The sequence below is a fragment of the Amblyomma americanum genome, chromosome 9 (genome assembly GCF_052857255.1).
Source record: "Amblyomma americanum isolate KBUSLIRL-KWMA chromosome 9, ASM5285725v1, whole genome shotgun sequence".
In the NCBI taxonomy this organism is placed as follows: Eukaryota; Metazoa; Arthropoda; class Arachnida; order Ixodida; family Ixodidae; genus Amblyomma; species Amblyomma americanum.
Genome location: NC_135505.1, coordinates 139365532 through 139416954, shown reverse-complemented (window position 1 = coordinate 139416954; position 51423 = coordinate 139365532). Strand labels below are relative to the sequence as shown.

General features: G+C 43.4%; 2 protein-coding genes and 1 pseudogene across 7 annotated transcripts; all 3 read right to left on the bottom strand.

Annotated features, from left to right (window-relative positions):
- Positions 1 to 2427: 2427 nt before the first annotated feature.
- On the bottom strand, positions 2428 to 28803 carry LOC144104609 (uncharacterized). Of its 5 annotated transcripts, none has more exons than XM_077637714.1 (7): positions 28311 to 28788; positions 26029 to 26064; positions 22272 to 22412; positions 21689 to 21758; positions 20380 to 20478; positions 18392 to 18591; positions 9374 to 9641 (listed from the first exon to the last, which is right to left on the bottom strand). In XM_077637714.1, exons 1-7 carry the CDS (start codon positions 28643 to 28645, stop codon positions 9515 to 9517), a joined length of 1008 nt encoding a protein of 335 aa, XP_077493840.1. In that variant the 5' UTR covers positions 28646 to 28788; the 3' UTR covers positions 9374 to 9514. The 5 variants fall into 5 exon arrangements, with proteins under 5 accessions (XP_077493844.1, XP_077493843.1, XP_077493841.1 ...); XM_077637716.1 differs by lacking the exon at positions 18392 to 18591 and adding an exon at positions 11522 to 11551 and having other exon boundaries at positions 9425 to 9641; XM_077637717.1 differs by lacking the exon at positions 18392 to 18591 and having other exon boundaries at positions 6581 to 9641; positions 28311 to 28803.
- Positions 28804 to 30740: 1937 nt separating this feature from the next.
- On the bottom strand, positions 30741 to 35135 carry LOC144104607 (uncharacterized). The gene is made up of 4 exons (XM_077637713.1): positions 34954 to 35135; positions 34703 to 34827; positions 31535 to 32418; positions 30741 to 30854 (listed from the first exon to the last, which is right to left on the bottom strand). Exons 2-3 carry the CDS (start codon positions 34706 to 34708, stop codon positions 31537 to 31539), a joined length of 888 nt encoding a protein of 295 aa, XP_077493839.1. The 5' UTR covers positions 34709 to 34827; positions 34954 to 35135; the 3' UTR covers positions 30741 to 30854; positions 31535 to 31536.
- An 8450-nt stretch (positions 35136 to 43585) lies between these two features.
- LOC144104606 (uncharacterized) lies at positions 43586 to 45764 on the bottom strand (annotated as a pseudogene). Its single transcript, XR_013308593.1, has 3 exons — positions 45700 to 45764; positions 44236 to 44905; positions 43586 to 43684 (listed from the first exon to the last, which is right to left on the bottom strand). The product of XR_013308593.1 is annotated as an uncharacterized LOC144104606 (transcript).
- Positions 45765 to 51423: the final 5659 nt, after the last annotated feature.

Sequence of the window (51423 nt, the reverse complement as noted above, 5' to 3'; positions counted from 1 at the left end):
TTTCGAGACAAAACTTTTATACTGTAATATCGATCAAACATGTAACCTTCAGCCACCTTTGTCAGCCTCAGAGGTCTGTAGTTACGTCTCTCCTATTTCATCAACATCACGCTTGTACCTGCGAGATTATCCGGTGGCGGCGATACCTGTATTTTAGTTCTTGCTCTTTTCTACCTTACAAGAGGCTGGTTTACAAGAGGAGCTTGTATTCTGTAGCGATCGATACAAGCCAACTTTAATTTCTCCTTAGTTTCCCTTTAAGGTCGTTACGTGCAAAGGCATTTCACGTAAAGGCGTTTAACCGGCAGGCATTTACCATGAAGGCTTTCACTCCAACGTCTTTGCCCTAAAGGCCTTTTATCCTGAATGCATTGGCCACACACCTGGCAGGTTGCCCACAACCCGGTGGAGAGGTTGGCCGCCTGCCACAAAGCAGGCTTCAGGGACTTACATACCCAAAATCGGAAAATGTGCCTAGTGGTGCTTGTGCACTAAAAAATTGCTGACGGTTTAGCATTTCTAGCCACAAGATAAAAATAATACTAATAATAATTGGTTTTTGGGGAAAGGAAATGGAGCAGTATCTGTCTCAAATATCATTGGACACCTGGTCAGCGTCGTAAGGGAAGGGATAAAGGAGGGAGTGAAAGAAGAAAGGAAGAAAGAGGTTCCGTAGTGGAGAGCTCAGGAATAATTTCGACCACCCAGCGATCTTTAAACGTGCACTGACATCGCACAGCACACTCTGCCTACATACAAACGCAGCAAAATCAGGTTTTTGCAGGTTGACACCAACACCACTTACCTGAAAGCACATTTTCTTTCCTTTCGTAACTTGCACACAGATGGAAGTTGATGAAGATGACGATGTGCAATGCACAGCACAAGAGTGTCTTACAGTATAACACAAGGTGTGATCGACAGCAGCGTTAATATAGTGATCTTGTGCAATGGGAGGCAGTGATTAGAAACCTAGTTGCGGCAATATTTATTTTATTTCTCCAGGTTGGCCAAGGTCAACCTCATTCAAAGTCTCGTTTAATTTTCGTCATCACCCGCATCACATGACTAACTTCTGAGGCTTCACCACACACCAGCATTTTCCAGGTTAGGAGGACAATAGTGCTTTTGCACTAAAAGATTACTCTGCCTACAGCAGAACTATGCAGCTAGCCGAGCGCAAATTAAGAGCTGCTGTTGCGCATTATTTTACAGCTTCATGAAACCCATGGGCCTTTAGTGCTCATTGCAGCAAAGAGGGCTGCCCCCTTAGCTACCAAATGCATTCAGAGAAGTAGCCCTTGGAAAAGCTCTCGTCAACAAGACAGCAACCATTTCTTGCAGGCAAAGCCTTGGAAGTTTGTTTCCAATTTTTTTCTGTTAACAATAAGAACTCTAACTCTCTTCCAGTAATGTCAGGCGTTCCTCAGGGGTCTGTACTCGGCCCGCTATTTTTCCTAATATACTTTAATGATTTGCCATCACAAGTCACCTCTAATATACGCATGTTTTCTGACGACTGTGTAATTTATCGTGCAGTTACTAAACCCTCTAATCAAGCATCTCTTCAAAGTTATCTTAATGCTGTCCAAAACTGGTGTAACCAATGGCTAATGGAACTCAGCCCTCATAAGTGCACGCTTTTATCTGTCCACCGCCGTCGTAACCCTCTTATTCGTTCCTACGTAATCTCTGATGTGTCCATGGAACCAGTTCAGTCCTACTAGTATCTAGGTGTAACACTTTGTAGTGATCTTTCCTGGAGTTTGCATGTCACTAACACAATATCATTAGCCAATAGAGTGTAAGGCTTCTTAAAACACCATCTACATCATGGTCCTCAGCATGTTAAGTTACTAGCCTATAAGTCGTTTGTCAGGTCGAAGTTGGAATTCGCACCACCAGTTTGGAGTCCTAATCAAGCTTATCTCATTAATTCTCTTGAGTCCTTTTATAATCATGCGGCCAGGTTTATTCACGCATCCTATGCAAATAACATTAGTGTTTCCGCCTTGAAAACTGCATCTGGTTTACCGCCCTTATCACTCCGTCGTCGCACTTCCAGCTTATCTTTATTTCATAAAATCTTCAATAGTCCCATGCGCACCTCTCCTTACATTCTTCCTCCCCTAGCACGCATATCACTCCGCACCAGTCATCATTTTCATGTGGCTCGTCCACTCTCGCGCAATGTCACCTTTGCCAATTCCTTTTTTCGTCGCACAGCTGCAGACTGGAATGGCCTCCCAAGCGATATTGTCACCATCACCTGCTCATCCAAGTTCAATGAAAATATAACAAATTATGCACAATTGTAAGAATGCTTTCTTTATTAGTTCCCACCCCTTATGTAATACCCCAGTCATGGGGCCTTTAAGGCAATAAAATAAAATGAAATGAAGAAAGCAAATCCAGAAAACACCGTGATAATGGAAAAACAGTTTATTCTACTAAGCAGGGTGCAGCTTACAAAGGCAGTGTTACAAAAACTCCAAAGTATATACACATACACTTTAATGTGCATACTGCTACAATGCCTTTTATAACAATCAAATATAATATAACACCACTACTAACTGGCCCCCCTCTCTAAACACAAAACACAATCTTAGCGATCAGTGCACATTTTCAGGAAAGACAACATAAAAACAGTAAAGAACTGTTCCGTATATTCTGTTGAACAGATGCTACAACTGCATTTGTAAACAGTAGTATGACCTGGATATGGTCTACTCAAGCACCTGTACAAGTTTCTACATGTATCAACAACACCTCAATGGATTCTGCTGTCTTTCCCTTCAAATGGGGAAAGGCATTTCTCATGACTTGGAGACACTGAGAAACGAAGGGGCCCAAAAATGTCCTCTGAAATATATTGTTCATTTGTTGATGCACTTTCTAAGCATACCGCTATGGATAACTGATCCTCATAATGCATGTTTGAGGACAAAAGCCTTCCAAAAGTGCAAAGAAATGAAAACATTAGAATCTCAAACTTTTTCTTTTTATAATTCATGGCACAGTATTTGGCTGCCCTGCAGTTGCTATAAGTGAACAGCCAACTACTGCAATCAAGTACACCACAAAGAAGTGTGGATGTGCCATTTGGGTTTGTATACTACACGTTGGGCGAAACAACTGCAAAAGCTTATCATCTTTTGTAACATATTGTGTTAGTAGTTCATACTGCATTGACGCTTCCATTTTTATTTTAAAGGAACCCTGAAATGATTTAGATGGGCATATTCTAGTGCAACAGATCTGTAGAGGTGGTCTTTGTGGGTATTGGAGTCAAATTTGAAAGCCATGCATGGAGCATATCGCCAAATTGCCAACTGACTGGGGTGGGGACACATGGCAGTGAGGTGTCGCAAATCAGCTGTGAGCTTCTGCAAGCAGCGATTTTTAAAAATTATTTCAAAATTATGGGGTCCATGCAGAGCTTTAAAATTTGACTTGAATACCCACAAAGACCACCTCTACAGATCTGTTGCACTAGAATATGCCCATCAAAATCATTTCAAGGTCCCATTAAAGGCCAGATACACATCCATAAATGGCGTTGAAAGTTTAAGAGCAGTGCTAGAATAGCCTCGAAGTGATATCACACAGTTAACGGCTCACAACAATCACAGTTAATGGCTCATAACTCTGTCTAAACAGTAAGTAGTCAAAGGTGATCGGTGACGAACATTACACTTGGTCATGACCTGCAGAGAAAGTCACTATGAGCAATCTTTATGAAAGCAGAAAGAACGCAAATGTGAGACTGTGGAGTCTTTCAAAGGCTCAAAGACCATCACAAAAGCAGCCAGAAAAAATTCCATTCAGTTGCACAAACTTTGTAAAAGTAATCCCACTGGGACTGTGGCCGAAGCAGAGTACTGCTGCGTGGTGGCGCTGTTATTGACGGTGACACTCCCGCTCTGGTCACAGTATCAGTCCAAATTTTGACAATAACAGTCCATGTCTGAAACTGGGTGTTCCGCACAAAATATTAAATCACCGTTCTCCGTACATTGCTATACTCAGGTCTAACTCAAGAATGAAGTGGCAAATCCTCTAAAAGGAATCTGTCCACTACAATGTCACTGACCTATTGTCCTGGCATTGCTGCCAACTGCCTTGCACCTGCTAGTGTCGCATTGCAGGTGGCCAGCAGGTGCAAGGTTGTTGACTACAATGCTACGACAGTAGATGAATGCCATTGGTTGGCGGGCAACCTTTGAAGGACATTTGCCGCTTTGTTCGAGTTGTTGCCACTGTCAGGCCTGAACCTTAGCTGCATTTCTGAAGAAAAGCAATTCTGGCAATGATACACGCTTATTGTAATTGCCCCTTGAGGTTCCATAAATAATAACATCCATTAACAACTGCAAAGAAGTTCCATCAGCTGTTGATAAACAGGCAACTACGTACAAGTGAAATACGTTTTCTTGAAAGGTTTCTTTAATGAGCTTTAGCAGACAGGCAGTCTTTGTAATGCCACAAAAACCTGTAAACACCACTCATTTGTACCCCGCAGTCAACATCAGAGTGAGTGTAGTCAGTCAGCAAGTCACAAGCTCATTTTTTCAAAGGCTCTTTATCTGCGAGTTTCATGTGAAGAAATTATAAAAGGTAGTCTCTGTGAGGACATATTTTTGTACTGAAAAACTGAGCTGGTGATTAGTGAGCTATAGACCGATATGCATTAGGTATAATAATCTGCACTTGCCTGAGCATGATGGTACTAACTATGGATGACAAAGCAGCAAAACAGCTGTCAACTTTTTTTGTTAATCGTTACACAGCTTCCTCCCTCACAAAATGGTGTAATATTGTTTGCATTCTTATGAATATGTCTCCACATGCACCTCCTGCAGTGTTTTATTTTTACCTAGGTCATGTGGTATGTGATTTTAAAAGTACAGCCATCTCGTCAACAATGGAGCAATATCACAAACTGCAATGTTCATTTGCCGACAGTACATTAAGTTAGCTGCTTTAAGAAGTGTTATGACTCTACAGAGCAAAAGGATAATATGTCTGCAACAATAAATAATAATGTTGATTAAGTCCCTTGGACTCCTAAGGGCAGGGTGCTTTGCAACTATGGAAGAATGAACAGAACTCATCCTTGAGGTCCACTTAAGCTTAAGAAAAGCATGATAAGTTATCGTATTTCAAACACTCAAGGGAAAATTTTCTGTTGAAGTACCTTGTTACCCAAATCAATGCTTCTGTAAGGATCTATCAAGCTATCACTGATTAGGACAAAAGCCCTTTAGTGAGATTAGGTATACACAATGCCTGCGCTCCACGGAAAAAAATGTAGTCATGGAAAGTGAGCAGATAATTTGAGCCTTGTGAAGTTTGATATCCCACATTTCTTTCATCAACATGGTATGAGCACTGTAGTGAGCTAGTACAGTAAACTACGTCTTAAATCACCAAATGCCAGCTGAAGTAAGCAAATATGCCAGACGATAGGTCTACAACACCAGGAATGGAAATCTCTAATTCATCACAGCACCTTTCTGCAGCCCTCTGAAAGATACAAGGAGTATCGATCCACTACAAAATATGTAGTTTACAATCCGCTTACATTGCATATGTTACATTGCTTACATTGCATCAGTTAAACTGACTAAACACTGGCCTCAATGGTTTGTTTAGAATAATTGTAGATTAGTCATATACAACTTTGGGTCAACAATACAATACATTTTCATGTAACTGATTACTCATTATACTAGAGCTGTACAGCAAATTCGTCACTAATATACAGTAGAAATAGCATGTCATTAATTAAATAGGTGCTATCTGTCCATGCTGCAAGTCAGTGTACGAGTTTCATCAAACCATTCTGTTACTAGTTAGGTGCAATTCATTCACTCACATAGACTTGTAGATAGTTCTGGTGCTTGTTTTGTTTCATGAAGCATAAAATGCCTAAACCTCGCTAGGAAAGCAGTCTAGTTTATGTGCAGCAAACTCGATAATTGAAACTCAAAAGAGACCAAAAATTTGTTTGAATTATGTGGGATTCAAATGTAAAGGAAGGCTCTTCAATACACTTGATGTTGATGGGTGCAAAGTGCGAGTTTGAATTAAGAGAGTTAAGTTTTTGATTCCAGACGGAGCCAAGCAATGTTTGCTTGCAAGGAGCAGAGGCTGACATGCCAAAGAGGGCCACCGAGCAAATGAACTTTCGCTTTCTGACCGGCTGACCAACCGGTAGTTTTCCCTCCACCGAAAAAAATGCGCTAAGCTGGAGAAGGGTGTGAGCATACTCACAGCATAAATGGAAAATTACGAATGCCTGGAGTGCCATATTTTCCCTCTAGGTTCATTCCTTAAGAAGTATGAGCAACACGTCATTTTCGGTTTCAGTACAGACAAGACAAAAGCACATTAATCCATAACGTCGTACAGTTCATGTGACTCTGCTTTTGCTTTGGTGTTTTAGTGCTGTATTCAGTGCTTTTTCATGCTTGCGCGCCATGCTATTTAAGTTGAAACTGCCCATCAGCCTTACTATTGTTAACCGTGTACATAAAAAAAACCGTACTTGTTTTCAACTTTTTTGCTCCTTTTTAACTTTTGCTTCAGGATGCCTTTTTTGGCCCCTGCTTGCCACATAGTCTGTATTATTCAAATTAACATATTACGTACCTACACAGACTACGCTCGTAATTGCCTTTGATGCACCATTATTATATAAAAATCTATGACAAATCACACAGACCATCTGGACAGTGATGATCACAGGCAATGCTGCTTCATGATATTACAATATTAAACAATTCTGGGATGTGTTTGTCACCACCAAACTGCACCATTTATAAATAAAATAAAGAAGAAATTAAACCATTCCAGAATTACAGTGCCTTCCCTAAGAATAACCTATCTTTCATTCTGAAAACACAATGCAAAAAATGATGTACAGCTGGTCCAACACAAAGAGCTACACCATTAATTTGCTAAAACAGGAACTTGAACATGACATATGGTTGATGCCACAGTACAAATGACCACAGAAAAAAAAAAAAAACAGACTGTAAGCCACTTTCATTGGCTACAACAAACAGGAAGATCATGGAGTAAGTAAAGGAAGCACACTTCGATAACCTCATTTTTCTTTTTTGCCCGAGTTATAACAGTCAAAGAGAAATCGAAGGAATTGAGGAAGGAAGACAAATCCTGTAAGCCAATCCCACCCATACATGACTCAATAGTAACTCATATCCACTCACTTGCTCGCTCAGTCAATCAAACAAACAATCAATCAGTTGGACAATCACTCGGTCAATCAATTTATCAACCAATCATTCATTCCCTCACTTAAAGCACCAGTCACTGACATTTCAAAGGCTTCGCCTAAGTGCTCTCTTGCTTCAAAGACTTTATGTTTTGAACTCTAACAGCTTTCAAGCAATTGCACTAGTTTTTTGCCACAAACACAAAATGTGAACTGAGCAATTCATTTTGCAAAATTATCTGTATGCAAACCATGACTCATAGGCTCCTCACACATGAAACTCTAGGAGCAGTAGCCTTCAAGTACTATATGCCACTGCTCTCTGATACAGGCAAAAAGGCCCAACATTAATGCTGATGAGCACTGGCTTGATTGACATTAGTGTTCATGTTTTAATACATGTGAACAGTGGTAAAAGCATGCCTCAAAATCATATCTGTCTACTCTTGCTTTTATAAAAGTTCAGACTCAAGCTAGTATTTCAAGTTTCATCTGAGGTGCCTCAAATTTCATTAAAGAAAAGACCAGTGTTGAATAGATGCAAGCAACGTGCTGAGATGTTCAAGGTAGAAGATACTATCAGTTGAAATGAACTTCAAAAGGAAAAGTACGAAACGAGAAAGCGCTTTATGCATTATTGTCTAAGTTAAAAATGTAGCTGCATCTGTGTGTGATGCATCAAATCAAAATGTGGATTATGGCACATTTTATGCTTATCGATTTACAGATCGACAGAGTAGCAGTTAAATTCCAAACACATCCGATTTATTTCGGCAAAAACGCCCGGCCTGATCATGATGCAAATTTAGACTTTATGCATAAAAGAAAACTGATGTAAAATGTTCAAGATCATGCTCAATCTTAATTGATCAGAGAAGTTAATCACATCATGATGACCGGCAGCCATAATATCATTTGACTCTCTTCGTTTAGCAGTGATGGCACATCACTGGTGTAACACAATACATAAATATCAGTGCAACGTGAACATCTCAGCAGAGATCCGCCAGGTAGAGATGCAAATTAGTGAGAAAAGAATGCCATATTCTGGATAAAGTGTCACGAGGAGAAACTCAAGTGTTTCAGTATGGACACGGCACCTTCCTCACGATTGACTGGGTGAGTGAGTAATGGTTTTCAACATGCATGAAAATATCAGTCTATAAGCATTTCTGGATTTGACATCCACTAATACGTCGTCACTGTGGCTGGATTTGAACCTGAGACATTGTGCTCGGTAGCAGAATGCCATAGCCACTAAGCCTATGTGGCACAAAACAAAGGATACAAGCCCAAAACTAAAACATCCGTTGTCATCAGTTATCAAATACCAAATAAACTGCAATAAGAAAAAAAATGTCAAAACAATTTGCAAACTATGCCAACTTTTTTAAATATATGACATATTAAACATTTTGATCGTTTTTCCACCAGCATCACAGTTTGAACATAAAACAGAATTTGCTTAGTTGAAACATTCCATGTCTATTTCAACTCTAACAAAGGCATGAAAAAAAAAAGACTCCCAAAGACAACCACACAATCCAAGCAGTCTGAGCATTCTATCATAAGTTGCCTAATCCAAGATCGAGCAACAACTGCAGACAGACAGTCTAGGTGAGCTTTTAAGTCCTTAAGCAGTATGGGTATAAATCAGGTTTAAGCAAAGTTATTTAAGAAATATTCTTACATAACTACACACAACCTTCATACAGTAAATAAAGGTCATTTAAATGAAACACAAATATGACCGGCCGACCAGCGGCGTATGTATAGAAGCCATTGACAAATCTACAAAATAATCAAGCTCTCAACTGAGCACAAATGCAGCCTAATCTCAGAGTGACCAACAATTGGCCACAGTGTCAAAAAGAAGCACAGATAACTTTTAACAACCTGTCAATGCTGTCTTCGCATAGACATCACCTCAACTTTCATGACTCCCACGGACAACGTGCATGGCCTTTGCACCTTATTAAGATAAAGCGAAAAGCGAACTGTACAAACTCAAAGGACATTTTCCCACGAAGGAGCAAAGAGTCCGCAATAAGTAGACTAGAAGGATATCCATTCAAAGAAGACAGAAAAGATGAAACCAGTCTGACTGGACAACGAGAAGACACAGGGCTCATAGATTAAACTGGCAAAAATCGAAGGACATTTGTTGACGAAGAAGTAAGCAGTTCGCAATAAGTAGATTAGAACAATATCCGTGCAAAGAAGACAGAAAAGATGACACCAGTCTGACTGGACAAAGATAAGACACAGGACTCATAGACTGGACTCCACGCATAATTCAGTGGGAGAGCAGTCTGGCTTAGGTGTGCTGTGGGCTTGATTCGCTGAGGGAGGTTTGGTATGTGGAGCTACTCGCGGCTTCATCACCGATAGGTTCGTACTGCAAGAGAAAAACAATCAAACAAATGACTACCCAAAGTAGTAAAAGGCAGTTTTTTAATCTAGCATTCTGCAAATCAGTGACATGTATCTAACTTAATTTTCAGCCAAAACAGGTTGAAAGAATATACAGGTGAGGAAATACTCCATGGGCTGTGAGGAAACAACAAGCTAATGTCACATAAAATGAGACGCCCCAGTAAAGGCGCACGCAGTGGTGACACCTTCCGGCGTAGCCTGAAAGTTCCCAGCTGGTACATTGCTGTATGACTGAGGGCAACACTGAACACCAGGCAAACTTCACAGTTCTTTGCACACTTGGAAATGCTGATTTTCCCGATAAAAACTTCCACTGAAAATCCCCCATGACAAAAAATAGCAACACTGTTAACAAGATGGTTGTCTGTTTGGCCACCAGATGGTGCCAGTCTGAAAGTGACTCTGAATTGTGACATTATTGCACCATACCGAAGAAGTTTCCACTCCTCTACATTTGTAACAACGGCAAAAAAAAATTTAGTTGGATGTCAGCCCTGTAAAAATTGCACTGTGAGTATATGTGGCTGCAAGAGTTTTCAGAACACAGATGTTGTCACAGATCTATAATATGAGCGGTTAAAGAATGCCGTTCGCTACTTCCCTGCATACCTACCTTAACTCTCTTTTTGGCTCAACAACTTACACAGAAGAACCAAAAAAGACTGGTTTTAGTGCTTGCAATGCTTTCTGTAGCTACTCCACAGTATTTTCAATGCTGCATCTCGTGAAAGCTACAGTCAAAGCAATCAAAACATGTTTTGACAGCTGTTTGAATGGGTTTCAAAACAGATGTTAAAGACAGTGCCCTCACGATTATTAAAACTGCTTCCATTAGAAATTAAAGTGACCATTACAAGAACTGAAAGACAGCAGCGGCCTCTGTGTGCAATACACTTAACAATTAGATGATTTCAGTCTACTTTCAAGGAATACCGAACGCTATGCACTCAACCAGCTTTCACAACAGCACTCCATTCAAGCACTTGTTTGTAAGCAACAACTTCTTCTTGAACGAGAAGATACAAGTTAAAAGCCTGGCTCACTTGTGCTGTTCCCTGTAGTTCTGGAAATCAAGGTGACAAAGCAACCATGACAAAGAGACTGGCTGTGTCTTTGCATCGGATTAAGTACTCCTCAAACTTATGTACAACTCGTGTGCAGCTGCAGGAAGAGGTAAAGAAAGCATTGTTCACCTTTCTAAATCTATTGACGTGTTGAGTAGCTCAACTAGGCAGGTATGCCATTTGCATGTGGGAAAGAATGCCTAATTATGCCAGGACAGGCACGAGACAGCTTCTTTTTTATCAGAACAAGCCTGAATGCACTGTGTAGGACCCTACCATTTCATGACCTGCAAAGCTTTTCATGCTTTCGTTCCTGCTTCAGAACTTGAAAAAAGGTCTGTAAATTTTTTCCAAAACTTTTGTAGCCACTAGTATGTAAGGAATAATAAGAAAGTTAAAAAATTAGATGCACCCAGGACACCAGCACTTGGTGCCTTTAAGTCTTAACAATATGCATTCAAACAGACAACTTCATAATACTCAGTCGTTTAACCTTCCTTTTAATGCCCTTAGACACCTCAAGAAATTCAGCCATGCGATTATTCGCACACTGCACTGCACACAGGAATAGCAGAACTTGGTTACTTGAAGGAAAAAAATACTTGATTACACTTGGATGCTTGAAAAAATACTTGGCTGAACTTGGTTAATCAAAGGAAACAAAGAACTCAGCAGAAAAAAGAGAAATATTTGAATTGGTCAGTGGCAGTTAAAATAAGTTGCAGTTAGGGATCGCACGACAGCCTGAGCTGCCTGCACCGTACCGTTCAATACTGACCTCCTCCATTCCAATGCATTCATAATGCCACTGCAATAGACACGAAATGAATTGAACAGATGCGACTATGCTGCAGCAAAATAACACAAAACTTATGAACAGCGGCAAGTGCCCATGGGCACACTTGCATAAAATAGTACCTCACCAACAGTTAAAATGCCCTTTCATGAGAGACCACCTCTTTAAGACACGAAGTGATTTTTGCCGCCTATCAAGGAAAATGTAGGCCATGACATCTGCTATAGTTTACCACAACTGAGAAGCCCCGCCCACATCCATGACCACTATTGACTGTTCCTCCAAGACAAAGTAGTAGTCCATTGTTAAAGCTTTTCGTGTTACCAGAACAAAAAATCTAATCACAACATTTTTGATGCCTCTCATTTGTTTAATACCAGTGTAAAAAATTTTAATGTAGATTTCATTTGCTGCCATGATTGGTCAGTGCTTTAAAACAGCACCCTGGGGGCCATAGCCTGTTCTTGCTAACTGCTGTGTTTATAGGTTGTGTCCTACTTTAGACATTGCTAATGCCTTGAATTCAAGTAAGAATCTCTCAATGCTCTAGTTCCCTAAACTCTCAAGGAAACCTACATAATTATGAACTGGAATAAATTTAAATCAATCAATCAATCAATCAATCAATCAATCAATCAATCAATCAAATGACTAGGTAAATTGCATACAAGCTAAAAAAATTTCATCTTCAGATTCCCTCCACATTATCTGGGCTCTGCAAAGTCAAGCTTTCATTCCACATTTACAAGAACCGATTGCCTCGACTGTCACAATATCCAAGTATCCTAAGCACAACAGTGGTCATGGCAACAGCGTAACAGATGGCAGACAAGCAGGCATGGCACTGCATGCAATCAAGGCTATTGATTAGCAGTGTGGTGTACGGCTTATTCAACAGTTGTACGATGACTATATCAGAGTGCTAGAACCCATGATAAGTTCTGTTCCTGTGACTGTTCACAGAAGAGCACTAGGGAATTTAGAATTCCCTAGAATTTAACATACTATCTAGTTTTTTGAGATTCCCTAGGCTTAAGTGTAGTCTTGTCGTGTCTTAGCCATGCCATTAGTCGTAACAGCAGTAAACAGACTTCTGCACCACTGCGGACTGCTTTGCTGTTAATTTTCAGTTTACCTCTGCATTCTCTTTTGGTCTCTCCATTTTGCTCTTTTTCTACGACAGATCTGACCAGGGTTCCCTGGTTGAGCAAACTAAAACAACGCTGTGAAGACACTCCAGAGAAGGTTGCATTGCACTGTGATATTTTCCAGGCCCCTAACGTATCCTTTAATGGCACATTCACACTGGGGTTAAAAGTCGCTTCTGTGGCCAGCATTCTGGCAGAAAGCCTAATGCTACATGAGATCTGTCCCAGATGATTTCTGCAGCCAAAAGAAAAAAAAAATGCTGCATTTTCCACAAGCCAAAGGAATGTGAACTGAACTGGAAGTTGTGTTCGTGCATTGACATCTGGTACAACCATGCAACATGGTAGGTTACAAAGGCTTTTTCCAGAAAATGACAAAATACTGCACTGGTGAAACCCGATTATTTTTTCCAGAGTTCCGAGAGCTCACAGTTGTGACCACAGTGGGGGATTCATAAGATGTGAGCAAAAGAACACATGGGCGCCAAAACATTTCGCTCGCAACTCACAAGGAACAATCCACTGTGAACAAAGAAGCTTAAGCCGAAAGAATGAGGACAGTATGGTGGTGTGACCTTTTACTGCTCTGTTTTCCTTGAAGAAGTGAGCAAGAAAGAAATAAAGAAAGAAAGGAACCAATGTCATTGCTCCATCACACAACTCTTCAGAATTTCCCTAATTAGCCATATGTACTAACTGGAGACCACTGTCACTGCATTTCAAATAACCCACTAAATATTTCCATTTGTGCAGTTCAGATAAGAGAATGCTAGTCTAATTTACCTCAGGGAATTCCCTACACAGTACCAGATTTCAATAAGGGAGCAAATACTCCCTAATGGCCACCCTCCTGTGGATGCCAACACTTATTTGCTCCCTAAATTCGTCCCTAATTCGAATAAGACATTGGCAAACTTAAAACCAGGCACCAAACTTGAATAAAGCAAACTAGTAGCAACGGTTTACTCTGCATGTAAGCAACTGCTGTTCTTCGGCACTGTACATAAAGCAAGTGTACAGTCTAATGGACTTAAGGCAATCACTTCAGGCTTAACAAACTCAGATTAAACTGCTCTAATACGGTTTTGTTTTGCAAGAATGCTGCAACATAAACATGAGCTTAGTTCACCGAAGGATTCCTGTGTCCTGCACCATCATGTTTGTTGTGGACTAAGTGACCGTCGTGTCAGGAAAAATCTCTTGGTCCGTTTTAGCCAGAACGAATATAATAACCATCAAACCACACCAAAAGTGTACTGCTTTGTTAATGTTGTGACCCGCAAGCAACACGCCTCCTGTGCAATCACCGGCACGCACTTTTAAGCCAGCTGCTAGCTGTGGCGTACAGTGATTACCTAAGTGTGTTGAGTCGGAGGTGTGGGCGTTGGATGAGTACTATCTCGACCATGCAAAAACCATAGCGCCAAACTACATTCTGTAGACTGTCTAAGACTTTGTTGCCTTTGACAACTATATATTGCAACTTTTAGGCTTCTCCTTAACTTCACGCCACATAAATGCAGCTCACGTCATCACCAAATCTTCTTTTTCACAAGTTGAAACACTGCAAGTAGGCAACAGACTAAAAAACTAAGTATTCAAACGCTGTCCCATCCACTTCTTTCCTTGATACATGAACCACTTGCACTGTTTCTAACTGTCAAGCACACATCAACTACCTGGCCAAAAAGTTCTCACCAAGGTGTTTTTAAAATAGTACCCCAAAAAAGGACCACCTCAACAACGAAGACCTACTCATCCAAGCCAGAATTTTTGTTCTCACCGATTAATGTTATTTGCTGACAACCTGTACTGGACCTGTGATATACAGCTACTGAAATCCAGTAATGCTCCTTATTTCTGTTGCAAAGTAAGCCTAAATTTGGTTGATATGATGACTTAACTGATTACTAATGATAAATTAAGGTAGATTAGTACATTATGAGGTAGTTATACTAACTCGATTGGTCATAAAACGATGCACAGAAAACACAGTAAGGAAGGCTAGGCTGCCTGCTTAAACTGTTGTTGCAACCAGACTTGTGTCGCAAGAAATAATGTGATGCCATAAGCCAATGTTTCGGAGCCATTAGCATAACTTGTTCTGAATAAAAATCGACGAAAAAAAAATGTAAAATCGCATCCAGCAACATATAGAAGTAACTACTTACTTTGACAAATTTAATATACAGTAAAAATCATGATTTTATGACTTGGCTAACTGCTCATGTGTTCCTTCACAAAAACAAAAGAAGAAGAAAAAAACTGAAGGCAGAACATGTAAGGCTGCACATATATAGGTTTAACCCTGGGATGGTGAACTTAAGATTATCCTAGGTATAGTCAAATTACTTGCTGCATAAAGAAAATCTAAATGATAAAAAGGCCGAAAAGTTGAGTTCCTACAGAAAAAAAAGGGATGAACTTAAATAAAACTGTCACTCACCTTCCCTTGTAAAATGAAACACATAGCATTAAAAAAGAATGCCAATGATATCGTGAAGCAGTGGAATCAATGAAAGAAGTTGGATTCATAGCTGTACGCCCGAGGTTAAATATAATATATAGTATATGGTATACTATATGCTAACATAAGATATCTACACCTGAACCTTAAACAAGAAACTGAGCAATTGAGTAGCATCACCGATGGGCCAGTGATGAATATATAATAAATTATCAGGCTAGATATCAATAAAATAAAATATTGAATGAAAATTTCATCATTTGTTTGGCTTTGATTGCCTTAGGTTAGGTGCAGCATTCTAAAGAACTGAACATCTGAATGAGTCCTGCTTGCACCACTCTGCAGCTTTCAATGTTTACCATATAAAAAAAATTAGAGCCTATGATCTGCGTATCGCCTGCAATTCACAGATGCACACTAACCATGACTTTGTGCTACTGCAGTGTTCAAAAATTGAAGCTAAACCCAGCCAAGACCTCAACAATATTGTCATGGGCCGATGACAAAGACTGCTCTCCTGCTCGCTGCCAGGTGCTCGGCTGCCACTCTCTCTGTTCTACTCTCTTTAGGTATATACAATAGACTCCCTTTCAGAAGGACTTGAAGGGACCAGAAAATCTGTTCGTCTTTACCAGAAGTTTGTCTTAAAGGACAACTGCATAGATTTTAGAAATCGATGAGCTTAAAGGGGTCGAATTTAAGCAATGCGGAGTCCTTTTGGGCTAGCGTTTGAAATGGAGACGTAATCGCCAATTAAAATTTGTGATGGCCTTCAAGCTTCTCCGCAGCGCAGCGCAGTGCCAAGTAAGGGGCGCACGATAATGTCGACCAAGATACAGGTACATGAGCATTGCAGAGAGGCTTGGTTTGATGGAAAAAAAACCAACTCAACCAAAAAAGGCACAGCAGGTTGTGGCTGACAGCAGTGGAGATTTGAAATCTTGCCTTCCATGACGTCACACTAGGCTTCCCGGCACTCCTCCAGTGCTTTGAGGAGAAGCTTAAAATTTAATAGTTCATTATATCACTGTTTTAAATGCTAGCCCAAAAACACTTGGCATGCTTCACCTGGAGACTATATACATTTGAATCCTTGAACATCGCAGAATTCTCAAAAACCGGTGCTGTTTCCCTTTAAAGGATTAGACACACCAAATTTTTATATGCATATTTTTTTCTTTGGAGTTATGCACTGGACAGTGGCATACATAAGGCACGACGTGTAATTCACTTATGGCAGCCGAATAATATATATCTGAATTATTTTTCTTGTGTCGTTTTAGTTTCAAAAGCCGACCAGCGGTTGTGAAGTACAAGACGCATTCAGGTCACGTGAGGTGTGCAAAAACTGCAATATAGTTGCTGCTATAGTCGGACACAAGCAGTCAGACAAAAGCTGCTATAGTCGGAGTGAAGCAGCTTTTCCCCATCAAAGGACCCCTTTCCAGCCACTGGCATCGGCCGATTCTCATGAACCTGCTAGCGTGACAATGCAGGGAGTGTCAGATGAAAGGGGACAGTCCCCTCCCTCCGTGGTCAGGGATGGTGTCCCCCCCTGCACTGTCACGCTGCTCCTTGCATTGTCACGCTAGCAGGTTCACGAGAATCAGCCAACGCCATTGGCTGGAAGGTTGTCCTTTGATGGGGAAAAACCACTTCGTTCTTGAGTTGTATCTGACTATACTCGGCGATAGCAACAGCCATTCGTAGTACTTTGGTTCAGGTTCCGACATTTAGGGCGGCATTAAAGGAGAAATTGTGCTTATGAGAGCCCCTTCATGAACTTCGTTTGACAAGTATTTTGCCATAGAAATTCCTCTATGATGTTGTTGGTGGCGAAATACTTGTCGCTCTTCCTTCTTTAGCGACTCTTCTGTCCTCGTCCTTCCTTAGTTGTTTCGCGCTAAAAGTATTCCTTTTCCACGATGAAGCAACTCGTCCAACAGAATGCTTTATTGGATGCCGGACTATCACCGCTTTCATGATTCTGCCAATTTCCGCGACTCTCAGACCCACCCCTTCGCAACACCAACATTCGGGCTCCCGATTCAGCCACTCACTATCGACCCAGCGACACCAATCTTCCTTACGTTAACCTAATCGCACCCTTTTTCCGGCACCATAACAAACACATCCAGTCGATAAAACTGACGAATGCAGCGTCTGGAGGTGACGTTGCACTCAAGACCCGCCTCTAAATTCCTTTTCTAAATTTCCTCATTAGATAGAACTTGCTTGCCGTGCAAGTGGACAGTATACTTGTTCCAATGCCCCCTTAAGTAATGCTTGGCCATGATTCTTTTAGCAACCATTCAGCCCTCAATCGCTGTGCCTGGATGGACTGGAGCTGGAGTTTCTGCATCAATTAACAGCACCTCAACCACATCAAGCAAAAAAGACATCAATCTTCTTAAGAGAATTGATGAAGGAACAAAATACTTTTTTTCTATCTGCAGTTTGGGCACTGACAAATCCCTGTGGATGACAAAGACCACGAAAAGACCGCATTCGTTGCACCTGATAGCTTAGCTTATATCATTTTGAAATCAAGTCGTGCCGCCTCTGCCATGCAATGGACACCTTTGAACGAATGATGGCCTTCCTCCTTTGGGGCTCTAAATTTTATACCTCTCTGTGTCAGCTAGACGACGCGGCTTTCTCATCAACATTTTCCATGCACCTAAAAACACTCACAGTTATTCTCGCCACGTTCTGCCAAGCCAGCTTGCAACTCAAATTCTCAAAATGGCAATTCAGTTTGCACCAACTCAAGATTCCTGGCCACCTGGCTGATGTCTACAGCATACAACCAGACTGTGATAAAGTTCTAGGCCAGTTTCTTATTCCCTGCCCATCCAGGAAAGAAAGCAGCTTTGTTGGCCTGTGCTCATATTTTTGACATTTGATCAAAGATTTCACCAGCATAGCTGATCCTTTTGCTTAAAATGACACTACTTTTTTCTGGGGCCCTGCCCAAAAGAAGGCCTTTTCTTTAGTAATCGATTTCTTCACCTCACTACCATTACGGCCCATTTCAACCGGTTGGCACCGACCGAAATCTGCGCAGACCCTGCAGATTTGGGATCAGAGCCATGGTAGCACATCCTAACTATGGCATGGTCAAGACCATGTCTTTCTTATACCAGCCGACTTCTTTCCACCGTCAAGCGCAATTAATGAATTACTAAGCACGAGTGTCTTGCCCTTCTGTGGGCTGTCGCTAAGTTCAGAGCCTACCTGTTAGGCCGTTCTTTCTCAGCTGTGACTGGGAACCATGTTCTTTGTTGGCTCTCTTCACTGAAAGACCCCATTGGCGGTCTGGGTACCTCGGCATCGCGCATCCAAAAGGATTCGTACGCCATTGTACAAGTCAGGGAGTCTCCTCCACCAAGTTGCCCATGACTGCCTCTCTCGGCACCATGTGCGGTCACCTGATCCTGGTGAAAATGATATTGAACCTCGCCCCTTCACTATCTCGGATCAGCTCAACATCACAAACAAACAGCATCAGGGCTCCTCCTTACAAGCCCATATCCTTCACTCTGACTCTGTTCTCCAGCATAGCACAGCGGCTGCTACCACAATGGTCCTTACTACAATGTGGTTTCCAGGCGGTCACTGCAGTGGACCATTTATACATCATTCCATCCTTCGCTGACCCAGCAACCAAGGTACGCTGATGTTGTCCTTGTCACATAAGCAAGGACGACCTTGCAGGTGGCCTAGCTGTGGCAGCTGACATGTGCACGAGAAGAGCTCTAGGTTTCCTCCTCAAAAGGGGGCAAGGTACTCTGATGCACTTATGTTCTCTCTCGGTATAAGCGTAACATCGCGCCTACTTTTCAGCATTTCAGAACTGATGGAAACAAGCTGAGGACAGCCTAACAGGTGAAATTTAATACCCTGAATCTCTATGCCCTTAGACTGCCTCTCGCATCAACTTAATGCTGCAGCTGCAAAAACTACTGGGACAAAATGCTGTCACACTTATGTGATGCTTATTTGCTCATCATAGCCCCTTAATGAGTCTGCCTGACTGTGCACTGACTACAAGTGTGCACTGGCCTACGAACGCAACGGTGACTCTGCAGGAAAGTGAGTTTTTAATTACCGTTAATAAGATTCAAGTGATTTTCGTCCAAGCTTGGATGGCTCATAAACTCTCAAACACTCTTGACTCAAATGGACCAGCAGTGCCAGTGGAGGGCTACTCTACGGTTCTGCTCTGTCCTGGACTTCTGTTGGAATACAGTGTGTGCCACAAGAAATAAAAATGAATTCTTATTACGCGCTTAACTCGGTTCAACATTTAGCAGAGCGTAAAAATGGATCCAGCTACCCACACAGCAGATGAGAACGGAGCCTGTTGAAAAAGCAAGGAAGATAACCCGGTGATGAAAACGAAACTTGGACGGCCGTCTACTCCAAGTTCATGATGTAAGAGGAGGTTCTTGAAACATATGCATGGCCCATCATTGTTTAGCATGCTAAGATCCAGCAATGCTAAGTAATCAAGCCGATCTTTGTGATACCTCCTGTATGGCCAGTTTTCAGAACCTAACGGACATATAAGCCATCTGTAAGTTTCGGCATCAACTGTCAGCAATATCCAAAATGTTCTTAGCTGCTCTAAAAAATTCACTACAGTGCCGCATATGATGTGAAACATTGCAGAACCCCAAATCTTGGTAGCTGACATGGAAATTTTTTGAACACAAGACATCCAGGGCGTTGTGCGACCCTATAATTAGAGTGCTCGGCAGCTCAGACAGGCGACGTGCTGGTTCCAGGCACCTCTTGTACAGGGACCAATCACTGCTCTATTCCCAGCAGCGAAAAGCTGAATGTCGAAGCAAAATACAGTTTCTGAAACAGGATGACACCACTAACCAAACTGCATGATCGGATGTTACTAGCGCTCTAATAAATTCATTTTCTTTTCTCAAAAATTACTGGTGCTGATGTCAAGCATTTTTATTTTCTTCTGGTACTATTACTTTGTGCGTATAACTATACTGAAAAATTTCCCAGCAACTGACATTATCTCTAAATAAAAAAAAACATAACAGCTGATTCAAGCTGTTTCTTGCAAAATTCCTCAGGTTATCAGAATGGCCGGGAAACAAAGCCTTCCTACTAAAGAGAAAATCTGGAAATTTGAGAAGGATATGAATACAACAAAAGAATAGCAAGGATGGCATCAACAGTGCATGGTAACCCCTCACCTCTTTTTTGCTGTCACTGAAGTCGGCCGCCGTAGCGCAGCGAACCACAAGTGTTAGGGCTGCAAACATCCAGCAGAAGAACACGAGCCAGACAAAGATCTGTGAGGGTAAGAAACACACAGCAGCAAATACAGAATGAGGAGACTGTGCTATTTCTGAACGGTCCAGCTTCTCCACTGATACTCTGTTAACTGTATATAGGTTAGTGACTTGTGTCACCTGGCCATGCTGGTGCAGACATATCAGCCTGCAGATAACAAATGGTAGAGTCTCGATGCATGTATCGTGGCTGATTGAAATTTCGGTGCGAAACTAATTTGTAAAATTCCCGGGCCAAAGTGCATTGTCTACATGCAAAATTCAGGGTGTTCTGAAAACTCTTGCACACCACTGCGGACGATACAATCACAGGAGCCACAAAGCAGCCCGCAAGTACTAAGTGCTGTCCTTGCATCACCGAGGCTGCAATTGCGAGTCATGCAGTATGAACCGCGAGTACTAACCGGTGGCACGCAACTGCAAACAAATCCCATCAACCGTAAATGGATTCGCGTGAATGAATTTCCTAACCTTGACACACACGTTTTGTTCATATTTTAATGATACAAATTTGGGGTCAGGTGAACATTCTTTTGCAACCCTCTGGTGCTGGTCATATAGCTGAACACTACAAAATATGGTAGAAATACAATAAACGTCAGCCATAAATCTATGCCACGGTGGTCTGTGGAAAGGGGAGCAAACAACTGAATAGACAAGACTTCGGATGCCTACTGTTTCAAAAAACAAGGTCGTAACTGCATTAGAAGGAAACCGTTTTTTTATTTTCATGCCTGTTTGCATCGTGTACATGTGAGCTAGCCAGCCACTTACATTGACTTTCATCTGTTACCACGCCACATTGTCTTTCATTATATGTGCCTCTATCTGCGGTAAAAAAATTAGTTGATGTCCAGCAGTTGACCCGAGTGTTTCTTCTAAGTCTTTGTCCTCTGCCCCGAGTGCTATATTTCAATTATTGCTCATCAACTCACCCAACTCTCTGCATTACATTAACATTCTGCTGCACTTGTTGCATTAAATAATGCCAAATCATCCAGGTCGCAAGGCTAAAATTTATCTAGCTCGAAAACCACGTGAAATATGTTTACTGTTTTTGACTGTTAACAAGGGCCAAGGTATTATATCGGCACTTATCCCTACACAGGCTGCTTCCACGGCCATCTAGAAGTGCCTGTCAGTCATACAGAACCAATTCTGTCAAACTATTACACAACGCGCAGCGTGCCTGATAATAAACTTGACTGACCTTCGTGGGTACTCGATCAGCAAAGAGTAAGGCTGCAGTGTTGTCCTTCCAGCCCGAACTGGTGCTGCAACTAAGGATGAAAAGAAGAGAGCATTAGCGACATGTTAGAGTGGAGTCAGCATATTTCACTTTTGGATGCATGTTTGTGCGGCAAAAAAAGTGCGTTCTCTTGCAGCTACAATGGTATCATTCCAATGCGTAAGCAAATTACTCCCTACAATATTAACGAGACAGCATGATTAGGGCAGGGCTTCCCAATCTTTTGAGCCTCAGGGAATGCCAATGGCTTTCAAAGGGTGCTGAAGAGCTCAGCATGTCTTGGCTTCCGTCCTTTCGTGTCTGACATGCACGCAAAATAAAAAAAAGAGTATGCACATGCACAGCCCCTCAAAAGTTACCGAAATTCAGTAAATGATAACTGGCCATACGGTGAAAGATTCTGCTGTGAGCATTTACACTAAAAAAAAACTGGATGAAGGAAAGGCGGGAGGTCTAGACATGCAGAGGTTTACCTAAAAAGCACTCCAGGAAACCCAACGGTTCAATGGAACCCATTTTGAGAACCGCTGGCTCAAGGTCTTACTTTTTCTGGGCTCCTATCACGAGGTCATTGAAGAAGATGTTCATGCCACTGGAGACCTTGGAGGCCATGACAAGGGTGATGAGAGCCATGACACCGCTGAGAATCGAGGCTGGTGCCACAATCTTCCACACGTGCACGATACTGAGCCGAGTAGAGAATGATAACAATTGGAAAGGTGCAGAGAAAAAGACGCACACTTCAGCTTTCGAGTCTCCAAGAAGAGTTTCTGGGGAGCTTGCAGATCAACATCAAGCAATGCGTCGCACACAGCAGATGCCAAAGCATGAGACATGACTGGAAAAATCCAAATTAGCAGATTTACCATGATTATCATTAGAAGGCACTGCACACAACAGTGCAAAAGAGAACTTAATGTTGACGCACACTTTCCTGAAGCATCAACAGAAGTGTGCTCAACGAAAGTTGGCAGTAAGAGAATGTATTCAGCAATAGGGGTTAAGATGCAGAAAAACAGACTCCCGACACTATCTGTACAAGCAGATCAAGGGTGTAATAGCTTCACATGTTGAGTTACTGATGGCATCAATTAATTTTTACCGCTACTAAATTGATTGTCATTAAATGTACTGGTACTATTTCAAAAGAAAGAAAACAAAAGCATGACAACTTTGAAGTGCCTAAAACGTGCTAATTTGTTTATGCAATGACTTTACTTGGCTGAAATCAGTCAAAAAAAGTGTTACTGAAGCTTAGAAATCAGTGCTGAGTTGTGACATGGACATGTAAAGACCTAACAGAAACTGCATAATTAATCATCAGTGAGAGAGAGAACTATTTCAGTGCAATCCCTGCATAATATTCACAAAACTAAAATTTTAAAAATTCTTCCCCCTCTGGATAATAATTATTGCTTGATGGGGTTACTCTCTCCAAATGGCATAAAAAAAAATAATAAGGGAGCACCCAGTCATGTGAAGCAGTGGCTAAAATCAGCAAAACATACATCACACATTTAACACATGAAGTTTCTTTTTACCTCTGCAGGGTCAAGTGCCATAAAAAACACAAAATTTCAAAAAAATAATTTTTTATCTAATGTGCTGAGGGGAATGCTCGAAGTTGAAACATACTGAATTATGACAGTAATTACTCATAAGCATTCAATAAAATGCAACAATGCGTCTACAAAGGAAAACTATAGAGCTTTCGCAGTAGCTTCGTAGCTAAAGGAAAATTCATTCTAGCCGAAGGCTCTTTTTTGTAGCCTTACGGCGGTGCTTTGGTTAATTAGTAATTACTCCCTTATTTCAAATGGGTTTTATACATATCAGCACAATGAATACTAGAATCATAAAAAGAAATGACGGAAACACAACTGGCTTTTTTTAATATTAGAAAAAGCACAAGCATGGAACAACAAACAGAGATGCACAGAAAATCAGTGCTTGTTTTATAAAAAAACTGCACCCACTATACTCTGCAACAACTTATCTTGGCAATGCAACCATAGATACAAAGCTGAAACACCCTTTCTTCCTAAGCAGCAAAACAGTCCATGGTTGCAGTTAAAAGTTTCTCCCTAAAGAACACTATATTGGTAATATTCATTATGTAAAGCAAATTTCTAGCATAACTCCACATTTTCCATGTTACAGAGTCACAGCAAAAACAGTTTCTTTAATTACAATGAATTGGTTAGCAACGTCCGGTTACACAAGGGTCCCCAGATGACGTCAGCCACACCACCAACGGAATGAAGCATCCCCGCAGTTAGGAACGTGCCAGGCAGCCAAACTATCGGTGGAGTGACAATGTGAGATGCTCCGCCCCATTAGCTTTCTTATCATTGCCAAAAAAGTTGTCGACGAGTTTAGCTTAGTACTTCACTGTTAAGATTCGTTTGAGTTTAAGTAATTGTGGATCACTGCAAAAAATTGCATCTGTGCCAACAACGTCTTAGCAACAAGCAGTAATACAATGCAAGTCGAGACGAGACGAGACAAGCGGCAGGCACCACAAAAGACACCACATCTGGAGTCAATTCCTTTCTGCCCAATAATTTTATGCAATGGCTACCTCCGACGTGTAATAAATCGAATCAGCATTATCAAACTGAGAACAGATGAAAGGCACTAACACTAAGGAACTGACTCACATTGGAGATTTTAGTTCGTGTTTAGGGTACCATACAGTTCAGCATACAGCTTAAGAAAACTCATGCTGCAACTCTCATTCACTGAATAAGTGATACTGCCTTATATAAGCACACGTATTCTATTACCATTCCTGCAGCCCAAAAAGTTGTTGTGGAAGGCCCACAGATCCCGATAGCACATGCTTAAGACGTGGAATAGCCAGACTTTGCCCCGCATACAGCAAGGCAATCATGCAGTCTACTCATAGTCAGCTGCCACAGGTAACACTGTATGTCGTATTTAATTGTGGCTGAAATACAAATGACACTTCATCACTGCTTGCCACTGAAATGGCACAGTGGTCAACAAAGAAATAATTGGGATGATTAATAATACACGCAGGGAAAAACTCTCCACTGTCCTGTGAGCTCATCAGTCATCACTATCAAATTTCTTTTTCTCTTGTTCTGTTCTCCAACATACATATCTGTGATGACTGCATAGCTATTGTCTGCCAGCCAGACACAAATCTATTTTTCTGCATATGAATACAGTCTCTCAAGCATACGCATGTTGGAAAAAAAAGAAACTAACATTTGTCACATGAAGACGAGATGTATTCAAACCAGAACTGCTAGAAACTGAAATGACCACAATTGTCTGCTCATTTGTCACGACAAAGTTCTATTGATGCAAACGTCAAGTGGACAGCTCAATACTAAGCTAAAAAATAAAGCAAAGTGCAAAAAGCCCCCTTTCCCCAAGAAAACAACTTCATTCGTATGGAATAGGCCACCTGCGATGAAGTTTTCTATGTATGTGAATGGAGCAAGCAGTTTTTAGGTGAACCCGTTGTGCTCTTCCTCGCCACCTGCTTGTAATTCTGGGCATGAACTCCCGCACTGTCAAAGCCGTACGTGGTGTGCATCACCTAACTAGGCTTCACTGAGAGCAGCCAGGCAAGGACTGTTATCATTTAAATGAGTACTTTTAATCATTCAGGGTGTGGTTTCATGTATGTCACGACCAAAGCAGCTGATGGCAGCAATTTCTACGTATCTAGTGAAACAACTGCAGCACCACCTGGGCACTGCATGGCACCTGCAGCAAGTAAGGCTTAATGTCCCAAAGATGTACATGAGCTGTGAGGGACACTAGTGGAAGGCTCCGGATTAATTTCAAACCCCTGGGGTTCTTTACCACACACTTAACAAAGTCGTCTGAAGCTTGGGGGTCTACAGCAACGGAAGAGATTCAGATGAATACTCAAACATAGGCACCTGAATGAGCAAAGTATTAAAACATTACAATCACGAGCTCTATATGTACATACATCGATTACTAAATAAACTTGCAACATTACAAGGGTGCCTGCAGCTAATCTTCTAGAAGCTTGGTTCTGAATTCGAGCTCCTTCCATAAATACATACCCCATTCAGACACAAAAGGTGTGGACACCAAGTTGGGAGGCTGATGCAAGGCAGGAAGACAGAAAGCAAAAGCGAACAGAGAGATGCTGTTAGCCAACTTATGATAGAAAAAGCAAGATTTCAACAGAGACAGATGTAGGACAAAAGGCTTGAGGCAGCATGCTTGTTAAAGCTCCACTGTGACTTGCACAAAAGCAGGCAATGAGTGAGGATTACAATTTTCCGGTTTACCTCGTCATCTTGTGGCCATTTACTGCGTATGTCTCGCTGGAAGACAAAGGGGACATTTTTTTTTCCATTTTTTTCACTGCAGCATATACAATTTTCTTTCGATACTGCATATAAAATAAAAGGGAATGAGAACAAAATAAAACTGCAAAGCACTGAAAAAATATAAAGGACACGGGAAACACGGCAGGCTGACTCAGCATTGAAGTCTGGTTCATCGTATGCGTAGGAAAGTTCAAAGCCACACCAGCCATTCCTAGAATGAATGAATGAATGATATGTGGGGTTTAACATCCTGAAGTGGCACGCAAGCTATGAGGGGCACCATAGTGGAGGGCTCTGGACTAATTTAGACTGCCAAGGGTTCCTTAACATGCACTGCTATCGCACAGAAAACAGGCATCTTTTGCCTACATCAAAATGCGGCTACCGCAGGTGGGATTCGACCCCACAACCCTGAAATTAGCACCTGAACGCCAAAGCCACTGTGGCGGGCCATTCCTATAACTTGACTGAACCAAATGTATGAAGCAAATAACGTCAGGACTAGTAGACAGTTAAGCCTAAAGTGCCACCATAAATGAGGTGCTTTTACAGCGAAAAGCTGTTTTAGTGAGCTCACCCACACTCGTAGTTTGGTCCCATCACAGGCACACCTTTGCCTTGTCATTCTGCATGCCTTACGTGCCGAACTGCCAAGTGCGAAAGAGAGGGAACCGACATCGCAGTGACCGACACCCTAAACACAGACCTTCGCCCTAAATTAGCTGCTGTCATGGCTTTGGCCAGGCCGGCGTATCTCTGTATCCGCATTTCGAGCAACCCATTTAGAGTTAGTCAAACTGATGACGTGGACCATTCGGAGCTCTGTTGCATTTTTGCTTGTAGCATTCCGCAGACAGCATGCATATAATGTCTTCATTCACATAGGCTAGTACAGCTCCAGGCTATCTACTGTGACATTCGTATAGTGGGGTCTGTACAATGGCGCTTGAGCGAGGCAAATGCCATGATTCTTGTTTTGCTTGACATGGAAAGCACTAGTCTTGAAATAGTTTTCTGGGTTGTTTTCAGTTATATCATTCCTTGCATGCAACAACATTCAGTTCAGTCAAACCTTGAGAATGAATTAGCAGGCAACAGACCAAGCCATACACAGCCATGCCCCATTTACATGCTCACATGTGCCTCGTGATACGGAAAACATGTCTTGCCTTGTCTTTATTGTTCCAGGCCAGTTAATGTAAAAAATACCAAGGGTAGCAAAACTCAAAAGCTCAACATACTTCCTATATGGTTAGAGTCGTACATGCATATGCAGACTTTGTTTTACAAAAGGGTATTTGCATTCAAGGAATTTTTCATCCCATGAGGCACCAGAAAGCAGAGCAACGGTGATTTCTGATGCACAAAATACTCTTTACAAGTGTTTGCTTTATGTTCAGAACTCTGACGGTGCGGGCTGAAGTGACACCCACTAACAAATTATACTGGCCATATATTTACAATATGACGCCTTGGTGTTGAACAAATAAATAGGCCAATTTTTTTAGTATGCCAAAAAAGGGACTCACCACATTGCAAGGTGGCCAGCAAACATGGCTGCACAATCAGTGCTGATTTCTTCATAATAAACGAGCGTTTTGATCTATAATTAATGGCTCTAATCCACTGTTAACTGAGCAGCTCAATCATTCAATGTTTGATCCTTTATCAATGCAGTGTGTGCTTTAGTCTTCATGCTTGACCGAATATCGGTTAGCCATTGTTTTTTTCTGGAATAAGCATCTACATTGGAGGTTCGGTTTTTCGCCAGTATGCTCACTCGATCATTTGTTGCGATTTATCCTTTGCTTTGTGTCCCCATAACTTGCAACCAGCATTTAGCCGCCCCCGCCAAAGTCCAGAAATACATAACCGAATAGATAATGACATCAATGGACATTAACCAGCAACCGATGGTAGCGTTAATCAGCACGCATCAGCGTCCTTGATTTGTGAAACCCCTCCTCCCGTTCCGTCCGGGTGCAGTCATTTCACAACTATCGCTGCTCACAAGCATTCATAAGCTTATCGGCCACACCCTGCGACACTTCAGGAAGTTTGAGTAGGCCAGCAATTAGGTGACGCGACAATATCCGGAACTCCAACCAATGTAGCAATTGCCGGGCCTGTTTTTGAAGAATCGCGGCTAACCAGCCCGGCTTTACGACTACGCCACAGGCTTTCCCTCGCGACAGCTGCTGCTTAAAATAGCATGCGCTTGCCCGACTAGCCGTACTCACCTGTCATTCAGCTCCGATCCGCGACTCGGGGCGCACATTACGAAAAACCACACCGCTACGATACTGTACACGAACGAAGCGAGCAGGGCGAAGGTGACGTAGTTGCACACGCTATCGCTGCTCCACTCGATGCCGGTGTAGTCGATCTGGCACATCCCCGAGATGCTGGTGATCTTGGGCTTGGTGTAGAGCAGGCACTTGTCGACGGTCGTCTGAAGCCTCGAGTTCATGTTACGGTAGCACACCAGAGCGGCGATTGAAGACCCCAGCGACAGCAGGTATGCGAGGACGTGCGTCGCGCGCCAACCGGTGACTCTCCGCTGCTCTTCGGGCATGGTCTAAGCGACGCGACTCGCACCGGTCGAGCAGCGACGAGGTGACGGCGAATGCCAGCGCGATCGACGAACGCTCACGCGATGTAAACAAACACGCTGGCCAGTTGCGTGGGCTCAGTGCGGGCCGCCATAACACAGCTGATGGCAAGATCTGGATTGGATCGCGCTGGCGTGGCTTGACTTCCCAAACTTTCTCGTGGGCGCCTTGTTTTTAAAGAACGAGAGCGTTTTAAAATTTCTGAAGAACATAAACGCTAAACTCGCGTTGCATTTTTTTTATAATTCGAAATATATTACTATACAAACATTTTCATATCGTATTCACCTACAACAACTGTTTCAGTTTCGTTTTCATTTGTTTCAACAGCCATGGCGTCAAAAGTTTGTGTGGGGTATCAAAAAAAGAAACACACACTTCACACCGCTCTAGGTCGCGGTGGTTACAGTTTAGTCATGGTTATGTTCTAAGGTGGTCCCTCGCTGCTATCACGCGATCTTTTTTTTTTTTTTTTGGCTGGGCGTGATTGAGACGGTGGCGGCGGCGGAGACGTACGCGCATGCGTACGGGTGTCGTCTGCTTCCATGTTGCGCGCAACGTTTTTAAAGTTAATTTTAATACGTTGGCTGCGCGCTGCAACGCAGACTTCCTGCTTTGCGCCACCGGATATTCGAAATAACGACAGTTTCAGTATGTCCTGTTATTTTTTTATTTTTGCGTAAGCCTTTGACGGAGCACAAATGCGTCTCGAGCAGTTTAACAATTATTCTTTTCCAAGGCGAATTTAATTGCGTAGTTGAAATTAGTTTAAGGTTATTGTAGTGCAGGATTGAAGGTAGTTACGGCAAGGGACTAACTTTGATATAGTCTTTCTTTTTTTGACCAGCGGTTGCTTGTCAATAACAGTAATTTCAAGAAGAGTTTGCGTTATTTCAAAATTGCATGAAACATCCACCCGGCTGACAGCGCATTTTAGCAAAGAATAACTGAAGGCCAATTTTCAAGATTTCTGCCGCCTTATTTGGACCCTAAACTCAGACCTGCAGAAATATAGCTTCCTCAGTGCACGTTAAAGAACCCCAGGTGGTCGAATTTCCGGAGCCCTTCACTACGGCGTCCCTAATTGCCTGAGTAGCTTTGGGACGTTAAACTGCAATAAACCAGATTCTGATGTATTAACATATATAACTTATTTTACGCGCATATAAGATATTTATTCTTGATGTTCTGCTTTGCAAAGCTAGCGAAATGGCATTCTTTAGGTCTGGATACATTTAGGCGGAAAAATACTTGTTTTTAATCGAAATCAGCGGCGCTAGGAAGTGTTTTTGTGTGTGGGTATATATATATAAAGCAGGCATAAAAAAGAGTTTGTTGAAGACAAGAGTAAGAGCGAGGGATATACATCAATTTCGCGAATAGTTTCACAGCTGAGCTCTGGAAATTATTTTCTGCTTAACTGAAGATGCGCATGAATGTTCATGCGTTCAAGAATGTTCAAGAGGCGACAGTGGGTCAAAAGAGTATTTGTATGAGACCGGCACATGTCCAACATTCTCGGACAAGAATTTTGAAAATGGGAAACTTGTAAGATACTGTTGTGGAAATATTGGAGATAATCGTTCATTCATCTGATATGTGGCGCAATCTTTCTTTTAAAGTGTTTCCATCGATCGCATCAAGCAGTTAAGACTGCCATAGAAAGCCAGTGGGGGACACCTTTGACGATAGGAAAAACGTTAATATAATAAAAATGCAAGATTGCGTCAGGTGATCTAGGGACATATTGATTGTTTTAATGAAATCTTCTATTATATGAAAAAATTGCGTTCATAAGCGGTTTCTTCCTCGAAAATGCTTTTTGTCCAGAAATATTCGGTAAGCGTAACGGTTTTCGCATGCTGAGAGGCATATATTCGGTACCAGTGGTGTTTTCAAATCAACCATCCTCTCGTCTGTGTGTGCATACATTATAGCAGATATAACAGCTAGCTGACATACCATCTACAGGGCTGTCAACAGTTCTTGTGGGTGCTCCATTCCACCCACGGAGGAAAGGTTTCTTTTTGCTGGCGTGACAAATGATTACAAAATATATACACAATTGGCCTAGTTCAAGAGATCAGTCTTTATTGACTCTTTAGGCGCCTCTGGTGAGACTCTTTGGAATCAGGAACGGTGACGACGTAGTACGTTAAGATGGCGTCGTCTCTGGAAGTGAAAAAAAACAGCAAAATAATAAGAGAGCGAAATTATTGCTCCATGACTACTACTTCCTTAAATTTGTGCTCCAGTCAACTCCCCTCTCTCAAAGGTAAAATATAAGAATGATTAAAAGTATTCACGTTCTATGAAAGGTACGCATCTGTCGGCTTATTTCCAAAGTTTCGTTTGTAAGATAACATTCAGTTCTCTATGTTCGTATGCACCCGCCTGGCCTTCCTGAGGCAGTGGTTGGAGTAATATTTCGTTTAGGCTATGCGACACAGGCGGAGCAAATTCCGACGTGCTCAGAGTAAGGCGCTTTAACGCCATCACCACCCAACAACTACTGTACATTCTGCCTGCTGCCCTGGCTACCCGCCAAGTCATCTTGTCTTCTTTCGTGAATACCGAATGCTTCGTAACAAAAATACCTGTAGACTTTACGCTCCCCTTAGGAGCTAACAACTAACAACTTGCGATAGGTTTACAGCATTCTACATTTTCTCAGATATATTTGCACTACTCATAGACAGTGTATAGACAGTCTATGAACTGTCTTGAAAATTTCCTCAATGCATCTCCAGCCTTTAGAGTATGATGAGCCTCAGACCGACCTCAAACATAGGTGGGACACTAAAACGAACAGTACAATTAGTCTTGAGGACACTCAGACGTAAAGTGCGTACCTTTAGCCAAGGTAACCTCCACCGAAGCCAGCCCCGGCGGCCTTTCCAAACGACGACTGGCCGAAGCCAGCCTGGTGTCCAGCAGTGCCGCTACCGAAACCCGCGGAGCCCTGTTTGTGGCCGGAGCCGAAGCTCTTGCTGTCGCTGGCGGAGAAGCCAGAGCTGTGGCTGTAGCCCTGGTTGTTGCTGTAGGCGTTCACGTTCCTGTTGGAGGCACCTCCGGCATAGCCAGCGGATCCCTGGTTGTAGCCGGTGGCGCCGCCCAGGTATCCGCCCTGGTAGCCGCCAGCCGAGGATCCGTAACCGGACTGGTAGCCGCCTCCAATTCCTCCGAGACCGCCGTATCCGAGACCACCGTATCCGAGACGACCGTTTCTAAGGCCACCATAACCGAGGCCACCATACCCGGCACCGCCATAGCCGAGACCTCCATATCCAAGACGACCGTATCCAAGACCACCACTGCCAAGACCACCATATCCAAGACCTCCATAACCGATACGACCATTTCTAAGACCGCCATAGCCGAGGCCACCATATCCGGCACCTCCAAATCCAAGACCGCCATATCCCAGACGGCCATATCCAAGACCACCACTGCCAAGACCACCATATCCGAGGCCACCTGCTCCAACGAGTCCAGTGCCAACGACTCCGGGACCGACAAGACCAGCTCCACCGTAACCGGCACCGCCAACTACTCCGAATCCACGGCCGATCCCAGCGCCTCCGAGACCAGCTCCCACTCCGGCACCGATGCCACCGACTAAGAGGCCACCGCCGAGGATGCCTCCACGACCTTCGACCTCCTTGTCCTCCTTGGCAGCATCTTCAGCGAAGACGCTGCATGCCACAAGGGCGCAGACAGCAGCAGCTGTGAAGAACTGCGAAGAATGCAAGATTGTGAAGAATTTTAGATGGCGTCTTGATGGTCAGATCATCAAGCGTCCATCAGCTGAAGATGATTGACGCCTGATGTTTAGCCGTGAATATATATTTTGAAGTGATTCTGAAAAGAATCCCTCCTACGCCAGGACCACTTGCTTCCATTCATCGAACCGCACTTCATCACTCAGTCATTCATTTCCTCCAGCTCATTCAGTACTCGAGCCGAAGCACACACAGGCTTTTCTGGATCTGTTAAGTTCAAAGTGTAGCCTTCGCTAACTGGCACGTAACTACATAATCATTGGATCCCTCAGGAGTAGTAGCGAAACGTTTTTATTGATGTCCAAAAATTTTCTGCTTTTATGCTACTGTGCCAACCTTTATAAAGTTGCACCTCTGAAGTACAGAAATGACACAACAACGGGACAACTAGCGACCAGCAATATTGGTGCCTTTGAGTTGGGCCCTCGATTGCTAATGCTCGCGTCAAATGGACCTCACTAGAGGGGTTGGAAGTTTTTAAAAATCTGCGTGCTCGCGAAGTATGCAGCGCGAAATATGAATTTAGAGAAAGGAGAGGGACTTTATACGGGGTTCCCTCGTTATTGTCGGTTTGAAGTTGGCTTCGAAATTCACTGAACTTGCGAGACAGTATACGGTATATGTCTGACAGGAATGTTTTTTTCCTTGACAAGTTATTTCCTCTGATGATTCCCCGATCCCACGAGCGAGACACATTGAACTGCTGTCAAGATTAGTAACCGTGTTCTATTAAACCATTGGCAATATCGACATCATAAGTATGTTTACCAGCCCTGGCATCTTCGCCAATATTTAGGAAGGCAACATAATCGACAGTTTTTCTGTCTTCAGCGCATCCAGGGCGCAATAACACAGAGCTGTTCCTCCTCAGCGGTTTGAAAAGTTGTCCTGAGGCTTGCTAACATTTGTCTTAGACCCAAATCAGTATATGGGTAATTCGTAAGGACGATGACATTAAAATAGTTTATCGGGGTTTAATTTCCCGAAGCGACTCGGGCTATGAGGTACACCGCAGTTAAGGGCTTCAGAAATTTTGACCACCTGGGGTTCTTTAACGTGCACTGACATCGCACAGTACACACTAGCATTTCGCCTCCATCGAAATTCGACCGCCACGGCCGGGATCGAACCCGCGTCTACGGGACACCAGCCTAGCGCCATAACCACTGAGCCACTGCGACGGCCCACATTAAAATGAAAAATAGAAAGTAACTTAACGATGAACTGGACATTGTAATTCTGTAAAGTAAAAGGCGCAGAATATATATATATATATATATATATATATATATATATATATATATATATATATATATATATATATATATATATATATATATATATATATATATATATATATATATATATATTCATTCATTCGTCGTATGCTCTTGAGTGCAGAATAAGGTTAGGCCGTTTCATACAGATTTTAATGCCTAGACATTCTGCCACCTTTTGACATCAGAGAGATAGAATTACAGGGGGGGGGGGGGGGGGGGGGGGGGGGTGTTTACAATGGACTAGAGGACATTGCTGCATATATAAAAGCAGAGGTAGTATGCGCCTTTGCGCTTGGTCGCCGACACAGCAACATCGATACGATCAGCGGTTCATGATTATCGAGCATTAGGCGAGGTCCTCAAGATGGCTATAGAAAATACAGAGATGACAGCGTTATTATCAAATAGTGTTTAACTCAAGTTACCGAATTATACTCTCCATCGTCACTAACGCTGAAATCCGAGGCTAGTTTTAAGCTTCGTTTGAAGCTCGTTTGAAACAGTGTAAAGCCAGGGGGATGCTACCTTAGGAACATTCCTCGAAAGGTAATGCGATGGCAATAAGAGTGGTATTTGCATTTCTTGGGTAATATAATCCACGAATTAGGAATGTTTTAGATTCTTTTGAAAATGATGTTTTCTCCATTGTGGCTTGTTATCACGCAACTTTGCAAAAACAAAAAATTCTTCCTTAAAGTCTGGAAGAAAGGCGATGTAGGTCCGAATTCATCGGTAACAATATTCTCACAAAATTTCAACCCGCTAGGAACCCAGGATAAAATTATTAGCCCACAATACTAACTTATTGCATTGGTCATTTCTCAGGGAACCATTACGGTACTGTCCTGCTCCGTTGTAGAGATTATGTACTAAACAGCAGTGGTCGGGCAAACATTTAGGGCATGCTAGCCCTTGCTTCTTAGCTCCATAACCACAACACAACTGACTAAACTCTCACCTTCATTGGTGCAGGGGCGTTCGCCTTCAGTGGTGGGCCTTCTCTCTGTCCTGGGCACTCTGCTCCTTTGGCTTGGAACACCGATCTTTGGCAGGGACTGTGAATCGCCGTCCGCAGTGGCTGGCCTTTTATGCCGGGAGTGGTGAGAAGGTCACGCCGTTAGTGCGAATCGGAACGACACGAGTCCGCCGTATACAGGAAGTGACGCGCAATGCGTGCAATTCTAAAAGTCGTTCATCGTTGCAACTTACCTCTTGCGCAAGAAGAGAAAGGGTCAAGATGCAATGGGTGTCCTTATCTCTTACACTACACCGCCTCCGCACCAGAAGCGGCCTTCCCCGAAGTTCCACCTCAGGCTTCCTTTCTCCGGTTCTCCCCGCGCCTTTCCGTTAAGCACTCGGAGAGGCGAAATGCGATGAGTCGAATACGTCCGCGAGTGTTCGAGCGACCTCTGTGGTCGTGCAGATGAAGGATAGAGCCTTCGGCAAGTGTGAAAGCTCTCTTGTTATCGTAGCGTGAGAAAACCAAATAGAAGAAGATAATTGATAATTTGCGGGGTTTTTTTTTTTAGGGGGGGGGGGGGGAGGCAGAAAGGCAGCTTTCAGCGCCATGTGACTGCTATTCATTGTATTTGCGCTGCTTGTCTCAAGGCAAGAAGAAGTCGACTGAGGAAGGAAAGATATGTAGCGATGAAGACGAAGACCGAAAGCTAAACCCTTAATGGACCAAATAAAGTTTCTCTCTCTCTCCAAATATGATAGCTCACGCACTATAGAATCCTGGGAGGCTTTGCTCCGCAGCCCAGACCCCAACGTCCAGCAAGACATCATCGGTCAAGCCCTTGCTGCTGCTGTATCCCAAGGGATCCCGGACGACGGCTAGGGCCGACAGGGGAGATGGACTTCTCTCCTGGCGTTCATTGACTGGTGTTACAATAAAGTTGTTTCTCTCTCTCTCTCTCCAAAGAAACAAATAAATTTGTATTTGAAGGGAAAATGTACTCTGAGGCAGCTTAGGTCAGATGGAGCGACAAGCTAAATAAATTTCCTGGAACAAGCTCACGGCTGGCCCAGAACAGAAGTAATTGCAGCTCATTGGAAGGGGTATTTGTCCTGCATTGCACTGCACTTGGACGTTGATGATGATCATGATGAAAACTCAAAGTTCTGCACCCGCTGTCAACTAGCGGGGCAAGCATGCAAAGCAAAACAAAACAAAAAGAAATAAATGTAACATGAAATTCGTCTTTCAGTAAACTTTGGGTTGTCAGCCAGACCTCGTGTAGCCATCTCTCCTTGCCCTCATTGTTTTCCAAGGTGTAAGGGTGACATATATTTGCGAAGTCGTTAATTCTGCCAAGATCGAGCCTTCGAGAATAAATATAGCAAGCATACTTTACTGGATTTAGTTTGTGAATGCATCTCTGAACACAGTGTATCTTTATCTAGGACACACAACAGCGATCTCAACACGAAGAAGAGAAAAACAAAGGTGTGAGCAAACGATCCGCACTTTTTTTTATAAGCCTTGGTCATTAATGAGAATTAATTGCGCTTTGCGTGTTGTTAATAGCCTTATGGCAAGGCGCGACATGTAGTAAAGAACAGTATATGTCGAAGAAACGCGAATAACTTTATGCATCAAATAATTAGCCATTCGTCGCGGTGCCTTGCCGTCAGCTGCAGCGGCCACCTTTCGACGGGGAAAAATGAAAGAATAGTCATGAATTAATGACCCCTGTGTCCTCTACGGTATAATCATGCGCAGTGATAAGTACCACCGGGAGCATTTCACTAGTCCATATGCCTGGACTACAGATAATCGCAGTATGGCAGGATATCTACAGGATGTATACAGCCTGAGGGGCAGTACCCCGCGATAAGCTGGCAGTCATGATTAGATTTGCCTAATTGTTTGCATTAGGAAAGCAGCATTAGCAGGCAAGAGTGTTTACCTGACTACCGGCTTGGTGTCCCGATCTTAACAGGGGCTCTCAGGTCAGGACAACTGCATCCAATTTCAGCAAAAATCAATTCTGTGGCTGCTTTCGGTCATGATGTTTGTGCGGCAGCAAAAAAGACAACCTAAGTGCTGAGAAAGTTCTAATTAGAAAATTTCCCACTCCTCCATTTGAACTCGCCACGTCCGAACCGAAAAATTCAAAAAAGAAATACTGTACGGCTGTCGTTCGGAAGTTAATGACTGTGCAGGCTACCCTCAGAGATCCGCAACGCGTGAACAACTGTCCTTAGGTCAGCGCAGTTCACAGGCAAAAAAAAAAAAAAACGGCCCGCTGTGGCGACACTTGCATTTCGTTTTTTGACCTTTTCTAACTGACAAAAGCTATGTTTTTATTGAAAATGACAGCGTTGGCATTATGATACCGTAATTTATCGATGGAGGCGAACTTGAATTCGTCCTCAGTGTCCCAACAAAAATGCATTCTCGCACCGCTTGCTTTGCTTTGAGTCTATTGCATCACATTATCTGTATTATTGTTAACTCAAATGCAATATTTGTTAATTGTTCACGGTTCAGTTGTTTTTTTCCCATATGCTGTATCAACTCCATACTGAAACCGAGTGAGGATTTGCGCGGTGTAGAAATAAGTAACTAAATAAATAAAGAGATAAATGTCACCTTCGCTCGCTCTGACTGGTCTGTTAGAATAGTCAGCGTCGCAAGAAAGCCTCGAATGTGCGACGAATATCCACCACAGCTTGTTGATTGTTTCGAATTTTGTGTTGAACTGCGGGCCTGATTTTGCAGTGCCTGGTGATCCAGTCGCCAATAATTCCAGAGAGCCGGCGTCGCCCAATGCACTGCAAGTTTTTCATTCCTAAGAGTAACATTTTTCCTACAAAGTGAGTATATGTTCTTGATTTCACCGTAGCGTAAATAAAGTAAACTAAAATGTATACTCTTCAATATTCTGGAGCCCCGTGAACAAGGCTTCTTAGAAAGCTATATACGTTCTTAGGTTTTTCTTTTTTTTATTTATATCGAAATCTACCGCAATCACCCGCTGCGCATGCGTAGGATTATCTTGTAGCAACACAGCAAAGTGGGCGAGTTGGTATTGCATCTTAAGGTACGAAACAGCGCAACTAACACGAAGGACCAGAAAACGAATACACGGACACGCGCTGACTGTCTGCCAAAGAGGCAGGTGCCTCAATGATCGCCTGTTGGAACATGCTAATTCTTTGGGAGGCTCTTGTTCAGCAAAGTTGCTTCCACATTGCGAATCCTGCCTGTGCACACCGTACTTTGACAACACTGTGCTGCTGCATCGTCATAAAGACCAACTAGTACGAGAAGTAGTAGAGGCTTATCATATCTTCACACAAGCTGACTCGTGTGTGAGCAGCACTTCGATGGCCTTGTCTAAGCGCGAGATATGGCTGATGGAACAACGTGGGAGCCTGTAGGTGCTTACGTTTCAACAATTGTTATTTTTCTTTCTGTTTAGGTTGTAGTTTGTGATGATGACGTGAGGCTCTGACGCGGTGATTAGAGATTACAAATATGTGGTTTTCCGATTAAAACAGACAGTTGTAAGTAACAGCGCGTGTCCGTGTATTCTTCTTTTTCTCGTCCTTCGTGTTAGTTGCGCTGTTTCGTACCGTAGGAATATACCCTGCTGAACGATCTCATTTCGCCGTTTATCCGACCACGTAATTCAATCAATCAATCAATCAATCTTTATTTTGCATTTTTAGTACAAATAAAAATGCAGGGAGTGGGGACAAAAAGCTGCTCTAAGGCAAGCTTGACTGGGTCCCCACCCCCTTTACATGGCAGTTTGTGCAGCAGTTATGCATGAAATGTTGAATGTTTAAAAGAGAACAATTCACAGCACATGCGACTTTCGCGCAGGAAATGAATAATGTTACAAATGCAGTCTTGTTACAATATAAAAAAATACAACAAAAATGCAACAAACACTCGTGTGATAGCAGACCTGAAAAATGACAATGTTAATAAACAAACTCGCCTGAATATAAGGGAAAAGAAATAGTAAAGACAAATACACACAACTACAGTACTCTGGGATGAAATGACGTGTTACAAAAAGCTCTGTTTTTGGTTATGAAGATGGTTGACACTGTTAAACGCCATGAAACTGGTTGATGAAATGAAGTTTTATATTACATTTAGTGGCATTTAGTGGCCACCGATTTTACTGCTGAACATGTTGCACCACTTGGCGTTCACACGTGGCAAATGGAGGCTGACGGCACTTCATTAGGAACTGGGGAGGCTTGAGTATTTATTTATTTATTTATTTATTTATTTATTTATTTATTTATTTATTTATTTATTTATTTATGCAAGTACCTGCAGCACATCAAAGGCATTACTGAAAAGGGGGGGGGGGGGGGGGGTGACGACGGCCATATACCTGGCAGGGTATTCCAGATGGCAAGAGTGCAGGCTGATACGTGACACATGCACACGCTCCGAACACGTATTCACGGGCAATTCGCACGAACGCGCACACTCAGAACTGTTCTACTGGTCAGGCTGAGTCCTGTGTGTACGTGGGGGAAAACCAGAAGCAGCGATCAAGAGGTGACCGCGTGCATCGACGCTGGCGCAAGGTCTGGCCGGAGGCAAATTGCGGGCAGTGAACGGGAAACACCGGCGCCGCGAAATTGGAGCGTCGGATAAAAAAAAAAAAGAAAACCTCTCACAGCGTAGGTTTTCTCTTCGCGAAAGCACGTCGAATAGGTATGCGGTTCGTGGATGTTGCGCTGGCGCAAAGCAACGATTTCGACGCGGATGAGAGTTGGGGGCGGAGAGTGGGGAGGGGGGGAGGGGGGCGACTCTGGCGTCTCTTCAGACGCATCCGCCCGAACGAAAGACAGGAAACTAGACGCCATCGCATTCCAAGTTTAAGCTTATTAGCATTCACTACGCATTTAACTTCTAACTTGCGTGCTGTCAGTTTTGCTCGCAAAGACCGAAAGATTTTTGCTTCCAATGGTATAGTGTCAATGTTTGCGACGTCTTTGTGCGCCCTAGCAAGAAAAGGTGGTTATCTTCAGAGGATATTTTGAACTTAAATGCCTTCTTGGGGTTGTCTTCTGTGGTTGATGTCTTCTCGATGAAGCGTAAAAAATCAATGCCCGAGATTTAAAAAAAGAAGACATAACAGAATGATTACTCGAAACATCCCAAAGATATTCTATCAGGACATTATGAAAATTCCCAGGAGGGTCTCGAAACCTGGCTTACATGTCCCTGCGTTTTTCGTCGGTGACATACTACGACGCTGACGGCGACAGGTTTTATCACAAAGATCTTTCAAGCAGCTAGCGGCGACTCTTTCGATCTCTCTCATTTCACATTCTCCTTCATCCCTTCTCTCACGGTGTTGTTCACGTCCTTTGCTTATAACCATCCCACCAGTACTGTCAAATATTATAAAGATGTTTTTGGAGATATTGATCATTGCTGTTCGAAAGCTCAGTGGGAGTTTGCACAGTTTAAAGAAAACATTTTCTAAGAGCGAATAACATAGTAAAGGGAGAACAGTAAAAGAGGATTTGCAGAGCGCTTATATATAATTATAATTGGTTTTTTTGGGGAAAAGGAAATGGCGCAGTATCTGTCTCATACATCGTTGGACACCTGAACCGCGCCGTAAGGGAAGGGATAAGGGAGGGAGTGAAAGAGGAAAGGAAGAAGGAGGTGCCGCAGTGGAGCGCTCCGGAATAATTTCGACCACCTGGGGATCTTTAACGTGCACTGACATCGCACAGCACACGGGCGCCTTAGCGTTTTTCCTCCATAAAAACGCAGCCGCCGCGGTCGGGTTCGAACCCGGGAACTCCGGATCAGCAGTCGAGCGCCCTAACCACTGAGCCACCGCGGCGGGGCAGCGCTTCGTGAGAAAAAACTGTTTCAAGATATGAGGACAAAAACGGCCGCTAAAGGCGCCACTGACCCCTTAGGGTACCAAGTGCAAGGAAGCAGCACCCGCACTCACTATTTGGCACACGTCGGGGCGGAGGTAGTTCATGATCTGTTCTCGACTGACATTACGTGCAAGTAATTTTTGTGAAACAGATATTTCCTTAAAGTCAGCGGCAGAATCCCAGTTTAGAGACAATCTTTTTGTGGCAACCGAAGTTAAGGTATTTCTGCGGTGCGATACAGTGGAGGCATTAATAGAGGTTTCTTCCGACTTTCATTGCGTATGGTAAAAATTTTGGCAGCTGTCATACACCCCAGTTAACACCAAGACGACAGCGGCCTCACTTAACTACTGCGGCTCTTCCATTTGCTCGCCCTTGTAGAATGAGAAATGAATGTACTCTTGAAGAAAGAGAGCAAGAGCGAAACTGCAATTAAATGCCCGCGGGGATTGTAGATGCAGCAAACAACTACGCATCATCATCATCATCAGCCTGACTACGCCCACTGCAGTGCTAAGGCGTCTCCATGTCTCTCCAATTAACCCTGCCCTTTTGCCAGCTGCGCCCACCATATGCCTGCAAACTTCCTAATCTCATCCGCCCACCTAACCTTCTGCCGCCCCCTGCTACGCTTGCCTTCTCTTGGAATCCACTCTGTAACCCTTAAGGACCAGTGGTTATATTGCCAACCATTAGGATGGCCAGAAAGCAGTCCATTCTTTCCCGAAAATAAATTCGGGCAGGTCGTGCGTCTTTATCACAATCCATCCAGAAAGCCACCCAGAAAGCCGCTGCGGAGCCTCCCGAGTGGCTCTCGAGGCTAGAACCGCTCTGTATGCTACGTGAATTCTAGTATGACGAAGCCAGACTCATGCTGGCTGACCACGACAGTGTCGTATGTACATAGCGTTTTGTGTGTTTTTTGTTGAATGTTTTTTGGTGAAATGTTATGGGCCAAAGCCAGGCAGTAAAGAAACAAAAAAATATTGCCAGCTATTATGAGAACATCTGGCCCATCTCAATACGCTGTGAAAGTGCATGCGGTCGCCTCTCTAGATCGCGTACATATTTGACGTCTCTCATCTCAAAAGCGGTTGTTTTTGAAGGGGTGTCTGTGTCAGAATCCGAACGACTCGAGGACAAGCATTCTCGTTTTATGCAAGGCTTTGTGACCGCGTTAGCGTTCTGCTCATCGCGTGGGTGGTTGTGTCCGGGCGGAATTTCACCGGCGATCTAAAGATTCAATTCGAAACTGACCTGAAGCGCTTCAGTTTTTATGCAACGACTGGAGCTGTTTAGTTTGGTTATATAGGTGGTCACTAATACGACGGTAATTAACTGACTGCCGAAGCAGTTTACTGTCACCTCATTCAGGTCACGGCAACAGTGCATGCTACGAATATTGGCCCCGTATACGTCAAACGCAGATTATTTCGACTTATTTTCAATGTACATGAGTGTTTTATCGAACTAATCTAAATTACAAATTAAAAAATGGGCCCAGATTTCCTGCCCTGCTCTTACGTCATGCTGGGACGATAGGTGTACAGCAGCGTGCTCACTTTTGTTGAAGGTGACTTCCTGATGACACTTCATTACGTTTCTAAACCCCATGCTTATAGTTCTCTGTTTAGGAATTTTTACTTCTTCATGCCGTCTCTATATTAAGCAGAAAATAAAGTGCTACATACCTGCCAAGTTTATATCAACACTCCAACATTGCCTTACAACTTTCGTTTATTATTAGAAAAAAAAAATAAGCGAAAGTTGTATGACAACGTTGGAGTGTTGATCTTGCTGGCGTTGAATGCGTGATGGTGCACTTCTCGTGCGGGCCAGATGTGCAGGAACGCTTTGCCTGTATTGTGCAGGAAATATGTCAACTCTGTCACAAAATGTCTACTCGTCAAAACTTGTTCTTCGTAGTTCCCCTCCATGCGCGGAATTGTGTGCAACCCTTCTATCGCGAGACCACTTGCAGCAAGATTGGCCACTATCTTTTGACTGCTTAGAGTCAGTTGATGGTGTTTTGCTCGTTTTGGTTCTGTTATCGGCCGAGGTCGTGTTTTCGGCTTCGCCAAATACGTCGGGAGGCCGTCGAAAAAGCTTGGTACGGCGTATTGTTCGAGCTTCGTTATCATGCATTGTGACGTCACAGCGGCACCTTCCACAACCCATTCATTAACAGGAGCGATGTCGCTTACGCCGAAGTGTTTTTACGGAAGCGGACATACGGGAAGCCAAACGTAAAACCTCCGGTTTCCTGGCACGATATGGCTCACTTCCACATTTCGCGCCAACCGGCGTCTCAAGGCAAGTAGAGCGACTGTTTTCTCGGCGTTCTTGAGAAGCCGGAGCGGAGCTCTCTCACAGTATAACAGTACAACGAACGGCGAATATTGTGTGCCAGTATGTCACGATATCACTGACAACGGCGCCTCCGTCTGTACTGCTATATGCTCGTTGCCCTTATAGACAAGCTCTAGCGCCACGGCGCGGGCGCCTCTGGCAGCGTAGAAGGCTCCCGCATATAGCGTTACGACGAAGCGTTATGACCAGCAAAAGTACTGGAGGACTCTGGCGCAGCACCTAACTCGCTACACTTCACAGAAGGGGAAAAAACTGGACGAGTGAAGTCATAATTCTGACCGTTGCCTAGCACTCCCCGGGTTGCGAGTGGCGTGGATGTGAAACCGAGGACGTCGAATAAATCATCAAAACGCATCAGGCGACGCTGAGTCACTGTGACTGGAGAAATATCTATATAGAACTTTATGATACGGCGCTACGGTCATGATAAAAGGCTTACTGTTAAGCTAGTCAAGTATGTCACTAGAATGACGAAAGCGAACAAATCTGTCGAACAAATTACGCCATTCTGAATGGAGTTGAGCACACTGCTTCGTAGACAGCTTGGTGAGCATTGTTGTATAAATGACAATAAACCATACGAGAAGAATAATCTGAAGGACATGTTTTATTGGCTCGATCATTGACTTCAGGCTTGCCGCTGAAACAGGAACATTGTCGACCACGCGCTCGCACTCCAGTTGAGAAACTGAAATGCAAAACAGAAAGCAGCACTGTCCCCGTCAGCCAGTTTAGGTCTATATATATGCAGTCTGTTCTTCAACGTCACCTACTGGCGCGGACGTTAGAAGCAACGCAATATTTGAAGGTTTTTTAAAGTCTTTTTTCATCGGACAATTGCATTCATGTTCAGTTTAATATATCTTTTTCACTTCCTGCTTGGTCTATAGCAATTTATATAATTTTTCTTTAAAACCTGCCTGGTTCTCATGGGTCAGTTAAATTGTTTATCCCATCATAGTAGTATTCTTCACATTTTCCTGCATGCGCAAGTGGCACTCATGTAACCATGACATCGAAAATAAATGGAAGAGGTAAGATAGGGCTATCATATGTCATTTCTTGGTGATGCAAGGCTTCCTCTAGGATGCAAAATAGTTCCAACAAACCGAGCGAGGCGGATCGATGCGTATATATTTTGCATATTTCCACATATTCCATAAGCTTCGCGCTACCGTTCCCGGCACTGCTTATGTCCATGGTCACATCTGCCATGTCAGCAGTTCAGCATGTGCTTACCTCTAACCAAGGTAACCGACTCCACCATAGCCAGCTCCGCTGGCACCTCCGAAGGACGACTGGCCGAAGCCAGCCTGGTGTCCAGCAGCGCCGCTTCCGAAGCCAGCCGAGCCCTGCTTTTGACCAGAGCCGAAGCTTTTGCTGTCGCTGACCGAGAATCCAGATGTGTGGCTGTAGCCCTGGTTGTTGTTGTAGGCGTTCACGTTTCTGTTGGAGGCACCACCGATGAAACCCGCGGACCCTTGTTGTGGCCCGCAGCGCCGCCCTGGTAGCCTCCCTGGTAACCACCGTCCGAAGATCCGTAGCCGGACTGGTAGCCGCCACCATATCCTCCGAGGCTCCCGTATCCAAGACCACCATACCCGAGCCCGCCATATCCAAGGCCCCCGTACCCAAGGCCTCCGTATCCAAGGCCTCCGTACCCAAGACCTCCAGTTCCAATGAGTCCAGTGCCAATGACTCCACGGCCACCAAGGCCGTCTCCACCGTACAGGAGCCCAGCGCCTCCGATACCCGCACCACCGAGGCCAGGTCCCACGCCAGCACCATAACCTCCGAGACCGCCGCCGAGGATACCTCCGCGACCCTCAATGTCCTTGTCCTTCTTGGCAGCCTCTTCAGCGAATGTGACGCAAGCCACGAGGGCGTAGACAGCAGCGGCGATTAAGAACTGCGTTCGGAGATAGTTTAAACGTCACATTAACGCCCGTGTTCGAAACTCCAGCACTCGTCGCTCCGCCCTTACTCGACTTCTGAACGAAGAATCACCAATAAAGGAAGACGACAGAGAAGTGGACAAATTTTGGTTAAGTGGTCACTTAATTAACCACGTGACAAGATGATTGCACGTTTTCATATCGGAGCAAAAGCAACAGGTGATAACGTCTCCTTCTCCATCGACTTGGCTCGAAACGGTGCGATGAAAGAGCAGAGCGGCTTAACTCTTTAAATATCAGCAATGATATTTGAGACGATGGGATTTATTTCGATTTAAGAATTAAGGAACTCACGGGTGTCGATCGAAGCTGCTCTTAAACTGCACATTTTTATGAACAGCCTAAATTCGAGCTTTTGTTGCGTATACGCACAGATATATCAATGTTTCTTCGGAGAATTGACGTGATTCGCCAGGAAATTATTTCAAGATTTCGGGTATCGATGCAAGGAAGCGTGACTTTTTCAATCGAAGTGTTTGTATTTTTGTCTTTTTCCTCTCTTCTTTACAAAGGTTTTCACATTAAACATTAAAACTTAAAACCTGGTAACATGAAATGACGGAGCGTGCGAAATGAAAAACGTAAAATTATCGCAAAAATTTGCCTTAAAGATCGAACTGTGGGACAGATATGCGCGAATATAAAAGTTACTTGCCGCACTTCTGAGTTGGAAGAAAAGTATTTTGGTATTTGTAATAATTAAGAATGCAAAGTCATAATTGGTGTATTGTACAGACCACATTCTCACCTTCATTTTGAAGCGTGTTCTAGAAGCTCGGACACCGGTCTGCTTGGGTCAGAGTACCAATCTTTGGCAGTGTCTGACCGTCTCCCGATAGTGCCTCGCTTTTTATACACACCGATCGTTGCACCTTTAACTAGCAAGAAAACAACGCGAATAGGCTGTCATACCGGAAGTGACGCATTTGTACTTCACAAAGTCATACGAGTCAGTCGCAGACGTGACTTACCAGTCGCGTGACACCAAGAAGACTCGAAAAGCAAGAATTTAGAGCTTATTTCATGCCGCATACTTCGCGTACATCACGCTCGGTGTGGAGTTCCCCGTAGTTTGCGTCACTTCCGCCAACCAACGACTCCGGCTGCCCGGTTCTCCCCGTCTTTGCAGCGCCGATTAGGCGAGTGCTCTCGTGTATCAATATACGTGAACTTTCGAAGGCTTAGCCCACTCTTAACTGTTCAGAAAATTTTCGATCGCCGATGGGCACAGGAGTCTGCTCGAATTCACCCTCCAATAGTACATGTCAGCATTAACTTCACATTTTTCTCTGGTTCCTGATGAGATAAATTAACAGAAATTCTGTAGTTATCTCGTCACTCTGTAATTATTCTGTGCAATTCTGTAGCAATTGCCTGCTCTGAAGCGCATCTCATTCACCGTGCATATATACTCAATTCTGGACAAGAGCGTTTTTGAACGGGAAAGAGTTCTTTAACGTGATTTTTTTCAAACATTGTAACATTTCACTATAACAAACAATATAACCGCAGATCTGCAGGCTTGCATCTTTTTGCTATTCTCGTTTTTGCTATCGTCAAAAGCGTTCCACATCGGTTTTTTATGGCAGTTTTATTTGCTCAATGCGAGCGATGCAAAACTCTAAAAGAAAGATTTTGCTACACACCAGAAGAATGTATCATTACCTTTAATATTTCTATACCAGCAGATTATCTCAATATTCAAAATTTTTGCCCAGAAATGTTTGGCATGTGTTCACTGTGGCCCAAGCCCATTTTAAACGTACCTTAAGCCCAGCGGGGAAACGCTGGCGATTCTGGTTGCATGGTTTATCACCGCCTACAAGAGCGGGGCGAAGTACCCAAAACCGGCTTTGTTTTTGAAAAAAAAACGAATTATCACAGGCAAAATTCTTGTCCCTCGTATTGTGCGGCTTAATTACGAAATACTAATACTCTCACTCTCACTATACTGTTCTACAGCCGGTGTGAACGCGGTTTAGCATAGTGTTTTACAGCTGTCGATATAAATCTTTTGTACGTCTGCCCTCCTCAGCATGGGACGAGACGTGTCCCGCACCTGGTACTGTTCTTACGAGGTCGATTTTCACGCATTACACATGGGAGTCCCTCCAAAATGGAGGAAAACAAAAGGTTAAGCATTCAAAAAATAATTATTTCATAATTACGTGTGACAAACATTTTCTTTCTTTTCTTTTCAAGTTTTCCTTTTGGCTTATGATATACGAGAGTAATTTTCCACTTTAGTTGAAAAATACCCGAAGATTTCGTGCTTTTGTGCAAACTGGTTGTTACCTTTCGTATTCGAGGGAGTTGCGGCTAAGATAGAATCACAATAGAGAGCGTAGCGATCGCGCAATTTGAGGTTGCATACGGCTTTGTGCGTATAGTTCTATTGGACAGTCGAAAATCAAAATTCGTTTCTTGAAAATTTACAGTGTTGGAGGCACTGATGTTTCCCGCATGGCGAGGGGAATGTCCGCATCTCAACTGAGAACTGAATTTTTGCCCAGTGAGGTTTCTGCGGTGCTCAAGGCCCGCCGCCATTCCTTGCAACAGTTGAAGTATTATCCCTTAACTGTAATTTTGTACGAGCCCGTTACAACGACTCATAGAACCAACTGTAAACAGATCACATGCTCAGACTTTCCTGCCTCCGCATCGACCTGAATGCATCCACGTAGTACACTAATACTCATCCGTGTGAATAATGTGCGAGACTTATATTTGCTCGCTTCCGAAACCAAGGCTACAGTCAGAGGTAAATCCTGAATAAAGCTTTCAAGGTCAACAAGAAAACGACCCGTATAACAAAGAGGCCCCTCCACACTGAGGTCTTTTGGACGACTCCAGTCAGCGCCGCACAGAGCTCTGAGAAATCTGAGAGTGCTCTGTCATTTCCCCGACACCGGAGAGGTGACAGCAAAAGTTCTACCGTATACTCCACTCCCTCCTTCGCAATACAGCGGACTTGAGGTCCTATATATGCATCCCATTCGCATAGATGGCAGCAGTGGTTAGATGTCATGTGTATCCTGTGGTTATATATTCCGTTAAGGTCACAGAACCCCAGCTTCCGGAAATTGTTACCAGCTTAGTAGTTAACATAATTCACCTGTTCTCTGATGTCCGTTAACAGTGGTATACTGTGCCGAAGAAGCCATCGTTTGCCTTTGTAGAACACACACACACACACACACACACACACACACACACACACACACACACACACACACACACACACACACACACACACACACACACACACACACACACACACACACACACACACACACACACACACACACACACACACACACACACACACACACACACACACACACACACACACACACACACACACACACACACACACACACACACACACACACACACACACACACACACACACACACACACACACACACACACACACACACACACACACACACACACACACACACACACACACACACACACACACACACACACACACACACACACACACACACACACACACACACACACACACACACACACACACACACACACACACACACACACACACACACACACACACACACACACACACACACACACACACACACACACACACACACACACACACACACACACACACACACACACACACACACACACACACACACACACACACACACACACACACACACACACACACACACACACACACACACACACACACACACACACACACACACACACACACACACACACACACACACACACACACACACACACACACACACACACACACACACACACACACACACACACACACACACACACACACACACACACACACACACACACACACACACACACACACACACACACACACACACACATATATATATATATATATATATATATATATATATATATATATATATATATATATATATATATATATATATATGTGTGTGTGTGTATGTGTGCACGTATATATATATATATATATATATATATATATATATATATATATATATATATATATATATATATATATATATATATATATATACATATATGAACACTGGTGAACACTCTGAAGGTTCGCTTACACCCAATAAACATAAATACCCACGAGAGCAGCAGATTGGACAGCCGTCGCCGTAGCTCAGTTGGTAGAGCACCGGACGCTATATTCGGAGGTCGTGGGTTCGCATCCCCCCGGCGGCATGGCTGTTTTTTCTGCTGCTTTATAAGTAATTTTCTTTAAGCGATTTATTAATCTAAGTATTATTATCCCACTGACCAGCACAACACATTAAAAAAAATTAAACATCCCCCTATGCACCTTGGTTTCGGTGACTGTTGGCTCCCTCATATATATATATATATATATATATATATATATATATATATATATATATATATATATATATATATATATATATATATATATGGGAAAAGAAGGAGGTAGTGAAAGAATCAAGAGAGAAAGAGGCTCCATAGTGGAGGGCTCCAGAATAATTTCGTGAGTACTGAAGAGCGAGCTTGTTGGTAACACATCACAGAACAGCGCTGCAAAAACAAGGACAAAGAAGGGGTACGAGTACGAGCACGAGCACGAGTACGAGTACGAATGCTTGTGTCGTCGTACTCCTCCTTTGTCCGTGTTTTTGCGGCGCTCTTCTGTAAAGATAATTTCGACCTCCTGGGGATTTTCAGTGTGCGCTGTTATAACTAGCACTGGAGAGTTGGCGGATACCGCATTACTGGCCTGCACATATGCAACCGAAAGTTGCTTTCAGTAAGCTGAAATGTTGGTCATAGTGCGAAATGGTTTGTAATTAATGCTAGTCGATGGGAAAAGTTTCTCTTCAAGAGAAATTGTCGCTGGGGCATGGAACGTCGATGCATGCAATGTCGCAACAAGCTCATTGCTATGCGGAAGGGCACTCCAGGTTTTGTGAGAGGTGAGCGCTCCGCTGCCTTGCTCGTGGTGATTTTTGCGGCGACATATCCGCTTAACGGACGACAAAAAGAAAATTGACGCTAGATTTGCGTAGGCAGGCAAGATGCGAATTTGGTGTGCTGTCACTTCCGTTTTCACTTCGGTTCCGGTTTTAGGATCGATTGTTCACGGATCAAAGTTGTTCTAATAGCGTTAATGGTTGAATGAACGTATGTGCGAAATTGGTTTGCTCAACTTTGCATTCATAGATCACTGGGAGTCCTCATGCCACTCCTGGAGAACTGGTGCAGTGGTCAAGCGATGCGCCACTGCCCTGCGATGGTATATATGCTGCCGCAAACAAACAATAAAACAAACAAAAACAAAGCCGGCGTGTAAATGCGGGGAATGCCCACTATAAGTGATGTCGCACTACACTAAAACTGGATAATGCCAGCACATGTGTGCCTGCAATGATAGTTCACATGGAACAAATGCATTCCAGGTTCTGCGAATCGGGCATTGGCTATAAATGGAAGTTGCGATGGTTTGGAGTGTTTAATGAAAATTACAGGGACAACCAATTCCATTATGCTTTCGTAATGCGATACCGCAAGCAGATATTGATGCCTTTACAGGAAGTCACACAACTTCCGGCCCTGTGGCGTCACTTCCCTCCAGTAAATAAGAATGTTGTTCTCTGGTGACGTCACTTCCTTGTAGCCAATGGGAATGTCCTTGTCTAGCGACATCACTTCCGCTCAGCCAATGGGAATGGTCTGGGGGCATCACTTTTCTTCAGCAAATGGCGGAATTTTGTGACCGACGACGCATTTTAGTCCGAAGGGACTTTTACGTTAACAACGGCGGTAACAAAAGGCTTAGTTTTAAGAGTTTATTTGCCAATTGTTGTGAGAGAATTAATAGCAAATAGGAAGATCAGCTAATAAAGATGTTGGCGCACCTGTAACCCTTCGAACTTTTTCGAAGGCCAAACATACTACTTTGGTTGAATAAAATTTCATCATCATCATCATCATAATCATCATCATCAGCCTTACTACACCCACTGCAGGGCAAAGGCCTCTCCCATGTCTCTCCAATTAACCCTATCCTTTGCCAGCTGCATCCACCCTTTGCCTGCAAACTTCTTAATCTCCTCCGCCCACCTAACCTTCTGCCGCCCCCTGCTACGCTTACTTTCTCTTGGAATCCACTTCGTTACCCTTAAGGACCAGCGGTTATCTTGCCTTCGCATTACATGCCCTGCCCAAGCCCATTTCTTTCTCTTTTTCTCTTGATTTCGACTAGGATGTCATTAACCCGTGTTTGTACCCTCACCCACTCTGCCCGCTTCCGATCTCTTAACGTTACACCTATCATTTTTCTTTCCATGGCTCGCTGCGTTGTCCTTAACTTAAGCTGAACTCTTTTCGTTAGCCTCCACGTTTCTGCCCCGTAGGTGAGTACCGGTAAGATTATGCTGTTGTACACTTTCCTCTTGAGGGAAATTGGTAAACTGCCACTCATGAT

What these genes read in the sequence shown, in the direction of transcription:
- LOC144104609 (XM_077637714.1), bottom strand. Translation starts at nt 28,645, where the DNA reads ATGCCCGAAGAGCAGCGGAGAGTCACCGGTTGGCGCGCGACGCACGTC. An exon ending in GTGATAGGAGCCCAGAAAAA is followed by an intron (nt 21,759 to 22,271) that starts GTAAGACCTTGA and finishes TTTCATCCTTAG; the next exon opens with TTGCAGCACCAGTTCGGGCT. An exon ending in GAGAAAGAACGGCCTAACAG is followed by an intron (nt 9,642 to 18,391) that starts GTAGGCTCTGAA and finishes TTTCTCTTGCAG; the next exon opens with TACGAACCTATCGGTGATGA.